The sequence below is a fragment of the Erpetoichthys calabaricus genome, chromosome 12, assembly GCF_900747795.2.
Source record: "Erpetoichthys calabaricus chromosome 12, fErpCal1.3, whole genome shotgun sequence".
Classification (NCBI taxonomy): Eukaryota; Metazoa; Chordata; class Cladistia; order Polypteriformes; family Polypteridae; genus Erpetoichthys; species Erpetoichthys calabaricus.
In genome coordinates this window covers 107,907,387-107,979,475 of record NC_041405.2, presented here as the reverse complement: position 1 = coordinate 107,979,475, position 72,089 = coordinate 107,907,387, and the positions used below count along the sequence as shown (strand labels likewise).

Here is a 72,089-nt window from a genome sequence, read left to right as displayed (position 1 = left end):
CTGTTTTGTATGAATTTTCAGTTACTGTTATTCATGTAACATTTGTGTTGTTAGATGTGTCACCATGTTGGCAATTTGTTTGCCATTTTTCCTATCATTTGTAAATTATTTTCTGACTGCACAAGGTCAAATAGCAAAGGTTACTTGGGAGAATGTCATGACCACCATTAATGCATTCATCCTTATCAGTGGCTGAAAGGAAGCTCAAGCACAGCTGTAAACCAAAAATGAAGAAAATGGCCAGAAGAGGGCACCCTCAGGCCATCACAAAACCCAGAATTAAGGCCAAGTAGATCAAAGGGCTACTAAAATAACTTTTAAACTACTAAAAAAACAACACAGAAGGAAATAAGCACAAGAGGGGGTGTGTTGATAAATATACAGACTAAAAATAAAATCCTGTCAGCCCCTGCAGGGCACATTAAACATAGACTTTGGATTCTGGGCTATCTAGCGGGGGTTCAAGATATCATCAGACAGACAGCAGTTTAACTGCTGGTATGCTGGTTGTATTGCTTGCTATGTGCAAATTTGAGGTGACTCAGTTCTCTTTTTACAGTTGCTTCCAAGATATTTGTGAGAGTAGTTGACAACATTTATTCATTTCTTGCATATGAGTTACTTTAAAAGTTATCCCCCAACCTGGCTGAAAAGGAAGACAGGCTGTTTAAAGATCTGAGCTTCTAGTTTTGACCCTGGCATTTTTCTGCCTGTGTAAAACTGGGGTGTTTTTCAGTCCATCCATTTTGTTTATCAGTAACCAATTACTCAGCAGAGGGATTTTGCCTTCATTGTAACTGACTTGCATTGTCGGACTCCTCTGGGCAAGGAGGGTGAGCTGGCATACAGGGACGAGGTGAAGCGGCTGTCAGAGTGGTGCACAATCAATAACCTGCTCCTCAACGCCAAAAAAATGAAGGAGCTTGTTATTGACTTTAGAAAAAACAAAACTGACATCCAGCCACTCATCATTGGTGGGGCCTGTGTGGAGAGGGTCCCGGTGTTCAGGTTTCTGGGTATTGAGCTGGAGGATGGCCTGACCTGGAGCGCCAACACCAAGGAGATGCTGAAGAAGGCGCAGCAGAGACTGTATTTTCTGAGAATTCTCAGAAAGAACCATATCCCAAAAAATCTGCTCCTTGCTTTTTATCACTGCTCCATCGAGAGTGTGCTCATGTACGGACTGTGTGTGTGGTACAGCAGCTGCACTTCCTCAGAAAAGAAAGCGCTCCACAGGGTCATCAGGACAGCAGAAAGAACAATTGGTTGTACCCTCCCCATTCTGGAACAAATCTACACCTCCCGATGCCGCAAAAAAGTAATAGACATTTCACAGGATTCATCACATCCCGGTCATTGCCTCTTCCAGCGGTCATTGCCTCTTCCAGCTTTTGCCATCGGCCAAGAGATACAGAGCAATGAAAACCAGGACAAACCGCCTTAAAAACAGCTTTTATCCAAAAGCAATCATGGCCCTGAACTCAGAATAAAACTGCTCCGCATCATTCTACCAATGTGCAATATAGACCTTAAGTCAACAAGTGCAATTTGTATATTTTGTAAAGTACTTTTATTACTATTCGGTTTGTTATTATTTTCTCTCTTCTTGTCTTTTTAACTCTTATTCCTCACACTGAGTCGACTACACCTTCAATTTCGTTGTTCCTTTGTAAAAGTGACAATGACAATAAAGATCTATCTATCTATCTATCTATCTATCTATCTATCTATCTATCTATCTATCTATCTATCTATCTATCTATCTATCTATCTATCTATCTATCTATCTATCTATCTATCTATCTATCTATCTTAAGATTCAGAGCCCCTAACTGTTTCAAAATTAAGGAAGCAAAGTGAGCCAACAGCTAACTCCAATTTCATATCAATCAATTTCTTAATTTAAAAAACCATACACACCGTTAGTAAAATTCATTATATAATTCTACTAGCAAAATACCCGCGCTTCGCAGCGGAGAAGTAGTGTGGTAAAGAGGTTATGAAAAAAAAAGGAAACATTTTAAAAATAACGTAACATGATTGTCAATGTAATTGTGTTGTCATTGTTATAACTGTTGCTGTGTTTTATATATATATATATATATTATATATATAATATACACACACACATAAACATTTATATACATATACATATATATACATATCTACATATACACATCTACATATATATACACACATACATAAACACACACATAAGACTTACTGAGTGAAACGGGCTTTCATTGACAATCATGTTACGTTATTTTTAAAATGTTTCCTTTTTTTTTCATAACCTCTTTAACACACTACTTCTCCGCTGCGAAGCGCGGGTATTTTGCTAGTATATATATATATATATATATATATATATATATACATATACACACATACATGCAGTTTTAATAACACAGAAATCAATATAAACATTAACATCATTATCATATGAGAATATGAAGTAATATATAAGAAGCACATTTCATATAAATATAAATTATTAAACAGTAAAATCTTCTTCTGTAATTTGCTACCGTGGCAATTTGTGTGTCTGTCGAGGATTTTAAATGACCTGTAGCTCGCAAACCGTTTCACCTATACACTTGAAATGTGGTACACATATAGTACGTCACGTCTACTATCCGCTTTATGGGTGATGATTGTTTTACTCTTTTTATGTTTATTTTATTTTATTGTAGAATCAACTCCTATCTGCGCACAGCAGGGCAGCCGTGGGCGGATGCGTATGGTGTATTTACTCCATGTTATCGTGCATTGCGCTGTCAGTGGTATTTTGATAAAAGAATTTGAACAACATATAAGAAGTGTATAAATTATTAAACAGTAAAACATTAACATTTAAGAAGTAAAGTTACATTAAGTACTACTGCAGTGCCTTCGGGTATACCTCATTTTTTGTTTGCCCATTACATGCTTAAATGTATACATTTTTTGGTGTACCTACCCGAGAACACGCGACATATAACCGAGCGTGGGAGAAGCATGGATTTTAAACACGCGTTGAGTTGATCTGCTGGTCTCCCTCGTGGAATAACTGGTAATGTTTGACTAAAATGTACAGCGACTAAAACGACATTACCTCCTATTTTTTTTTTTACGATCTCTGAGATCTTGCTTTTTTCGGTTCAAGGCTTCATAAGCTCTTTTATGTTGTATGGTGTACTTATCCCAAACCATCATCTTTGAATGTTGCAAGACTTTCGCCTTGTATGTAGATCGGGGTAATTACATTCATTGCATTCCTAGTCTGAATCACAATGTGATTGTATGGGTGGTTACCTGGCACTGTAGGGTTGCCACCCGTCCTTTAAAATACGGAATCGTGCCGCGTTTGAGAATGAAATTGCGCGTCCCGTTTTGAATCAATACTGGACGGGATTTATCCCGTATTTTTTTTATCATTTTTTTTTTAAAGCAGCGTCTCATGCAAATCATCCCACACGCATATTATGAAGATGCCTCCTTTCCTACTTTTGATTGGGTAATACTTGATGTCATCGTTAGTTTGATTGGTGTTTTTAACTGTCCAGTGAGGAGGGCGTGTCTTTTAAGTACAGTCTGCAAAGTGTTGGCACTGAGATATGGCGTCAGCGCCATAGTTGAAGCCCCTAACGTTGCGGTCAGCAAGTCGGCTAACATCCGCCATGTGCCGTCTTTCAGTTGCGAGAAGCAGATCATAGAATGGTTGAAACTGTTGCCCCTAACGTTGCGCCACGGCGTGTGGTTCGTTTATACCTCGTGTGTTCTCATTAAACTTTTATCTCGCGAATATGTTATTGCAATCCGCAGCGGGAGCGTTTCTATAAACTTAATTTAAACTTACGTTTTACACCGTGCTTTCTTTCCCTTATGAACATGCTTGTATGCTTAACTCGCTCCGTTCTCAATTGTTTAATTAATTTTTTGCTCTTAGCTGTTCGCGGCTCTTCCTCCATTTCCCCCTACTTCGTTCTTTTATCTCGCGAATATGTTATTGCAATCCTTAACGGGAGCGTTTCAATAAACTGATTGAAAATAGTTTTGCATTTACCTTTTTAGTAAAAGGCGAGCTTTTAAGCCTGAGAAATCAGCCCGTAAATGCACACGTTTAATTGCACATGTGTTAATATGTATGGTTACACAGTATTAAAAGACAGTGAACAACGTCAGTTACCTTTGTTCCCGCGTTTGATAAAAGGTGAGCTTTTAAGCCTGAGAAATCACCCCGTAAATGCACACGTTTAATTGCACATGTGTTAATATGTATGCTTACACAGTATTAAAAGACAGTCAAAAATTAACGTCATTTACCTTCGTTCCCACGTGTGACTCGTGCTGTAAATCTCTTCCTTGTTTTTAGTTCACGTGATTACGTAGGAGGTGTGATGACGCGATACGTGACTCCGCCTCCTCCATTACAGTGTATGGACAAAAAATATGTTCCAGTTATGACCATTACGCTTTGAATTTCGAAATGAAACCTGCCTAACTTTTGTAAGTAAGCTGTAAGGAATGAGCCTGCCAAATTTCAGCCTTCCACCTACACGGGAAGTTGGAGAATTAGTGATGAGTGAGTCAGTGAGTCAGTCAGTCAGTGAGGGCTTTGCCTTTTATTATTATAGATGACTGTTTTTTCTAGATAGATAGATAGATAGATAGATAGATAGATAGATAGATAGATAGATAGATAGATAGATAGATAGATAGATAGATAGATAGATAGATAGATAGATAGATAGATAGATAGATAGATAGATAGATAGATAGATAGATAGATACTTTATTAATCCCAGGGGGAAATTCACATACTCCAGCAGCAAAAAATATTAAATTAAAGAGTAATAAAAAATGCAGGTAAAAAACAGACAATAACTTGAATAATGTTCAACATTTACCCCCTCTGGTGGAATTGAAGAGTCGCATAGTTTGGGGGAGGAATGATCTTCTCAGTCTGTCAGTGGAGCAGGACAGTGACAGCAGTCTGTCGCTGAAACTGCTCCTCTGTCTGGAGATGACACTGTTTAATGGATGTAGTGGATTCTCCATAATTGATAGGAGCCTGCTGAGTGCCCTTTGCTCTGCTACGGATGTCAAACCGTCCAGCTCTATGCCAACAATAGAGCCTGCCTTCCTCACCAGTTTGTCCAGGCGTGAGGCATCCTTCTTCTTAATGCTGCCTCCCCAGCACACCACTGCGTAGAAGAGGGCACTCGCCACAACCATCTGATAGAACATCTGCAGCATCTTACTGCAGATGTTGAAGGATGCCAGTCTTCTTAGGAAGTACAGGCGGCTCTGTCCTTTCTTGCACAGAGAATCAGTATTGGCAGTCCAGTCCAATTTATCGCACTCCCAGGTATTTATAGGTCTGCACCCTCTGCACACAGTCACCTCTGATGATCACGGGGTCCATGAGGGGCCTGGGTCTCCTAAAATCCACCAGCAGTTCCTTGGTTTTGCTGGTGTTCAGGTGTAGGTGGTTTAAGTTGCACCATTTAACAAAGTCCTTGATGAGGTTTCTATACTCCTCCTCCTGCCCACTCCTGATGCAGCCCACGATAGCAGTGTCGTCAGCAAACTTTTGCACGTGGCAGGACTCCGAGTTATATTGGAAGTCCGATGTATATAGGCTGAACAGGACCGGAGAAAGTACAGTCCCCTGCGGCGCTCCTGTGTTGCTGACCACAATGTCAGATCTGCAAAATCTTATACTCATCTACTTCAAATCTTATCTCTTGTTAAGACTTGTTAGTTAGGTTTATTGTTACTTGTTTTGGTTTCATTTTTAAGCAGCTCTCCCAGTGCAGCTCAGTAAATAAATTACCTATCTGGTGTTCTTGGCAGGACAGTATTGACATTGATCCCTTACTACACAGTATCACCTTTTTCATTTTACTACAGAGTAGTAGTGATTGAAATGAATGCTGTTCTCCATTTGTTCAGTTCAATGTTGCATCTTTACTCACCCACCAGATACTGGACTGATGGTTAGATCTTTAATATTCAGTTTTCCTATAGGATTATAAAAGACAATCCATTAAGCATAGGATTTGGATCTGTAGCATTGGACATTTATACTTCGACCAGTGTAGCTCTGGCTATACCCTCCTGTCAATCCTTATCCTTGGCTTTCCTTTGAATCTAATGTAGTAGTTTTAGATCCCTTTCTGTTCCTCTTTTCTCTGTCCCTAAACTAAAGTCAGGATTGAAATTTGGACCCAATATTTCATACACTTTGGGACTTGAGAAGCTCCTTGTTCAGTTTTCACAACTTGACTTTACGTATAAGTGGCAAGCCCACTTCTTTCCCACCTCAGATATGTCAGGGTTTTCTGATTCTCAAGGATGTTTAGGATGATTCTGAGCTCCCAGTCTTTTCAGTAATTAAGGTCCAGTTACAGTTCTCCCCCTTAACTTAAAAGTTGCGTCTGTTCTTTACAGGAATTGTGCACTACTACCTTCTACCTTCTCATCTTCTTTTGCTCTCATTCCCTGTAATTTGAAGCCAGTGTCAGCTCTGTATGCGACTCTCTGAGTTGTCAGAGTGAGAATATTCATAGGATGCCTTACAGTCTTCCCGGAGTTCAACTCAAATTCAGAGAAGGCATTTTTTAACGATATTACATTTTTCCGTAAGAACAACATCAACATGCTATCAACGTGGCAGTTCCCATAGTGTCTATAACTTAGCCCCCATAAAAGTTATGTAATGGGCCTGGCAATGGATTCCAACTACCATCTATGTATGATGAATGCTCCAGGCACATTTTTGCAAAGGCTTATGTTGTAGGGTTTGCTTTCTCTACATTTACATCCTCTATGCTTTCTAATATATGTCTAGTGCATCAAACATTCCTTCTCTTAGACCTTTCTTGTCCCCTTCTTAAGTGTTATCCAGTGGAACTTACAGTATGTGCTGCAAAATCTGCCTTAGTTTTTGGCTGTAAATTCCCAGCCTCTCGTTCTTGTACTTTATGGAAATATTTTTTGAATTTTTTCTTACTTGACTTTCTGTAGCACAGACCAAGAGGTCATCTGGTGTCAGTATCTAAGGATGGAGGAGAGTCCAGGCTCAGAAGGTAGGTACTCGATGCTCTCTCTACTTAATGTTTTATTTCTGTCCTAAGCAGACTCTACATGTGTGGCTTCCCTCTCTATGGGTTGTTCAGATAATCTCCAAATTTTTCTGTTTGCTTATTGGGCTGGGTTGGGAAGAAGGGGAATCCATTGGGTTGGTGTTCATATCTTTGTTAAGTTTTACACCTCTCCTAAAGTAATTGGTGTTGTAGCTCATCTAAATTTTTCACTTGATATCTTAATGATGATAAAAATTCAATCACAAAAATGAGTAGTTTCCCTTGATCCATTTTATGTTCAGTTGTGCTATGTCAACTTTTACAGTGGTAGGGAGCTACAGGACTTCCCAGCAGCAGAATGGACTCCCAGTTTTTCAGATGCCACTTAGGCACATATCTACAGGACCCCTTCAGAGGTGTCAGTTAATCTAATTTAAATTAAATTCTGTAGCCTGGCTATAAAGAAAATTATTTTCTTGCAAAACACAAAAACACACATTACTTGCTACAATGCAAAAGTGCACACAGCGGCAGTTTTGTTTTTATTTTTTTTTGGTTATACATGTAAAAATGGTGGAAGAATAAGTAGACAGGCACATAATAATTCAATACTGTACTAATAGCATATTACAGTTCCAAGGCAAACTCAGTAAATATTGACTTGAAGATAGGTGACATATGGAATCCGTGGATGATATAAATTGTTCTTTCACCTATTTTGTTCTATAAAATGGCTCTTATTTTGATCAACTTTAGCAGAGACGAATAAATATTTGATGATTTGATGTTAATTTTTAAATTAGAAAAACATGCTTATTATAGTATGAGAGATTTAATTCAAATACAGTATATACAATGCATTACAGAACACTCTACTGCTTTCTTAATATCAAGTATATCAATATTTTTTCTCAAAAAGACACAAGTTTTATTATAAATTTCATATCACCTGAAGTGGAATATAAACACAGTTAGTATGACAATCAGTCCAAACAAGAGCTATTAATAGTTGGTCCTCTGTCAACCTTATTTAAATGAGAAGAAATGGACGTCTTCAAAGGTTTCTGTTTCTTTTTCAGAGGAACCCTGTTTGAATTAGCAAATCCTTCTTTGAAAATTGTAACCTCATTTATCTGAAATTCAAATCAACCATGTATGAAAATACCATCACTACAGAGATCTAAAGATGATGGTGGCTTTCAAACACCTAACTTTCAACTTTATCACAGGGTTGCAAATATTTGCATGGTGAAATGCAGGAAACTGGCAGAACTCCACAAAACCACTCCTGGTTGGTTAGCCATGGAAAGGAAATCATCATCAAAAACTGTGTCAGCTGTCTGCTTAGGTCAAAGTACCATTAATTCACCATGCACTCCAGTGGCTCACGGCTTATTAAAGGTATAGGACCAATGGTCACTTACCCCATCAACTTTGTAATGATGTTTTCATGCAGAATGGAGAGAAAGAAGTTTTTGATACAAGAGAAGTCAAAAGTGGTCAGTGCTGTAAACCTCAAACAAACAAATGAAAAAAAAAAACACCCATGGGAAATAAAAATAACTTCACATTACTCGTGTCACAAAACCCACCTCTCCCCCATCATTCGCTGGTTAAGAGTCCTTCTTCAGTTCATAAAGTCCTTAGGTTCTCAATTTATGTGCATGCTGGTAATTCTGGAAGTAACTGTTTAAAAACAAATTAGCAAAAAATCATTTGCTTTGCATATTTTAAGCAAGCAACTGGATAATAGACATGTGGATAATGCAACACGAGTAACTTTTTTTTTTCTTTTTTCCACTGATATTTTTCATATTGTTTTCCTTTTTACAGTCCTGGACACTATTGGATTTAGCTCTGGCATAAAGTTCTTTCTCTTTATTCTGCATGAAAACATGATTGAATTTTTTCCTTAGCTATCACTACAAAGTACATGGGCTAAGGTAACATATTAAAAATAAATAATTTTTAGGTGGAGTATTCCCTTAAGGCGATACAGACAAGTCTGAATGATGTTCCACACAGCATTTATACAGAATTTAGCATTATTTCATTTCAAGGAATTTACCCCTTGATGATCTTAAATCAGATCTTGATGATCTTTCAACTAAGATTAAAAAAAGGAATGGAATTCATGCTTTGGCAAAATAGGTTGTAGTATGTGTGAATCACCCCATGATTCAATTAAATATAGTTAATTATCCACATATATTTTGTCCAAAATGTACCTAACCTGTGAGAGATGCTATCAAGCACCTAAATCAATAATGGTGCATGTTTTGGGAATGTTCGACACTTAAGACGTATTATGTATCTCTTGAGCTTTAAACCTAGAATCACTTCTAAAATAACATTTTAACAGCAATACTTAGAGTAATACCAGATGGGATAACATTATGCTATAACAAAAGCTGTTTTGAAATCCTGTACTACACTACTGGCATGAAGACTGACTCTACTCAATTGGAAGAATCCTAATCTACCTTCCTACTAAAATGGCAGTAGTGTGTGTTTGTGTTTGCCCTGTGGTGGACTGGCACCCTGTCCAGGGTTTGTTCCTGCCTTGCACCCTATGCTACCTGGGATAGGCCCCAGCACCCCCACATGATCCTATTCAGGACTAAGTGGGTTAGAAAAGGACTGACTGACTGACTAACTGATCTACCTTCCATAACTGAGTAGTAAAGTGATGTTCCATAATGTCTCAAATTGAAAAAAATTTCAGATTCTCTTTGCGAGCATCTGTTCAATATATTTTCAGAATCTGACAATAACTCGGGCATGTGCAGAATGTTTTCATTTTATTTGTGGTTTTATTCTATGTTTACAACCACTTTAGATGGGTTTTCTGTATAACTCTCCGAGTTAGGTGTCAGCTGAATGTTGTATTTTGTTTAATGTTTTTGGAACATATTATTGTATTTGTTATGTTTTCTTTCTTTTTCTTAATTGGATTATATATTATTATATGAAACTCCTAAAAAAAGAGCTGTTAAAACAAAAGCAAAATGATACCCATAATGCAAAATATGAATAAAACAACTGCAATAGCAGGCAAAAAGAATATTTGACATTTATTTGATCAAAAATGCCGTAGAAGTAAGTGATGGACAATCTGAACATTTTTGCATGTTCACCATTTACTACACTAAAATACACATTTGTGAGGTCTCCAACTAATGGTTCCTTTCTAATATGTCTTTTTGAGACTCCCTACATTAAAGTGCAATAGAGTATGTCTAATGCTGTAAGCAAAATCTTATCAATTATAAAAAATAACCCAATGAACAAAAAATCCAACTTTTGAAGACACTGTAATCATGTTAAAAAAAAACAAACAAACAAATAAACAAAAAAACTTCCATCTACATAGTGCATTTCAGTTCAATCTATTTGACCTTTTTCTCGATCTGTAAAAATCCTGAGAGGCTAACAAAGCAAAATACAAATATGGCAAGAAATAAAATATACTGTCAACCCACTAGTCTGAGTGCCTTCTTTCCATTTCAAGGAAACTGGGAGCATCAGGCATGTTCCACTCATAATGAGTACCTGCCCGTGTAAGGCCTCAGTTTGTCTTACACACAAGCTTACCCATTAGTATGACATGCATATACATTATGTGGCCAAACGTACAGTATGTGGACACCTATTCAGATTATTTTGTTTAAATGTTTTAGCTACCATAAAGTCAAGTTCATAGCCATACACTCTCCACTGACAGTAGAATGGGTTGTATTGAAGATCTCAGTGACTTGTGGCACTACATATGTCCTGGTCAACTGTAAGTGCTGTTATTGTGAAATAGAAGCATCCAGGAGCAACAACAGCTCAGCCGTGACGTGGTAGTCCACTCACACTCTTAGTGCTGAAGTAGATAGCACAAACAAATCACCAATCCTCTGAAGCCTCACTCACAACAGAGATTCAAACTGCCTCTAGAAGCAACATCAGCACAAGAAGTTTGTGTCAGGAGCTTCATGAATTGGGTTTGTGTGGGTTAGCAGCTGCACACAAGCATAAGACCACTATGCAATGCCAAGAGTCAGTTGGAGTGGTGTAAAGCTCACTTCCATTGGATACTGGCGCAGTAGAAACTCTGGAGTGGTTCAGAGTTCATTATCTGGTAGTCTGATGGACGAATCTGGGTTTGGCAGATGCCAGGAGAATGCAACTTCAGGAACTGCGTAGTGCCTACTGTAAAGTGTGGTGGAGGACAAATAATGGTCGGGGGCTAGGCCCCTTGGTTCCAGTAAAGGGTACACTCTTAATAATGCTGGTTCTTTAATGATATTTTATAATTCTTTATTGGCTTGTGTGGTTCCTCGTAGAACTATGGCTTGATAAAGCACCATTTAATTCTGGGAAAGGTTCTTTGCATATGAATTTGGTTCTTTGTTCTTTGAAAAACCTCCTAATACGAATGTGTAAAAAACTACATATAAGGGCATCTCAGACAATGAAGTGCTTTCAATATTAAAGGGGAAGGCCCTTTTCTGTTCCAGTATGAATGTACCCCTGTTATACAAGACATGGTTTGATGAGTTTGCTTTGTAAAAACTCAAGTGGGCTACACAGAACCCTGACCTCAACCATACTGAACACCTTTGGAATGAATTGGAATACCAATTGCAAGCCAGGTCTTCTCATCCAAAGTCAGTACCTGAACTCACAAATGTTTTTTTTTTCCTGAATGGGCGCAAGCTTGCACAAACACCTCTCCAGTGCCTTGTGGAAAGCCTTCCTAGAAGAGTGGAGACTGTTATTGCCATAAAGGGAAGGGGAAACTCCACATTAATGCCCTTGATTTTGGAATGCATTTTCCAACTAGCTCATAATGGCGTGACAGGCAGATGTCCACAAACTGCTGGCCATATAGTGTATTTAGGAATTGGGAGGAAAATGGAGACCCCAGAGAAATCCTACATGCAGATGGAGAGAATATGTAAATGTTGCACAAACAGTAATCAAGCACACATTCAAACCCAGTCTCTTGGGGCTGTGGGGCAGTAGCAGTACCCACTATGTCACAGTACCAGTCTACTTCAGTATTATCCATCCATCCGTTTTCAGAAATCTACTTATTAAAATTCAGGGTCACTAGAATCAGAAGCACATTCTATCAGCTTAGGGTTCAAAGCTAAACCATTGCAGGGCAAACTCAAGCACATACTCATGGTCACTTATTCTGGACCAGTTTAATATCACCATTTACCCTAACACACACATACATGTCTTTGGGAAAATGGAGAAAACAATACCTGGAGAAAAACCCACAAAAACAGGCAGAAAGTGCAAACTCCAAGGAGACAGTAATCAGATCAGGTCTTTGGAGTTATGAAGGAGCAGTGCTAATCTCACTGGGCAAGTGTCCTGCCCTAACACTCACCAGTGCTGGTCAAATACTTTTTAATTTGCATTAATTTACTCATAAGAAAACCCTTTTTAATATTCATCTGCCTAACCTACTTGCGCATGTTACACTTTTAAGATCCTTAAACAGCACAAAAGCAGAACAATTGCTAAACATCACCCAGATAGCATTTTTAACTCAATGTTAATTTTTTGATATTATTTCTGCTAATATAAGGCACACACTCCAATATACATTCAGTTTAACAGTTTCTATACCACCATTCTGTCTATAGAAGTGTTAATAGCTTATTTATGTCTAACTGCTGCTTCAGTGGTGGTGGGCCATTGCTGCACAAAAAGTATTGAAGTGTCTATGGTTCAGCCCGTTTTATAGTAAGCAGTTGAACATGGAGGTCATCCTGGCTCCTGTATTCACCACCTGCTTCCTCCAAGTAGAAACAAACTTAATCAAAGACAAAGAAGAACTAAGGTCTCTGTAACACCACATATATCTCCACAATATTAACCTTTTTTGGAAGAAGTGAGGCCAACACTACCCAGTGTCAATATTGTACATTTGGACTTCTTCAATGCTTATGTCTGATCTCCATGTCTTCTTCGGATTTTGCTATTCACATTCACAATGAATCCAATTGAACATAACTATCAAATTTCCATTTTCGTTTCTTTTCAATATTTTCCTATAAGCCGTTCTGTTTTCTGGTTGATTTTATTGAATCTGAATCCTCTCCAAATATTTCACCATAAATATTAAAACATGCCATAAATAAATGAAAATTGTCTCTTATTAAAAACAGAACCATCCATCCATTTTTCTAACCCGCTTTATCCAACTGTAGAGAGCCAGAGCCTGTCGCTGGAATAATCCCTGGAAGCAGGACAACTAAAACAGAACCACATAACAGCAGCTAGTGACATAGATTTAAAATATACAAAATGGAATCTTTCTTTTACAAGCATACTTGGAATCACTGTTATTTCTCAATCCTCTTCTGTGGAGCTCATTCTCTAATGTTCAGCACCATTAGAAACAAGTAAATTGCCAACCATTGCTGCATGTGCTTCATCATGAACTGGAATGTCTTTGGCAGAATGGTTGCTTTTTCTCATATTTTGAAAGACCTGACTGGCAGACTTTTTGTGAAAAGTATGAAGCCTTTTGCGAAAGTTTTCACCAGAGAAAAAATAGAGCAAAGGATCAAAGCAGCAGTTGGAGGCAGCCAGACATAAAGTGACAACCACTGACTTCTGCATGTATATAATGTCCGTACAGGACGTGTTTTTCTCCTTTAGGAAGGCTAGATGCACAGTACGTTGGATGTGATAGGGCATAAAAGAAATGAGGAACGCTGCCATGACTATTATAATCATCCGGATGGCCTTGGTCTTGGTGTTCTTGTTTTGTTTCATGCTCTTTGAAGTGGTGTTCAGGGTCCAAATAATCCCTGTGTAACAGATGATTATGATCAAAAATGGAATGGTAAACCCAAAGGCTAATGAGATATAATTAAGGACTTGCAGCTTAATGACGTTATTGCGCGGTGGAGGCTCAAAGCATTTGGTCTTGTTGCCCTCAGTATATTGGCCTCCCATCAGGAAAGGGGTGCTGATGAGACAAATGAACACCCAAATGATCACACATACAATTTTGGCTTTCTTCTCTGTTACTAGTTTGAGGTTCTTGACTGGAAACACAATTGCAATAAATCGCGTGCAGCTCATGGCTGTCATAAAAAAGATGCTGCAGTATAAATTGACATAGAAAGCATAGGAACTGATGCGACAAAGGAAATCCCCAAAGTACCACTGCCCCTTATTGACATAGTACACAACCCGCAGGGGCAGGGTGGAGACACACAGCAGGTCTGCTATGGCCAAGTTCAGCATGTAGATGTGAAAGGTTGTCCTTTGATGATAGGTCCTGATGAGCACGTAAAGGGCAAACCCATTTCCAACTAATCCAAACACAGAGATCAGTGAGTAGATAGTCGAATAGACCTGGTTACGGAAGTCATCTATTAAACTGCTACAGCTGTTGAATGAATTATTGATCATCTTGGTTGGCGAAAGAAGAAGACAGCCTAGAAGAATATAGAAAGAAATAATAATGTTTCAATATTTAATGAATAAAAATGCATACTTCTTTTTCCAAGACCTTTAATTTGAACAAATTGGAAAATAAATGGAAATGTGGCTTTATCTATTGGCATATCCTTCACTCATAACCACAAAAAGTAATCTTTCATTTCCACAAATCTCTGTTCCTACTATTTTGTAATCTTGTTCTTTCTATCTGTTAACAGTTTGCTCTAAAAGCTTTTTCTCTATAGAAGTTACATTATGAAGCAAATTAAGCCATCATCAGCAAGAAGCCAGAACAACTGCAATTAGTACATAATCTGATTCTGTTTCAATAAATTGGCAGGAAGTGTCCTCAGAAGTGACACTATATTTTTTCATTACTGATTACAATTAACAAAAACATTTTAAAAAATGAAAATTACTTGTTAATTGAAGACTGTATTTATACTCAAAAAACATAACAATTATTTGAATGATATACACGAGCAATTATTAATTTAGAGATACAAACTGAATGACATGCAGTGCCTTTCAAAAGTATTAATCGCCTTTGGCATTTTGCTGCATTACAACCTGAAATTAAAATGGTTTTGTGGGTGGGTGGGGGATTTGGATGGGGAGTTAACACCATCTCATTTACACAACTTATGTACCATTTTGAAGGTATAAACATTTTTTTTTATTGTGACACAAACAATATTTAAGACAAGAACAAATAACACAAATAATCAATGTGCATACATATTCATCCCCCCAAAGTCAATACTTTGTAGCGCCATCTTCTTCTGCAATTACATCTTCAAGTCTCCTGGGCTTAGCACACCTAGTCACTGGGATTTTCACCATTCCTCAAGACAAACTTGCTCCAACTCCTTCAAGTTATATTGCTTGCATTGGCGTACAGCAATTTTCAACTCATGCCACAGATTCTCAGTTGGATTGAGGTATGGGCTTTGACCAAGACATTTAAATGTCTCTCTTTAAACCCCTCTAGTAGCTTTAGCAGTATTTTTAGAGTCATTCTCCTACTAGAAGGGAAATATTCATCCCAGTCTCAAATCTCTGGCAGATTTACCTCAAGAATAGCTCCATTCATCTTTCCTTCAATCCTGACCAGTTATCCCTACAGCATGATGCTGCCACCACCATGCTTAACTGTGGGAATGGTGTTCTCAAGATGATGGGAAGTGTCGGGTTTGCACCACACATGGTATTTCCCATGATGGCGAAAAAGATCAATTTTAGTCTCATCTAACCAGAGGACATTCTTCAATTTGTTTGGGGAGTTTGCCACATGCTGATGGTCAAACTCCCAATGTGTTTTCTTATTTTTTTCTTGCCACTCTCCCATAAAGCCTCACTCTGTTGAGTGTATGGCTTAAAGTGGTCCTATAGGCAGATACTGCCATCTCTGCTGTTGGTCTTTGCAGCTCCTTCAGTGCTATCTTTGGTGTCTTTGTTGCATCTCTTATTAATGCCCTCCTTGCCTGGTTTGTGAATTTTGGTGGGTGGCCTTCTCTTGTCAGGTTTGTAGTGGTGCCGTATCCTTTCTATTTTGTTATAATGGATTTGATGGTCTTCTGTGGGATATTCAAAGTGTGGGATGTTTTTTTTATAATGCAGCTTTGATCCATACTTCTACACAACTTTGTCTCTGACTGTTTGAAGTGCTTCTTGGTCTTTATGTTGCTTCCTTAGTGGTGTTGCAGAGTCAGGGGGCTTTCAGAACAGGTCTATTTACTGTACTTAGATGTCATGTGACAGATCATGCGACACGTTGATTGTACACAGACAGACCCTAATCAACTAATTATTTGACTTCTGAAGTTAATTGGTTGGACCAGATCTAAGGGTATACTCACATTGGCAATTTGTTCCGTGCCTGAGCACGCTTGTCTGCAAGCAGCCTTGCAAAGTCTAGTTTGTTTGAATATTGTGATCGCTCCATGCTGGGCCAACAGTACCATGCACTGGCCCACTTGGAAGAGGTGGGCCCAAGCACAGTTGAGGAGCATTCAGGAACAGTGTGATCGCTAAACGTGCCCAAGCAAAGAAAACAGAAATGACGTCAATGATGCGACAAGTCAGATAGTGCAATTCTCATTTCATTCAATATCTTTTGAGTTAAAAACAGGTTTTTATTCTCATCTTACACATGAAAGTAAATTGTAGTTGGCAAGAAAAGCTGCAAATTTCTCCCTTCACATCATTTATCTCTGTAAAAATCTTCTCATACGTGCAGCTCAATTAACAGCAAAATGCTGCGCTGTATACTCAATATATCTGTAAGAGGGTAGAGCATTATCCTGCCCTACATGACTCCAAAACAACGAAAGAAAAAAGTAAAATCATTTTGACGTGCATGCTGTCACTTAGTGCTCGGAACTTGTTTTGGCATTACACAAAGTTGCACAGTCATGATGAAAGCGTGCCCAGGCCCAGAATGTTAAGCGCAGGCCAGGACATAGGAAGGATGGACAATCACGCTTGGGCATGGTACAGAAGAACGTGACTAGTGTGAGAACACCCTTATTTAGAGGTTTTATAGCAAAGAGGATGATTTACATTTACTTATTTGGCTAACAACTTTATCTGAGGTGACTTACGATATTTATGATACAATTAGTTATATTCCTTTTGGTTTTCCAATTGGAGCACAGGCAGGCCAAGTGACTTGCTCATGATCTACAGTGTCAGTAGCAGGATTTGAACCCACAACCTCAGGGTCTGAATTCCAAAGCCTTAACCACTACACCACACTGCCTGCCTAACAAGGTAAGGATGGACAAGGATGAATACATATGCACCTCACAACATTTCTGTTTTTACTTGTTTTTTACATATATGCAAGGAATTTAATTTCAACTTCAACAGTTTGGACTATATTGTTTTGTCCATTACATAAAATCCAAATGAAAATCAAATTTAATTCTAGATTGTAAATACATCAAAACAGGACAAACACTGAAGGACATGGATACCTTCACAATGCACTGTTCAAATGGAATTATTGACACATGAACATTATACCAAGAACAAGATCTACAGATATAAAGAAGAAGATCATGCGAGATTTTGAATGAGAACAAGTCATTTAACCCAATGTGGCTCATCAACCCCTTTTAATTTAACTAATTTCTAAACATATATTTCCGTTCAGGCAGAAAAAGCATTCCTAATCCATTCACAAAGACTTTTAAAACATTAAAATGAAAATTTAGATACAGCCTTTTGTATCCTGCCAAACAGGCAAAGTGGAGATTCAAGGCAAACATTACATATTTACCAGTAGAGAGGAAGCAGATAAAGAGTTAAGAAAGCTGATCCCGACACTCTCCTGAAATAAGACAGTGAGTCGCACCCTGTCATGGCATCGTAAAGAAGATATAACCGGCTGTCTGATCCGCTTGCAATGACACTGGTACCGTAAATATACATCCTTTTTTTTTTATAATTTATGCTTATAGTAGATATCTCTATTTTATTTCACATACACCGCTGCTGGGGGCTTGTTTTGTTTTGGACGTGCTCTGTCTCTAGGTATGTCAGAGGACTGGGACTTTGTGAAGTGTGGTTCAGCCTCATGTGGGAAGGCAAAGTGGGTTGGGTGGGGGGTGGGGGGACTAGGGAGGGAGAGAAAGAGAACAAGCTATCTGTAATCTATTCTTTTAATCCTTGTAATTATAATTACCAAAGTAACAACAGACTGCATGGCAATAACCCCTGGGAAAATTTGAAATTAAGGTCAAAGCAGTCTCACTTTTGGTTAAGACTACAAAATGACATCAAAAATTAAGAATCAATGTCTCCAAGACGGGAAATTTTGTGAGCTGGAATGTTAAAGGCCTGAACCACGAATTAAAAAGAAAGAAAGTATTCTCTCACCTGACAGGTCTAAACGCTAAAATAGTATTTTTACAGAAGACCCACTTGTAGCACTGCCACATGAAGATAATATGTTTTCTGCTGTCGATCGGGTGTTGTGGGGATCATTCTTACATCCAGAGATTGACAGCGGTGCCCCAGAGATGGAACTTCCAGTTTTACTGTTTTCTTTTGGGGAGTGATTTGCATAATGCGCGCCATTTTAAAGAGAGAAATGAGAAGAGGAGGGGAAGAAAAAAGAGAATCGGATAATAAAAACCAGATCAGCTACTGCACGGGCCATATAAGAAGTCCAGGAGCTCCTACAGTCCTGTCAGAAGGTGGAACTGATTCTTTTGATCGGGGAATTGAATGTTCCGCTAATTCCTACGGACTTGGATGAGCTATTTCAAAGGACTTATTGTATTGTATCATGGCGCAAGACTGACTGTATGTCTTTTATGATGAAGAGGTGATTGTGCTAGGAGTCCGCAATTGTCAGAACTCCTCATTTGGCCTGCCGGCATCAGCGGGGCAGAATTGTGGACAACTGTGGATCTATTTACCATCTCTGGAAGGGGAACTGGGGGAAGGAATATTGTTATTGTGTATATATATGTATATATTTGTGGAGCTACAATATAAGGGTTATATGGGGGGGGGGGGGGTGATTGTGTAAGGGATTGTATTTTTTTATTTTATGTAATGTGATGATAGATATTGACTATTAGTTTTTTGTGGGCTATAAATGCATTGGCATTAAGGGACTGAACAGTGTAGAATAAAGGTTATATCATCTGCCGTCACCTAGGACAGATTAGCAGTAGCAATCGTCTCATGTTAGCGCGCGGGACAAATTGTTACACACTTATTGAGCAAGGATCAGTTCCGGCTGCAAAAGGACTGAACAGGCCAAATGTTCCATTCCAGCATTACAAAAAAAAAAACTTGAGGTGTGGGAATTCTCATACATAGAACAATCTCATTCGTAATATCAGATGTTGTATCTGATCCTGAAGGGAGATACATTATTGTTATAGGTAATTTATTTAATTGTAAAATGATTTTGATAAATGTTTATGCACCCAATGTAGACGATAGGGAATTCATCCAAAATGTATTTGCATCCATTCCCAATGTGAACACTCATAAAATTATAATGGCTGGGGATTTTAATTGTGTTTTAAATCCAGACCTAGATAGGTCTCCTGCCACAGGGGCGATGACATCTAACACTGCAAAGACAATTATACAGTTTGTAACTGACCACAACTTATCAGACCCCTGGAGATTTCTAAATCCAAATTCAAGAACATATTCCTTCTACTCACCAGTGCATCATTGCTACTCAAGAATTGATTATTTTTTTGTAGATAACCATTTCTTGCCTACGATTAAATCCTGCAAGTACAATGCTATTGTTATTTCTGACCATGCCCCTCTGATCCTGGAGATAAAATCATTATGCCCCACATATTCATCTCGCAGATGGCATCTTAACCCACTTTTATTAGCAGACGAGAACTTTACAGAATTTATATCAAAACCAATCAGTTTTTTTCTAGAGACAAATATATCCTCAGAGGTCTCTGCAGGGACACTCTGGGAAACCCTGAAAGCCTTCCTAAGAGAACAGATTATCTCATATCTTTCCCACAGAAATAAACTGGAAAGCAAGCAGGTATCAAAGCTAACCAGTGAAATTACTAGAATAGATGAAGAACACGCCAGGTGTCCAAGTGAGGCTCTTCACAGGAAAAGGCAGGCTCTGTATTCAGAGATCAACCTCTTAACAACTAAAGAAAATGAACAACTAATTTTTAAGTCAAGACATCATTACTATGAACATGGAGAGAAAGCTAATCAGCTCTTAGCTCAACAAATCCACAAGCAAGAAGTTCACAATGCAATCCCAGCAATTACCAACACAAACGGAGACATAATCATTGACCATAAAAATATAATGCACACATTTAGAGACTACTATAAATCCTTATATTCTACTGAGTTTAAAGAAGACAACACACAATCTAATGCATTTCTGGATGCATTACAGATATGACAAATAGATACTCTTAGTGCAGAGGAATTGGATAAACCTCTAGCGCTACCAGAATTACTAGATGCTATAAAGTCACTTCAGAGTGGGAAAGCAGCAGGCCCTGATGGCTACCCTGTCAAATTTTAAAAGAAGTTCTCCACTCAGCTAGCTCACCTTCTATTAGCAACATTAACAGAAGCTAGAGATAATAAAATTCTACCTCAAACTTTTCTTCAAGCATCAATCACTGTCTTTCCTAAACAAAATATGGATGTATTACAATGTGCATCATACAGACCAATTTCACTTCTGAATAATGATGTTAAAATACTCTCCAAAGTCCTAGCTAGAAGGATGGAGAAAGTGCTGCCTTCAGTAATATCACAAGATCAAACTGGATTTATTAAAGTCCGACATTTAGTGTCCAATCTTCGACGCCTGTTTAATGTAATATACTCACCCACAAAGTCAAATATCCCAGAGATTTTATTATCCTTGGCTGCAGAAAAAGCATTTGATATGATTGAATGGGCCAAACATTTGTGCATGGATTAAACTACTGTACACCAATCCAGAAGCTTCAGTTTGTATTAACAACATTAATTCAGACTACCTTAAACTACAGTAGAACGTGGTACCAGACAAGGATGCCCCTTGTCACCACTACTTTTTGCAGTCGCCATTGAGCCACTGGCAGTTCACTTTTGAAATGCATCAGAAATAAAGGGGATTATCAGAGAAGGACTTGAACAGAAAATTTCTTTATATGCAGATGATATGGTACTGTATATATCAGGCCCACAAAATACTGTGCCTACAGTCCTAATAGCACTAACAGAATTCCAAAAGATTTCTGGTCTCAGAATTAATTTGACTAAAAGTGTGCTCTTTCCAGTGAATTCTCAAGCACACAATATTAGATTGGACACCTTCCCTTTTATCATTGCAGATCAGTTCAAATATCTAGGGGTAAACATCACAAGTAAACATAAAGCTCTTTATCAACAAGATTTTGCTGCCTGTATGGAAAAAATCAAGCAAGACTTGTATAGATGGTCAACCCTTCATCTCACTTTAGCTGGAAGAATTAACATTGTTAGGAAGAATATCCTCCCTAAGCTTCTCTTTTTATTTCAAAATATTCAAATATACATCAATAAATCGTTCTCTAAGAAATTAGATTCAACCATAACCACATTTATTTGGAATTCAAAACATCCACGTATCCAAAGAGCGACCCTACAAAGGAAGAAGGTGGCATGGCTCTGCCTAACTTTCAATTTTACTACTGGGCAGCAAACATACAACATATAAAAACCTGGACATTGACACAAATAGATGAATATATGCAGGCTTGGTCTGCAATAGAAATAGAATCCTGCAGTTCATCTTTATATTCCTTGCTTTGCGCCCCAATAAATGCAAATTATCGCCAATATACTAATAACCCAATATGTTTCACTCACTCAGAATATGGAACCAATGTAGGAAACATTTTAAGATAGAGAATCTTCTATCGGCGGCACCACTGCACAAGAACCACCTTTTTCAACCATCGCAAACATAAGCGGTTTTTAATGTCTGGAAAACATTTGGGATTAAATCACTTAGAGATCTGTACATAGACGATGTCTTTGCATCCTATGAACAATTATATTCTAAATTTAACTTTCCAGCAACACATTTCTTTCACTATCTTCAAATATGAAACTTTGTTAAACAGAACCTGCCCAATTTCCCTCATCCATTTTACAATCCCTCCCTTTCAAAGATCCAAGAGGACAATGGGAAAAGGATCTCTCCCTCAACATATCAGAAAAGTAGTGGAAGGTAGTAATGCAGAGAATTCACTCAGGCTCCATATAATAATAATAATTCTTTACATTTACATAGCGCTTTTCTCACTACTCAAAGCGCTCAGCAATTGCAGGTTAAGGGCCTTGCTCAAGGGCCCAACAGAGCAGAATCCCTACTGGCATTTACAGGATTTGAACTGGCAACCTTCTGATTGCCAGTGCAGATCCCTAGCCTCAGAGCCACCACTCCGCCTGCAAAGCATACAATTATTCAACTAAAAATTATATATCGAGCACATCTGTCTCGCTTAAAATTATCCAAAATGTTTCGAAGGCAAGATCCAACCTGCGAACACTGCAATCAAGTTCCAGCCCCACTGGGTCACATGTTCTGGGCCTGCACCAAACTAACATCATTTTGGACCAAAATTTTTAAATGCTTTTCAGTCAGCCTTGGTGTCACAATCCCTCCTAATTCACTAACAGCTGTGTTTGGTGTACTTCCAGAGGGGCTTAAAGTGGAGAAGGACAAACAAACTGTAATTGCCTTTACTACACTATTGGCATGTAGACTTATCTTGCTTAACTGGAAGAATCCAAACTCTCCCCTTGTAAGTCAGTGGGTAACTGATGTTATATATTATTTGAAATTGGAAAAAATAAAATTCTTACTTAGAGGATCTGTTCAGAAATTTTTCCAAACCTGGCAGGATCTAATCAATAACATTTTAGAATAAGCTTTTAAAGCACCGAGGAAGCAGATTCTCTCCCTTTATTTTTTTGTCTTCTCCATTTATCTATATTCACTTATTACTCTATCTATTTGCTTATTTTTACTAGGTTTAAATTTTATTCTGCTGGCTATGCTCTCTTTCTCAGGGGTGGGGGTTTATTTGTTTTCAATCCTGTTCTTGTAAAATTGATGTATTTGTATGGAATGATTACAATAAAATCAATAAAAAAAAATTTTTTTTAAAATTGTTTTCCTGATTCTGATCAAGACACATAGGTTAAGGTAAGTTTGTTATGTTCAGTATGCCAACTTGGAGCAGCACTGAGGTTTTAGCAGTTCTTTTTACTCAATTGATTTTTTTTTCTTTTGCAAGGGAACGTTAATTTTTATCAACAATTTTCAATCCATAATGTCCCATTACAGTAAATCACTTGTTTAATGTAATCCAGTAACAATTTAAAATTATACCCCCACGCCTTTAATAATTTTACTTAGATGCCTGGGATCGAAAAATAATGAAGTGTCATTCCTTGTATTTCATTGTATTCATCACAAACATGCTGTAATGCACGTCTCTTCATAAACAAGAATGAATCTGTAGTGACTTGTCCAAGCTTTATTTGATACTTTTATTCCAATTCCTGTAATTCTGGTTCACCAACATATTTATTTGTAATCAGTCATCTTGTCCAGGTGTAGACTCCACAGATGTTGTCAAAGAAATTCCCACCTACCTGATAAAATGGATGAAATTCTGAGGGAATTAAATACAACTTTATATTTACTTTTTTATGCACAAGCAAGTACAGTACTAGAGGGACATAGGACAATGGAACAACTCATCAGCTGTCACAAATTCAATAAGGATTCCACATAATGTAAGTGATAGGAGATCCTCACAGAACACCAGGATGTGAATGCTTGCTTCACAAGTTGTGAGTGCCACAGGAAATGGACAGGCATACCAGAGGGTGATTCCTTGCCTATTCAGGACACAACAATAAAAGAATCCTTACCCAGCAGGGAGGACCTGAAGCATTCACATACTAAGTCATCCCAAGCTCAGTGGCAAAGGAAACTAGCAAACATGAATGCAGAATGTGCACATGAGTTAGATACAGTAATTTAATGGAACTATAAGACAGTGCATTTGAAAAACTGTAAACATGCTAGCCAAATCCTCTGTACTAATTCTATTAAATCTATTAAATTGATGGACTGTGCATCTTTAAAACATTTCTAAAACTTCATATAGGCTTTAGTTGTGACATAACCATCAGCACTTCAACCAAATGTCAATTCATTTATTTTGCTCATTTTGTTACAAGTGGTTCAGCATTATCTATAAGTGTGGTTAGGTTCTTTGTGGTGTGGTAGCACTCAGGTTTCTTTGTTCATTCTTTTATAATTCTATTACATTTGAAAACTTCTTCCACAGTTTCAAAACATTATCTAGCAAAGCACAATTTTAACAACCAGGAAAAGATCATTTTGCAATATTTTGAAAATGCATATTACTAGTAATATTTTCCCAGAAGCTGTTGATACTTAAAAAATCAATATGAGTTCTTAATTTGGACAGGAAGCAGAATGTCTGATTCCTCAGATATTAGTATTACTTATTGCTGTGCATCATCAGAATTTGCTTTCTAAGAAGGAGAAAAATGTAGCTTATTTACAGAAATATATCTCAGCCTTTTGGACAATATCAAGTCATTTACAGCTACCATTTTTTCCACTTCGTCACACAACACAAGCCTCTTTGCCACTGATAATGATAATTGCTACTGCTTTTCATTCTACTAAAGTTCATTTAAAAACTCCAAATTGCACGTTACTTGTTTCTGGCTCATTTCTGCACACAGTGGAGTTGACATGCACTGATACATCTGTTTGATGCTCATTTCAGTTCAGGTTTTATTTGGTGAATTATAATGTCAGTTACCGACCTCACTTATAAAAGCTATAGGTGTAAGCACAAATATGTTTGTCATTCATTATCTAAGAGAAGAAATACACCTTAATAAAAGGATAAATGTCTGTGTGTGTCCATCCAGTTGTTATGTTTCATCACAGACATTTTTATAAATGAAGTGCACTGCATTTGCCATTCCAATAGATGGTGCATCACAAACATTAACACTGCTTCAACAAATCCCATAACAAATGGCACTTAACAGTGACTTATGCATTGCACAGTGCACTGCAAATGTTAACGCTGAGGTCTAGGTTGACTACACAGATTTTAACCTGTCATACATGGGCAGCACAGCTAATCTACTCTATATATATATAAAATCCTAAGCATAAAAGTGCAACGTTGACGTTTTTATGTCACTTTTTTGTCACACTTTAAATCGGGCTTATTTTAAAACCTACATATATATGTTTGGTATCATTCTTTTCAGAGTTTATCGAACTTTAATGGGATGTTGTTAGATTTTCAGATTCTTATTCCGTTTGTAAATTATAAACTAAAAAATATCAAGAACTCACATCTCACAAGATGGGACTTTGTGCCAAAAGATTTAACCATGCCCGGGGCCGGAAATAAAAGACAAAGAGTAGGACAGCTGCTGTACAGGCTTTTAAATGTTCGAAGCACCATGCGAGATGCAGATCACACGGCACGGCAGCAGCAGCAAGCCAGCAGCTGACCGAGCAAAGAGGAGGTAAAAAAAAAAACTATTTGTTTCCTATTGTATCACTGTTTAAGTGGGGGTTTCAGAGGAGCGAAGGCATCTACCTTGGGGTGCGTTCAGGCCCCCTCTTCACAATGCGAGTGGCAGTGACGCGAAGTGGCTGGCGAGCGAAGTGAGCAGGGGGGAACTCCCTAGTCCAAATATAAATTTACAATGATATTCAAACAAGTAATAACAAAACTGCTTGCAACTGTATTTAGCTGGCGAGTGCATGAGTGCTGATAACTTATGAGAAGGTAGAGAGGACACCAGACCCCTTCCTTTCAAGACAACCTACCAAAAACACTTCATGAGGCATGTTATTGTGGTACCAAAACATCTTCTGTCTGAATGCAAAACCTATTCAATTCTTCATACTTTGACTAGCATATTATTGTTTTATTTGTAGGAAATTTCTGAAACCATACATTCAGGAAGGAAGGATTTTACCAGTGTAACCCCCCAGAAAGAAAATGGGGATGCTCTAAGCCTCATTCCACCTGATCTCTAACCAGAGTAATCATTGCTTTAATCGAGCCTATCGTAATTGTAAACCAACACACTGAGCTAATGGAAAGTTTCATCTCCTTATGAGATTATTCATGGTGTCTCCAATGTGCAACATACTATGGACAACTTGAAATCTTCTGTTAAGTTTGACTTGCTTGTATGGAATGTTCCTCCCAACCTCTCTCTTACATGCTTTAAATAAATTCTATCAAAATAAAAAAAAAAAAGAAAAAGAAAGCCTCTGGCCATCTATTGGCTGGTCTCAGTGATTTGTGGTATTTTATTATGAGCTGGTATACTATGTGTAGACCAAGTCTAAAATAAGTATGAAACCAAACATGAATCTATGCACTGTCTGGAACTCCAAATTACTGTGAATGGATATTTTTTGTCTGTGCAATTTAAAGGATAGTTGACATGCCAAAGTGAAAGTATCCTTATCTTTTAAAAGTAAATAATTAGACTGTACTGAACTATAATGATGAAAAACGTAAACTGTAAACTTTCAATGGAACATCTCACTGAAATTGTTATATTTGTCTGTTGTTTGGAGTAGTGTAATTTATTCACACACTGTGCTTTTCATTAAAACTGCAACAAGTTTGGCAGACAGAAGTATTTGAAGGTGATTATGGTGATAGAGGACAAAGAAGTATTCTAAGGTGATAAGGAACTACTTGTCTTTAAAAACTGATAAAACAGAGATGTTAATTATTGGAGGGAATGACTCTGATCTCAAAAGTATTTTGACATTATTTAACTCAGTTGGAATTACCATTAATTATACTGAATTAGTCGGCAATCTGGGCGTTATCTTTGACTCTAGTATATCATTTAAAGTGCACATTACAAAATAGTCCAAAACATGTTTTTTCCATCTTAAAAATGTTGGGAAATGAAGGCATTTTCTAAATAATAATAATGAGAAATTCATTCATACATTTATTTCTAGTAGGATTGACTACGGCAAATGCGGCTGCAAGAATTATTACAAGAACAAGAAAATATGAACACATAACTCCAATTCTTAAGTCCTTACACTGGCTCCTGGTTAAGTTTAGGGTAGATTTCAAAATCCTACTTTTAACATATAAAGCCTTACTTATCTGAACTTATCATTACTTCCAAACCAGAACACACTTTAAGATCTCAAGAAGCCGATCTGCTTATGATTCCAAGGATTAACAAAACAACAGTGGGAAGTCCAACTTTTAGTTACAGGGTCCCTAACTGTGGAATAGTCTGCCTGCTACTATAAGAGGTGCCCCTTCATTTTCAGTTTTCAAATCCTGGCTGAGAACTCACTACTTCAGTTTAGCATACCCAGTCTAGAGCTGCTGATTAGATAGATAGATAGATAGATAGATTAACTGTGCATACTGAATCTCTAGCATTAGTCATTAGCACTAAAACATAAGTAACATGATAGTTATAATTTGTTAGTAACCCTCACCTATTCTGTTTCTCTTCTCGATACTCAAATGTGGCACTTGGTGCCACTGCTCACCTGCCAAGTTGTTTGCCTGCCTAAAGAAAAGTCATCTTTGATGGAGGAGCACTGGAATTGTCGGGTAGAAGGGTCCTTTCATCAGCTTGGCTGGCCCAGCACTGACTCAGCCATGGAATGGCCAGTAGGGGAGCAGCAGCTTGATGGCCGAGGTCTCCAGGACTCTGAACAAATCATTGACTCTTACATTTTGCTCTGTACTTGTAATATTACTATTGTAATATCGTATTGTATTGAGGATTACCTGTGTTCTGTTCTGTGTATTGTATTGTACTTATCCCCTTTTTTTGACACCTACTGCACACCCAACCTTCCTGGATAGGGGTCTCTCTCTGAATTGCCTTTTCCAAGGCTTCTTCCATCTTTTTCTGCTACAAGGGTCAACCGACAGGGCCAGTTAAAACCCACTGCAGCATTCGTTGTGTGATTTTGGGCTATACAAAAATAAATTGTATTGTACTGTATAAAGCAGGGGTCCCCAACCCCAGGTCCGCGGCCCACTACCGGTCCGCAGCCATCTGACAGCCGGGCCGCGAGAGAACTGCCGGCAACGGCGACTCACTCAGACTTTTCAGAACGCTTGGCGGGCGGGGCTTTGCAGCGGCGCAGAGAGAGGAGAGAGACCAAGGTGAGAGATTATTACAACAAAGTATTTTTATGGTCCCGACAGTTTCACCATATGACATGAGTCTATAGAAATCGCGTTACTACGAAGTACATTCAACAGATGCTTTTGTGGTCGCAGCTCAACGATCCCCAAACAGAAACATTGTAAAAAAATCTCTTTCTTCGAACTTTCCTCGTACTGTTTTTATTTTTATTTTTTTTTTTTGCTGTTTTTGTTGTCTGTGGTTTTCAGTGATACTTTTTGCTTATTGTTTGTCAACATTTGAAAAACATCCATTGGAATTTAACTCATTGTCACCCTCCTATAGAAACGGCAGACACGAAAAAAAGATAGCAGTGTTAATGTTTGTGATGTGCAATCTGTTGGAGTGGCAAATGTAAAGCATATGTCTTTGTTATATGCAAGAAAAGAAGAAAAATCTCAGATTGTAAACGTATGCGAACTGCTTAATAACTTTAATAATAATAGAAATGTTATGTAAATTGTGTATAAAACTGCCCCCCCCCCCAACCCCTGACCGGTCCGTGGAAAAATTTGCATCTAATAAAGTGGTCCTTGCTGTCAAAAAGGTTGGGGACCACTGGTATAAAGGACAAATAAGGTAGCAATTCTGTATTCTGAAAGATTTGCTTTATGTACTATTTTCAGATGTTCTTATTTAGCAAACTCTAAATATAGTACTCACTTCCTTGTTAAAACTGTCGCCAGTTTATTGGGACTGCAAATCATATAACAAATTAATCATTGACAATAGTTACCTCAATAAAAAAGTTGTTGAGTTAGTCAAACTACAATTTAAAGGATTTAAGTACACATCAACTGCTTGGCACAAATTCCGAGCTTTCCAGCATAAGCACAAAGGGCCTAGAAACAAGGATACAAAGCCTGGTTTGAAGCTTCAAGAGATGACTTTTTTAATGATTCAACAAACCAAGTATATATAAGGAAGGCATAGTTAATCACTCAAGATATCTTTTTCTTTCAATGTTTTTTTTTTGAAGCAGAAATACAGAAACTTTTAAGTAGCTAACTTTCCTGTAACATATTTTAAGAAAGCAGCATTCCAATTTCTAGGAGACAATTTTTGCTGTTTAACTAGACAAATTCCAGCTGTTAAAGACCTTGATGTCAATATGCTGGATCAACTTCATTGGGCTTCGTGTACGATATCCTGGAAATCATATAAAGTATTCACCCAATTCACGTTTCACATTTTTTCACATTTAACAGTGAATCACAGTGGATTTAAATTGTTTTTTTTTACATTGGTCACCAGAAAAAGACTCTTTAATGTCAGAATGAAAACAGATCTCAGCAAAGAGGTCTACATTAAATACAAATGTAAAATACAAAATAACTGATCACATACTATACACCCACTTTAATATGACACTTAAATCATCACTGGCTCAGCTAACTGTTTTTAGTAGTCACAAAATTGTACAATGGAGAGCAACTATCCACTGTCAAGGGGTTTCAATTGATTACTGTATAAATGCACCTTTTCTGGAAGGTTCTGTATTGTCTGCATTGTGGCCTAACCTACTGTACACATTAAGGGCAAAAGAACACTCCAATGAACTTTGTGGAAAGATAATTGAAAAAGCACAAGTCGGGATGAATACAAGGAAATATTCAAATCACTGAATATCCTCTGCAGTCCAGTTAAATCAGCCATTAAGAAATGGAAAAAGTATGGCACATGCATAAATCTGCCTGAACTGAGTGATCATGCAAGAAGTAGACTAGTGAGCAGTCCAAGGGAGAGATCTATGGGAACTCTGAAAGAGCTGCAAGCTACAGTGGATCATTTCAGAAAGACTTCAGCTTTATGGGAGAGTGGCAAAGAGAAAGCCACCATTAAAAACACACGGGACATCTCAGCTATATTTACATGTATTAATTTGGGCGATGCCTTTATCCAACATTGGAGGTACAATTAGTTGCATTTATTTTATTAATCCAATTGGTGCTCAGAGAGAAAGCGACTAGCTCATGGTTACACCAGTGCCAGTAGCAAGATTTGAAGCAGCAACTTCAGGGTTTAAAGTCTTAACCACTACCCCACACTGCCTGCAAAGCAATTTCAGGATTCTTGTGTTATCACAACCTATGACTATTTTTTCCATTCTTACATACCAAAGAAGACTATGCAGATTTAGATAATAATATAATCATATACAGTATGCTGCCAGGTGTCAGGTAAAAATAAACAGTAAAAAAATCTGAACAATTTGTTCTTGGTTCAGACACACCTAGTATTGTAACAAAAACTGATTATTAGTCTAACAGAAGGCTATTTTTATTGTTCATCAACTACTGCGCATACACAAAAGGCAACAGTGGGGCAGAGCAGTGGAATAAACATTTGCACAGTCGATGAAATTATTGCACTCAGCAGGAGTATTATGATGCTCAAAAGGCCTTTACTCTGTTGTGTGACTTCTTGGCATGTCTTGCAGGAATATGGTGATAGAGATGCAGTCAGTTCTCTTGCTGAAACAAAAAAATCTACAAACATGAAAGGCAAAGTTCTTTTGTTCACAGAGCCCCAACATTTAACCTTTCATGAGGGCACAATAAATGGCATCAAAAGAAGGTGCCAAACTACTCCAGGCTGCTTATAATATGAAAGGCAAGGTGGCCAGCAAGGTTATTATAGTTAATGAAAACTAATGTCAAAACTGGAACTAATTATTAAAAACACGTTTTCATAAACTAAAATAAAATAATTAACAAAACCGAAATGAAAAACTAAAACTAAACGAAACTATTAAAGTAGCTGGAAAGACCAGCCGAAATAAAGTAATAATTTATTAAAAATATTTTTAGTTTTCATTTTAGAATAAATATTCCTGCCGTATCCACCATGAGCCGCCCGCATTTACTCATCCAGTGATTGGCGGTTGGTGAAGGAGGGCGGGTGTTCACACAGCATTTGCAGTGACAGGGCAATCTGAATACTGGCATGTAAAGCGTGTGAATGAGAAAGCGATTTAATGTGCGATAACACTGGCAGTTCTTCAGGAGCTGATAGTGACAGAATGATAGATTCTGGTTCAAGTGTTAGTGAAGCTTACCAAGGTGATGATTTTCCTTTGAATTTGCTCAGTAGCTGTCAAAGCTGCCATTAACAGGATCTCCGGGGCTCAAGAGAGATGTATTAGATACAGATAATCCCTTACAGAATTTTAGTCTGTTCATAAATGACGGCATATTAGCTGTAATTCTGAGCCCAAGATGTGGTATGTACACAGCAACTATTAAGTAGCAGTACACACTAAGCCAAATTCCAGGCTACATATATGAGTCTGATGTCCTTTATGATGTGCTGCTGCATTTCTTTGTGCTTCTTGTACAGTATATCAAGATGTTATTCAAATGGCTGAAGTCAAAATGTGCTGGTCAACAAAACCTTTACTGTATAGACAGAAAGATCATGAGTGAGTAACGTTTCAGTTTATTTCTCGAAAGTCTGTGTTTTGTTGAAAATAATTCACCTGCCACTTTGCACAGCAGAAATTCTTTTTGAATATATAACAGCACTGATCGAGAGACTGACTAGCAGATCAGAATATTGTTACTGACCAATCACTTTCGCTTTAAAAAGGTAGCTTAACAACAAAGAGATACAAACCTTGTAAAATTCCTGAGTTGGCAATTTCTCTACCTAACTACAGGTGAAAAGAGTCTGCCAATTGGTGAAAAACTAAACCTACTTTTTCTATTTATTCTATATTTATTAATTCATCTTTTTAAATTTACATTCACAGCTCAAAATACCTGATATTGTGAAAATGATCCAGTAGCAGAATTATGTTTTAAAAAATTTGTCCCCCTTTTTTCAATTTTTCTCTCTCTTTCAAAATAGATAGTTGAAATACCATATTCTTTTTGTTCTTAACATCATCCATGTCATACATATTGCATACCAAGGACTTTTCCTGCCTTGCATCCAAACCTGCTGGAATAGGCTCCAGGATTCCTCTTATCCTGCTTTGGATATGCGTGTTTAGAAAATGTATATATTGTTCCTAATCTAAGATGCTGTTTCTGTTGTTTTGTGGCCGTCCATACACCTATTACCTGCTCTTGCTCTACTCATTATGGGTTTACTGTTCTTATGATGGGCTATTCAAGTTTCACTATGCCTAACCTTGACACTAAATGCTTGTTTTTCTTTGTTTCCCTCAATACAGCTAGGTGGGGTCTGCACGCTGATTCAAGCCTAAAAGCTATGTTCTTCCTAAGTCCCCATGATTTTAATGATCACACCTGTCAGAACACAGTAGAATCTATTTTCTGATTTTTGATATCTTTTCAGGCCTGCAGGTGGCAAAATTCTGTCTACTAATTTTATGTGCCTGAGATGGAATCAGAGATCAATATGGCTGGTAGAAAGTAACAAAGCCCAGTATGGGAGATTTCTGAATACAATATTGAAGACATTCATTATTAGCACATTGTTTTGGAGCAGAATATGATGTGTGCTGTAGACATTTAGAGTAAAAATACCCTCAAACCTTAAAATTCACCTAAATTTCATTACAAATTGGCCCATTCTGGGCAAGAAAAGGAAATGAAGAAAAGTGTGCACATTCGTTCAGCATGAATGACATAAAAATATTTTTAAAATGATAAAATTGTATAAAATTACTCATATTCAGTATCTGGTTTTGATTATGCTTGTTTGTATCAGACAAAAACAAAACCAGATAGTAAACCATGTAGTGTTAGTAAGCTTCCACTAACATTAAACTTGTATCTAAACTCATTAAGTGCACAATTCTGTCTGATTGTGACACAAAATTAAACTCCGTAGTAGCTCTTTAATCATACCATAATTACTAAAACTAAAACTGAAACTAATTGATATAAAAATAAAATAGAAATGTCTTTGTGAAATTAAAACTAAAAATACACGATGAAAGAAAACTAAAACTAAACTGAATTTCCAAATAAGGTCAGAAAAAATATAGAGATAAAAACTAATAAAAAGGCAAAACTATAATAATCTTGGTGGCCAGATTCTTTAAATACAGGAAAACATCTTGTTGGTTAAATTACAGAGCTACTGCCCCACACAATAAGCAGAAAACGTGACTTACTGGAGTTGCTGTACTGATGTAGCTATTCTCAAGGTTGTAGTCTGGCTTATGCATGTTATACAGAGTCCAATACACCCGTGCCTCTGCACTACTTGAAGACCATGAAAGTCTGCTGACATAATTGTATTTGCAAGCTTGTTTAGGCATTTGAGTGCTGTAAGCTGAAATAAAGTGAATGTAAACTTGAGAGCAATAAAGGTGTGGAAAACAAAGGTGGAGGAAACAATCAATCTTCTTCTCAATTACCATCCACTTGATTAGATTAACCTTGTCACTGCACAATACAGGCAATGACACTGACATCAAACAGCACATTTGTATCAATCTTGAACGTGAAGATAAAATGTCTCTCATTTTAGACATATGATTGCCTGAAGAGTAAATCGTTAATATTCATTAATGTCAGGCTATTGTCACTTATTTCACTACAATGCTTAAGCAGACGTGAAAAATGTTGTCGTTAACACTATATGCAGTAAAATAAATGTGCTTTTCATATAGTACAGCTCAGAGATGATTAGCTCAACATGCTGCCAAAACACCAAATGCAAAATCAATGAATTCAAGATTAAAGAAATGCAGTCAAACACAAAAAACAATACTTGTGATTAAGTCTTTGTGATAACAGGTAGGAAGGAAACTAAAAAGACCAACATGGAAAGAGTTGTGTAGGGAAGCAAACCCATAATGGACTACGATCCTTGTATACAGTAAATGTCCAAAAGGCTAGTAAGCCATAGAACCCCATACTAAGAAATATAAAACTCAAGATTCAAGACAAGTCATTATTTTGCAAAATGGAAAGCAAAAATGGAATTGGTCACGTTCATCATCTGGCTCTTAATATCTGCCACTCTATAAAAAATGTGTTAAACTATCTTTACACAACTCTGTAATTGCAATTTTTGACTTTGTTTTTCGTTCTCTCCTTCTTTTGAGTCCTTTCAACATGTCTTTGCTTAAGTATATAATGTAAATGGACACCTTCCGTACTGTTTCATTGTGATTACTCTCATGATACTTGAGCTAAATTGTGAGTTATCATATTATATATTATGCTACCGTGGCTGTTCGTTTGTATGTCCAGGATTTTAAATCACCTGTAGCTCACGAACCGTTTGAACTATTGACCTGAAATTTGGTACACATATACTACGCGACGTCTACCATCCACTTTCAGGGTGATGATTGACCTCCAATGTTATTCCTCTTTTTATTTTATTTTATTGTAGAATCAACTCTTGGCAGCGGCCAGCAATAAGATCTGACAGACAGAACAGAAGCTTGGCTGTCTGATATCTCATCAGAATAGTAAAAAATATATAAAATGACAGAGATCGAGGCTAAACTCCATCAGGCAGCACATTATCGGCTATCATAAAAATGGGTAAACACGTACATGCTGGAGGTTCAGCACTCAGTCGGTAAATGTGACACAGGCAGCAATTTTCAGTCATGTAACTTGACATGGGCAGTGATTTTCACTTGCTTAAATTGACATGGTCCAGCAACAAGAGCAGAGATTGCGGTTGGCAAATCTCACATTCCTCACAACTAGAACTGTAATGTGACATCAGCTCCAAGTTCAGTTCTGATGTAATTTTTTGCAGGTTTTCAAATAAAAATAGTCAAAAGGTCTAGAAAAAAAGTTTTGTGTGCTGCCTGGCACAAAAACAGCTTTTGCGTTTTACATGCATTAAACCTCTAAGAAAAACAAGTAAACCACGCTACCTCTTAATCAAATTATTAATTTATAACACCAATGCATCAGACCTCAGATTATGTGTATTCAGTATCTAACAGCATTGGCTAATTCATTCATCGGTTAAACATTAAAAACAATACTACAGATTTCATTTGCAGATTGATAGATTAGGTCACTGTATCCATAGATGCGCTTTTCCTGTGATGCCACATGTACTGTAAACATTAAACAATTTCATATATAATTCCACCTTTCAATTCATCTATCAACTAACTTTATCTCGCTATCAAAGAAAAATATTTTAAATAATCAATGTCTAAATAATATAACATCCTTAAAAGAGTACTACAAACTATCATGTATGTATATATAAATTATAAGATTAAAAGCGAGTTAAAGGCAGAAATGCACTAAAGCTGTATTGTTCCTTTCATCCATTTTCTATGGTTACCATTCAAACACCCAGTTTATTAACCTACTTAGTCCATTCCAGGGTTATGGGCACCATTTGGTATACAGTAAAAGCATAAATCAGACTGGGACAAAATACTAGCCCATCACTGGAAACTTTCGTATGCACACGCTTCAGATCCTTCCATTAGCACATACATCTTAGGAGGCAAACCAGAGAACACTAAGTGGATGCAGAAAGAAAGTGCTGACTACACAGGAAGTGACGAGGGCCTAGACTGGGGACTGCTCCAGCAAAAATACACACACATCACACATTAGTGCTAGAATTATCAACTAACTTGGCATGCATGTTCATGGGTATATGGAAAAAATTGAAAACACACTACCACTGGATTAAGAATATTTAAAATTAAAAAGCACATAGAAATGGGTTGAATGTGCCCACATCACATTAACAATGACTCTGGGTAGATTTCAAACTCTGGATGCTGGCTCTGTAAGGTGCTAGCACTAACCAGCATGCCACTGTGTTACTCATATTTTAAGTTAAAATGTATAAATTAAATGTTACATTTGGCAGTGTACTGTGTGTTTTTACAAAAACAGTTTCACTCAGTAAAAAAAGCAGAGAGACAACTGAAAAATCACCCTTTCTGAATTGGAAAGCAAGATCTAGTATTTTTCAGTTCCAGTAATCCCATTATTAGGAAGAACAAAAACTGGGGGTTGGTTCTGGAACATTAATACAAGCTGACTTCAGAACAGAACAACGATTTGCAGAATCCTGAGTAAATGTCATGTTAGCAGAACATGAAGGGTAACACCGTCTTCTCAGGACAATTTGCCTTGGAGGAAAAAAAACAGAACATTCCTTAGGTGTTATTATTGCATGTGGCAGGTGTGTAATTTGTGTCATTTACACTCTTGAAATTGAAGGGTGAGTAAATGAAATTCTGATTTTTTAATGAGGGGTGTGTTCATTTCCCCAGGGAGATTAGCCTTGAGAAAAAACTTATATCTAACTTTTGTCTTTCTGTCTTTGTATATGAAGATGAGCAAGCAAAGTAAGAAATTCATTACATGGTTGTGACATGTGTTTTTACTTTGTTTATGACAATAAACTTCTTGTATCTTGTATCTAACAGTCATATGAGTATCATAAAAAAATGATGTCTTCCATTTCATATACTGATTTTGTTATTTGCCATGAATTCAACTAAACCACAGTTACTGTCAAGGGCTGTGTACAGTTTCAGTTATTGCACATGAAAGGATTTCAGATTTAATCCTGGCCAAATCTGATGCAGCATTAGTTATCACTTTGGAATAGGATCATTTTTATTGTCACACCAGTACTATGCAAGCATAAAACCACTTTCATATGTAGATAAGTATGTTTTCTCAGCATACACTTTTCTTCTGTCACTGCATATGGCTAAAGTTTCTTTCAATGCCCAAAGGTACATTAACAAATAACAATTACAACCTGAAAATTCTCTAATGTTTCTCTGGCTGATAGTTTCAGTAAAATGCCATTCAATATTTTGCTTTGGTGGTGAACACAAGATCTCCATTGGGAAATGCTGAGCCTGGTTGCTCATCTGTGTGAGTGGCTGCTCAACAGGTAACAGAGGAAATCAGCATGACTAGAGTAGCACAAAATACAGCAAAGTAAACAAGACATCCAGAAGAGACAGTCACTCTGGCGGAGAAAAAATCTTCTGCATAGCAATGTGTGAAGGCAGGAAAAGGCCACTAGCAGGAGGCAGATCCTGTAAAGGCAATTGGCAGAAGCAGCAATACACGAAAAAGGGAATGGCTGCCTGGGTGCCAGCAAATTGCACTGACATGCCGCCTAAAGGGAAGTGAAGCAGCAAGCGTCACAGAGCCCTAACTCTCCAAATAGGGAAAGGTAATCCCACAACAGGCTGATAAAAAGCCTCAAGATCTCCAAGCCTTCATCTGTTTCACTAGCTGAGGAGGTTGAAGTTACGCTGCCTGTTCAACAGGTAGACCATTAAGGATGGGCTAAAGGTTGTTACTTTCCCACGTAGCTGCTTTCTCATTTTAGGGAGTGTACAGTAATGGGGTTGCATTCTAGGCCTAGTCTTATTAAAGTTATCAAAGGCTCAGGATAGAGGAGTCACTGGAGCTGGGGTTGTATCCTGGTTCATCAATAATGGTGATTCCACAGCCTGGCCATAACTGATCCTGAGACGGGTTTAAAGTTGGAGAGCTTAAAACAAGAGCTGAGACAAACACTTCCAGAAAGGAAGAAGGAGCTTAGTGGTACTATAGCCTGAGAGTGGAATGAAGGAGATGCCAACAGTGACAGAAGTGCTTATTTGTGGCAGTTTTAGATAATAAATAGTACCTAGACATCCAAGCAGACCAGCAGGGGTTCAACATCTGTTAGAACATGCCCAGACTGGCAGTAGGGTTTTATTTCCTGTTGGTCTTTTATGCACTGGTGACTGTTGGTGCAACTCATTCATCTCATTCAGCTGCACCCCTCAGCTATTGTCAGTGCTTCATCAATTTTAACTATGTACAAATGCTCTGCTGTTTCATGTGTTTATACATTTCAAAGTTCTGAAGTTACCTTCTGGTAGGAACTATGAACTCACCTTCTCTGGCTCAGAGTTGAACGCTCTGAAGCATTAGCTAAAATGAGAGCTCCATCTGTCAGCCACACAGATCCACTCTCTGATCACTGTGAGCGGGTGCTTCCCTGGTGACATCAGCTGATCTCTCTCTCTGTGGGTCAGCCCTCACCTTTCTCTGCAGAGCATCGCCACTACACTCTGCCCGTCCACAGTGCAAATCTCACCATTATCGCCAACTGAATTGCTGTGGAATCACACCATGATGCTTTTCAGTTCAAAGGTTTGTGTTGCGGTAACTGCCAGTGGTGAGCTATCTGCCCAGCATCAGCACTTCTTCTTCTTCTTTCGGCTGCTCCCGTTAGGGGTTGCCACAGCGGGTTATCTTTTTCCATATCTTTCTGTCCTCTGCATCTTGTTCTGTTACACCCATCACTTACATGTCCCCTCTCACCATATCCATAAACCTTCTCTTAGGCCTTCCTCTTGTCCTTTTGTGTGGCAGCTCTATCATGAACATCCTTTTCCCAATATATTCAGCATCTCTCCTCTGCACATGTCCAAACCAACGCAATCTCGCCTCTCTGAATTTGTCTCCCAACCGTCCAACTTGAGTTGACCCTCTAATGTACTCGTTCCCAATCCTATCCATCCTCGTCACACCCAGTGGAAATCTTAGCATCTTTAACTCTGCTACCTCCAGCTCTGTCTCCTGCTTTCTGGTCAGTGCCACCGTCTCTAACCCATATAACATAGCTGGTCTCACTACCGTCCTGTAGACCTTCCCTTTCACTCTTGCTGATATCAGTCTGTCACAAATTATGCTTGACACTCTATTCCACCCATTCCACCCTGCCTGGCGCAGTGTCACCACTACAGCGGCCATCTGTGTTTTCAGGTATCTGAGGTAGCATCACTTCAAATTATCTTGGATAATCAAGGTTCGACTGTATAGAGACACACACGTATATACATACATGCACACACTAATGAGCCAAAGCATTATGACCACTCCCATATTAAGCAAATTGCAGTGACTATAGTTATCTCAACAATTTATGTCAAGGTCAGGAATATATTAGATCGTAAGCTAACATTAGATACTTGTAGTCAATGTATTAAATGCACAAGATGTGAATAGGTGTAAACATGAGAGTGAATCTGATAAGGGCTAATTTGATGTTGCCAGACAACTGGGTCAGAGCTTTTCCAAAATGGCAAGGCATGTGGGGTGATCAAGGTCAGCCAAAGTGAGCACCAAACGAGGAGGGAAAATCTATGAACTACAAAAACTCATCAATGCAAGAGGTTAATGAAGGCAATGAGGAGGAGTAATAATTCAGCCAAAGTTCTGCTGGAAAACCCTGAGTCTGTGCATTCATGTGGATGTTAATTTGACATGTACCAGCAACCTTAACATTGTTAAAGACAAGGTATACCTCTTCATGGCAACAGATAATTTTCCCTGCCACAACGCACAAATTGTTTCGGAATGGTTTGAGAAACGTGACATAGAGTGCAAGGTGTTGCCCTGACCTCCAGATTCCCAAGATCTCAGTCCAGCTGGGCATGTGTGGGATGTGTTGGACCAACAAGTCTGATTCATGGTGGCTCCACCTTGAAAATTATGGCGTAAGAGATCTGCTATTAACATTCTGCTACCAGACACCCCAGGACACCTTCAGAAGTCTTGTAGACTTCATACCTCAGCAGGTTGGACCTGTTTTGGTGGTACACTGAGGAGCAATAGCATATTAAGCTGGTGACCATCATGTTTTGCCTTATCAGCATGTGTATGTTGGTGTGTATCCATCCATTTTCTAAGCCTGCTTCATCCGGAGAGGGGACACAGGGATGCTGGAGCCTATCCCACCAATCTACAGTATATAATGTGAAGTACTTCATCTCTTTATGTAAAGAAATTAATGCTCTTTTACTTTTTGAGCAACAGCTTCTACTTTTGGAAACTAAACCAACTGACTGAGGTCAAACAGCATCTTGCAATGTCCTGCTGCACTGTAGAAAAGAATGCACCAGACATGCCAACTAGTTAGATCAATAAGTCATTGCCAGTTTTTTTGTGTATGTGTGTTTTTGATCTTAAGAGTTTACATCAAAGCCAGGATTAAATCAACAGAAAAAAATGTCAACAGTAAAAATAATTAAAACCTAAACTTGTAAAATTTGCCAAATGAAGTTTAAAAAAAATAAAAAAGACCATCTTTTGCAGAAATTTGACTTTTAAGAACTCCATACTGAAGTTTACAGGCATTTTTAAGACATTTGGCAGCCTGTTAGTAAAAAGATATTTCCTACACCAAGTGTCCCCTTGCAGCGGCAATAGAGTTAAATTAGAACAGAAAAGGACTAGGAAAGTAATATTCACATGAAAATAGATGGATTGACAGAAAAAGTGTTAAATACTTGCAAAATGATATGATTGTTTATGCTGTGTTTTATTCTTATACATAGCATATGTGAAGGAGGTCTGATCTGACCATATTTTATAAGGCAAAGATTCAGAAAGTAAGGCAGTAAAATCAAGACAATGATCAGGATTAAACAAGAAGGACTGCTGCTGCGCAGATGATACTTTATGCAGAACATGCAGTGAGTATGGTAAGATGATTTTGACACTACTGAGCCATCACATCCATTTTCAAAAGCCACTTATCTAGAAAAGGGTTGTGGGGAAGCTTTAGCCTTATTCCAGCAAGCATCAGACACAAGGCAGGAACATTCCATCAGTCCATCACAGGGTGAATACATACACTGGCCAATTTAGCATTGCCCATCCACCTAACCTATGGGAGCAAACTGCAGCACTCATAGAGTGAGGAGAACATGCAAACTACATACAGGGAGCACCCAGGATGTGAACCGGGGTCTCCATGTTGAGAGACAGCAGCTATCAATTCACCACAGTGCCATCCCCATCACATCCAGTATCTCCAAAATTAATCGTACATTCAGCTCAATTCTAGAAAAAGTAAGATTCTGTAATGGCCTAAACTTGACATCTGTCAATTGTATGCATAATTTCTGTTGCAACAGAATGGTTAAAAACTAAATATTCAAATTACTTCTCTGGTATAGAACTAATGATATAGTATATGTAAAAAAAGGCCTAAATGATATTTTTTGCTCTTTTTTAAGGGAATATTTTATTTCCTACAACTTGCCTCTGAATTAAGAGATAACTTTTACTATGATGGTTGTAACAGTATGTTTCATAAACTAGATTTTGGAGTATTTCAGCAACTAAATATACTACATACACACCTTATGTAAACCAAATGCTTAGACAAACCTTAAAAGTAAACTACAGTATGTCACAATTTTGGATTTGCTGTTTGAAAAAAGATAAAAAGTGTCACAGCTGAACTTCAGGCTGAGAAGAATTGGAGCTCAAATTGCACATTTAGAGAAAGAAACTCATTTATTTAATCATTTCCAAACCTTACAATTCTGCGTCCAGCAGGTTTAAAGCTTCTCCTAAGACAGTTTGTCTATGTCACACAGGCCAAAAAAAGGGATAACATGGGCATATACATTAGAAAAGTGGATTTCAAGGTGTTTCCAAATTTTTTCTTTCTTTTTCTTTACCAGTTTCAAATATGGCTTTTTATTTGAGACTCTGTCTCTAAGGTCAGTATCCTAGAGTTGTCTTCTCACTGTTGCAGATGACACTGGTGTTTGGCGTATATTTAAGGTAGAGAAGCCAACTGAGGACCTGTAATGCATGTCTTTCTCAAATTACACACTCTGATGTGCTTATTCTCTTATGCAGCTGAGACTCAGGCATTTTCTATCCTGGGTAGATTCAGTTCGCCCTCTTCTATCAAGACAGTAGTAGACACCTTTGCTTGAATTCTTCATTTCCTGGGCAATCTGTCACATGGAATAACCCTTCTTTTCGCAAAATGATAGACAGACATGTTTCATGAATGCAGATCTGATCTTTTGGGATGCAAGTACCTGGTAATCCAAGGGAAGACAACTGACTAGCTTAATTGAATAGAATGACAGGTTTCAGCTGTGCTAGCACAATTGCAAAGGTTTCTCTGATAACCAATTTGTATTTAAATATGAGTAAATAAGGATGAACAAAGAGAGTTTAACATTAAGACACTGGAGTAATGGCTGCAGAAAATAGGGCTTTGCGATCATATTTGAATGATTAATACATTATAAATCTGTCATTTCAAATGCAGTAATGGCAATGTGTAACATTAGTAAGATATTTAGTATATTTTTAAATCAATTTAATGCTACTTTGATAAAAAAGTATTAATTTCTATCGAAAACATGAACAATTCTGGGTGACTGAATGCCAGCATATGACCATAAATGTGTATAACACACTGATTTTGTAATCTGGAAGTAAACTGAACTTAATTTAATTTATAGAGTTTGACAGCTTGTTTTGGAAGAAGTGGCAGACAGAATGGCTGAATGTATGAGTTCTGCATTTTTTGAAATTAACTAGTTCAATTTTATGTCATGGGGTCTAAAGATTATATCAGCAGCAGCAGCAGCACCACCATATTTCTTACTAGTCCATCACATACACACCAAAACATCAGGATAATTTAAAGTTGCCAGCTAACAGAGTTTTAAATCTTACTGTGTAACACGGCTTATTTAATTGTTCATAAGTAAAAAAAGAGGATATCACTGCATGTCTGACTTGCTCAATAAAAATAGTATTCTCCACCTAAAAGAGAACGAGTCAATCTGACATAAAATTAATTCTGTTACCTTTTGCACTGAAAAAGTTCTTCAGGGGAATGAAGGGCCTCTTACTCAACACTGCAGTCTTGCATGTTGTGACAAACTGGTTATTTGCATCTCAAGCCCAAATGTCTTTATGAGCTTCTTTGATTCAGTGACACGGTGTGGTTTCTGAAAATATTCCCATGGAACCCTCCTTGCAAGTCTTTGGCACTGCTCCATACTCAACCCAGAAGGCATAGGGATCATGTGCTTTAATAGATTGCTATGAATTTCCTCACACTAATTAGGAATAAGATGTTAAACAAGGGCTGCTGCAGGCTCATCCACGTCCTGATAACTGCCCAGGGACTATACCATGCTGGATGACCCAGATATACTGTAGAAGAGGACTAACCTATCTCACCTTCTCACTCTCCCTCTGTCTAAATGTCAATACACTTTGGGCGTCCTTTTTAATTAGCACACCATACTATACCCTGCTCACCTGTAGCTTTATTGTTGGACTGTATTGGTAACTCTTTATAATAAAAAAAGCAGTCTGATGTAGACATTTTTTCCATGTATATTTGTTTTTTAAATTAAACACTTACAAGATCTCCAAATGCTGCAATATTGCGGCCCTAAGTCTTTCATTGACCTCATTCTGACACACTTTTTTAGATTCCTTGGACTGCAGATTTTTTTTTTACCCCAAATCTATTTTATATTATTTGATCTTCTTGTCCTGTAGTACCAAATTCCTATGTTTTAGAACAGATGACATTTAGGATGGTTTCATGAGTTGCAAATGGACAGTAAAATTCACTAAAGCATATAATGTGTCGAAATTCATCTGAAGGACAAGTCAGAGTTCAAGTTAGCAGCTACACAAAAATGTGACATTTGGAAACATGTTTGCCCTTTTTAGGGCATTTTACTAAAAGTCATAATATTTTTGAGCTCAAAATATAACACCTCGGTAGTTTTTATTGGGTGTGGACAAACAAACTACAGAGAAAATCCATTAAAGTCAATGCTGGGTCCAACCTGCCCCAAAAGACATGACAATATAAGAAATTTCTAGAAGCTGTAACAATTATGGAATGTTCTTTTTACAATTTGTTAATAGGGGAATTTTAGAAAAAATCAAAAGGTTTTGTTCTGAACAGACTGAACTCAGGGGCACTTATTATGATTTCAAAATAGAAAATCAGGTCAAATTTGGTGCTAAGACACTGTAACAGTTAAAAAGAATGGATCCTGCAATGGACTGGTGCCTTGTCCAGAGCAGACTCCTTCCTTGTGTCTAGTCCTGCCAGGGTCAGTGTCTAGAACAGCATGTCATTGTCATGGTACTCACAATTCCAGAGCAGGGAAGTTCCAAATGTCCTAAAAGCACTTTCAATAATACATCCTAGGGGTAAAAACACCATCAAAAATCCAAAGCTAGAAGCAAAGAGGGCCTAGAAGAATCTTTATAAAGTAAAAAGTTAACTAAATGCTTTTCAATACCACAAAGAAGCAAAAGAATTGCCCTGAAACACAAGTCAAAAAACAGTGCAAAGGTTCAACAATTGAAGAATTCACAAGAAAAGTGCAAGGCACAGAAAACATAAAAACACAGCAACTTCAGAGTGCATTCACAATGAACCACCAGGAACTGTGGAAGATCCTCCAATTTACAGGGTGGAGCGCAGTTCTTGGCAGTTATTGGCAGGTGGCCACAATCCCTTGGGAATTATCCACAAAACTCATGTAACATAGCTGAGGCATTGAAACCTAAACACTAGTAATGGCAAGTAAACACAAATGAACTTAATACATACAAAGAACCAAAAATGAACAAAGACGACATCAAACATGAATTTGGAACCCAACCAGGGTTCCTTTCCATGACAGCTAGGAATTAGTGCTGCCTCTGCTGACCATGTGATCCTGAAGTAGACTGAATGGGTTTGACAATGTTATTTGAAAAAGCCTCTGCTGCCTTGACTTATATCTGGGTTACTTTTATTTCAATACAGAGATGACAGCAAGAAATACTGTATGTATGTGTGTGGGCTTGCAAATGGTTTGGTGGATTAAGTGCCGTTTTCCTGCTTATTCCATGTCTGTCATCTAAAATGTTATGCCATCTTTGCCTTAAAAATGGGTAATTTGGAAGCGCTCATTTGCTGTAAACACTTCTAAAGATTTTAGAATGGTGAAATTCAATAGGAGGAGTAGGAAAACAGTTTCTCATCACATGCCTAAACTTCAGGGCTTGGTGGGCTGATGTTCAAAGGGATCTGTACTTCAAACCTATGTAATGTTTTAAGATGGAGTGTGTTGTGGTTTCTTTTGCACCCTATGCTACTTGGAGACACACCACCAGTGTTTGAAAATGACGTTCATAACTTACTGCTTTCACCTGTAAATGTAAAATGTTTCACATGTGCCAGTTTTTAAGTGCAAATGAGATGGAAGTAGGAATAGACTGCTGGTGTTAGTTTTAAAAAACACTTGGATATTCGTGAGCACTGTGCTATTTCATAGGACTAAGTTAAACAGTCTATTTCTGTTATTAATTTTTTACAATGCAACTACATGAATTCTCATTAATCTTGTCCTTGGCAATGTCACAAAAGACTGAGCTACCTTCATGATTTGCATTATATCTCACTTTCGCTTAAAGTACATTTTGTCAAAGAATGGTCTACTGCCAACGAGGAATGAAAATTATAATCTAGCCTGCAGTAATTTCAGTGCAGCGTGTACAAACTGAACTTTTCAAATGTAATTCTCCCTGTCTAAGAATTTAAATAAATGAACAAACATGTTGAAATAAGCTAAAACAGATTAAAAATTAATGCAATTAATTTATATAATCTCATGATGTATGATTGACAAAAAGGCACTACTGAATAAATGAGGTCTGGATGAACTTCAGCAAGGTCATGATTTGTCAGTCAGTATCCAACCCGCTATATCCTAACACAGGGTCACGGGGTCTGCTGGAGCCAATCCCAGCCAGCAAGGCAGGAATAAATCCCGGGCAGGGCGCCAGCCCACCGCAGGGTACATACACACACACACACACCAAGGACAATTTAGGATCGGCAATGCACCTAATCTGCATGTCTTTGGACTGTGGGAGGAAACTGAAGCACCCAGAGGAAACCCACGTAGACATGGGGAGAACATGCAAACTCCACGCAGGCAGGACCCGGGAAGCAAACCCAGGTCTTCTTATTGCGAGGCAGCAGTACTAATATTGTGCCACCGTGTCACCTGGTCATGATTTATGAAGTGTTAAATGTCTATGGATTTCATCCAAGCAAGAGAAATAGTATCAGGAGAATCAAGTGAGCTGGTGAAAGCAGGTACATGTGAGACCATCATGATTGCCATCCAGAAAGCCTAAACAGCTTTGGATGCATGACAGCCTGTTGCGATGAAGTAAACACGTCCTGCCTTCTAAGTGGACTGTGTGTGTCTGAACTGTCTTATTTGTAAACAGAAATAAAACTCACACAAGAGAGAGCTGAGAGGCCAGAAAGGCATGGCACTCACTGACTGCCCAGAATCAATAAGTGTTCCTGTGCTCGGCAGCTAGCCTGTGCAAGTTTCTTCTAGTTGGCAATGAGCCATTTTTACACTGTCAAGGTTCCTTATCTAAGATCTCAAGGATCTAGAGAACGGAAGAGGCCTGGCGCCAAGCAGGAAGCTTAGATATTATATCTCTTCTAGTCCAACAGAGGGCATAGGGTGCCCAGAAGGATTCACATTATTTACAGAAGATCATACTCATGCTAATTGCAGTTTAATAACTCCACATAAAAACTCAAGAGCCCTTCCATCTCTTTTCATTTGCATATTTTGCTTTTTCTTAATTTTAACAGGTTGCCTTAAGCTACAGTACTTATATATTCCAATTTAGGGTTGCCAGAGCCTGTTCAGGCAGCATACAGTGTAATACATGTACCAAACCTGGATTGTGAAGCCATTCCACTGACCGCTCATACACCCATCATGAGCCAATTTATATTTACTTTTTAATTAACATTCATGTCTTCAGAATGTTGTAGGACAACCATAAGACATACATAAAAAAACAAACACAGAAGTATTGAGAAACTGTGGGTGTGAATGGGCCCTGCAATGGCACCAGGATTCAACCCTAAGAGGATTGATCAGTGAGGCAGCACTGCTAATATTTCTTTATCATTTCTATTCTTTATTTACCCTGGTGATAGATTGTTCATTTATAAATGCCAAAAGTATAAAAAAGAAGAAAGGAAAAAACATTTTTGTAGAAGTGGAAAAGGGAATGAGAGCTGCAGGTGTGATAATCTAAATACAGCATCCTAATACCATTCCGTCCGTTTTGGCATTCCATGGCATGGCATGTCCATTACTTTAAAAAATGTATTTTATGACAAAGTCCAATTCACTTCTTTCCATTTGATTTACATTATAGAATCACAGGTCAAAATTAGAATTCATAATACGATGAATGGCCTCCAGTCTCTGTATAGCCAGCAGTTATATCCCCTACATTTCAGAACAGATCCTGATGATAAGCATGTTTGGGGTCAGCCAGTACTTTGATGGGAGACCATCTAGGGAAAGGCATTGCTGCTGGAAGAGGTGTTGGTGACACTATCAGGGGTGCTTACTAGGGAATAGCCCAGGATTCCCGGACATTTTTCATTCTCGCATTCCCGGGAATGAAACTGCTGTAATTCCCAGGAAAACAGGAATGGCCAAGCTCGCATATATAGCGTGTAAAAATGTAAAAATTGATCAAGAAATAACAGAGTTATAGTTGAAAATAATTAAGGTGGCGCCATTGCTGCAGCTTGCACTTCATCAGACAACAGCAACTTGAAATTGCAATGCGTCAGTCTGTTGCATCCGCATTATCTGTGCCAAGAAACTTGCCATCACAGAATGATGACAAGAAACTGGATGCATCAGTAAAAGCTGAAATGGCGGTGTTTCAGAGCAACGGCAAGCGCGGGCGTTGTTTAGAACAAGTGTATCAGTTTCTGATGATTGTGCCGCCTACCTCAGTGGAGGCAGAGCGTGCTTTCTCAGCTGCTGGCGTACTTCTGCACGAAGCTGCGCTCTTGCTTGGATGACCGAACGCTGGACATGTTAATAATAATAATAAATTACATTTATAGAGTGCTTTTCTCAGTACTCTAAACACTATCCACACAGGGAGGAACCAGGAAGCGAACCCACAATCTTCTTACTGCAAAGCAGCAGCACTACCACCGCACCACCTGTGAGGACATTGTGCATTCTATACTCTTATTACCGCAACTAAAGATACATGTACTTCTATGACAGCATGAACTGCTTGCATATAAGGTTAGTTTTTTATTTGTGTCAACATATTGCAGTAGTTTTATTAAAATAAGTGTTGGTCGTTCTAAAACCGTTCACATGAGAGATGCCCGGAAGCCCGGGATTCCCGGGAATGAAATGCAGGATTCCTGAATTCCCGGGAATGGATAAACCCATCCGGGAATGGATTCCCTAGTGCTTACCCTATGGTATGTATCTGGGATTCCAGTGCCCCAGTACAGTGACTGGGACTGGGACACTGCACTGTAAAAAAGAGGTACCGTCCTTTGGATGTGATGTAAAACTGAGGTCCTGACTCTACGTGGTCAAAAAAGATCCCTGGGCTTCTTTCAAAAAAGAGTAGGGTTTCTCCAGAGGTCCTGGGTAAATTGTTCAGCACCTCCTCATCTTTTCTGACCAACTAATCATCCCCTTTTCTTTACTTTACTAACTCTCCCTCTCACCCCATTCACCACATAATAGTTGATGGTGAGCCTACTGGCACAGGAATAGCTGCCGTGGCATTGTCCAGGTGGATGTTACACATTGGTGGTGGCTGTGGTGGTTCCCTGCTGTCTATGTAAAATGCTTTGAGTTGTCAGAAATATTTAGTTGTTTTTTTATTATTATCATTATTAAGATTAAAATACTGCGGTGGGTTGGCACCCTGCCCAGGATTGTTTCCTGCCTTGTGCCCTGTGTTGGCTGGGATTGGCTCCAGCAGACCCCCGTGACCCTGTGTTCGGATTCAGCGGCTTGGATAATGGATGGATGGAAGATTAAAATAAATGTATTTATTTTTCACAGACCTTATTTTGGTGACACAAAATGAAGCAGTGACTTCTAATAAACATGACCTGGAGTTTTCCCAAACTTTAGAATTGCGGTATGGTCAGTCATGTCACTGTTTCTCCTTCATACACCCATGGCATACAATTAAAGTCAGCCAAATGATCACTTTATCATCAGGGAGACTGACATACACCAGTCCTCTGTCAAATTTATTCAATAGATATTTTTAGACCATCATGGCACAGTGGCTAGTGCTGCTGTCTCCAAGATCCAGTGCCACAAATTTCATCACTTGCCCAGTTATTACCCATGTGGAGTCTGTATGTATTCCCACTGTGTGCATGGGCTTTTCTCCAAGTATTTGGGAGAACACCTGCATTCCCAAAGATGTGCATGTTATTGTTGGTGAATTGGTATTTCCAAATTGGTTCAGTGGGGTTTGTGGTTGTGTGTATTTGTGTACAGATCCTGCAATGAACACTAGTGTTTGTACATTAAAATGAATTAAGCACAGTTAAAACTGTTATGTTGTATTAGTTTTATCATATACAGTAATCCCTCGCTATATTGCGCTTCGCCTTTTGCGGCTTCACTCTATCGCGGATTTTATATGTAAGCATATTTAAATATATATCACGGATTTTTTGCTGGTTCGCGGATTTCTGCGGACAACGGGTCTTTTAATTTCTGGTACATGCTTCCTCAGTTGGTTTGCCCAGTTGATTTCATACAAGGGACGCTATTGGCAGATGGCTGAGAAGCTACCCAACCAGAGCGAGTATTACGTATTAAATAAAACTCCTCAAATATATTGTAAGCACGGGGCTGTTCGCACCCCTAGAGGATATGGCTGCTCCTCAATAAACGCTGAAAGATTACCTTCACATTGCTCTCTTTCTTGCTGGGCTTGCATATGGTTGATTTGTCAAGCGATATGCTTCCTGCACTGTGCTTCGCATACTTAAAAGACCAAACAGCACGTATTGATTTTTGATTGTTTGCTTTCTCGCTCTGACATTCTCTGAGGGGGTGTGAGCAGGGGGGCTGTTCGCACACCTAGACGATACGTATGCTCGTCTAAAAATGCTTTCACGTTGCTCCCTTCTGTGCAGCTGCTTCGTGAAGCTACATGCTGCACGGTGCTTCGCATAGTTAAAAGCTCAAAGGGCACGTATTGATTTTTGATTGTTTGTTTTTATCTCTCTCTCTCTCTCTCTCTCTCTCTCTCTTTCTCTGCTCCTGACAGAGGGGGTGTGAGCTGCTGCCTTCAACTGCTTTGTGCCGCGGTGCTTCGCACACTTAAAAGCCAAACAGCCCTATTGATTTGTTTGCTTTTCTCTATCTCTGACATGCTCTGCTCCTGACGCGCACTCCTTTGAAGAGGAAGATATGTTTGCATTCTTTTAATTGTGAGATGGAACTGTCATCTCTGTCTTGTCATGGAGCACAGTTTAAACTTTTGTTTGCAGTGTTTGAATAAAGTTCCTGTTTCTCTACAACTTCCCGTGTTTCTGTGCAAATCTGTGACCCAAGCATGACAATATAAAAATAACCATATAAACATATGGTTTCTACTTCGCGGATTTATCACCTTTCGTGGGGGGCTCTGGAATGCAACCCCCACGATCGAGGAGGGATTACTGTACCACATATTGTGTTAATTTTCAATTCTGTAGTGATCTTTCCCACCAGTAAAGAACTGCTTCCTATGGGCCTTTGTTTTGGAAATGGCATTACGTTTCCAGTTTGAATGGAGAAAACCAAGAAGTGGCCACTAGATAGTATTGCCACTAGGTAGCCAATCATTGATATCATTTGCTAGTCCTTCTTCCACATTCATCATGAATATGGTTTTCCAAATCCAGTCACATTAGTTTCCTGATTGATGAAAGATATTCATATTAGGAATGAGACTCTCTGTGACTACCTTGGACAGAACTGTGTTTCACAGCACAGTACCCCATGGGGTTTTCATTATATTGCTTAGCAGAGTGTCCATACCTTCAGTGTATGAATGCGCAAACAGTGTTCTGATTATGGGTAGCTCAAAGTCAGAGTTGATGCATGGTAAATTCTGGATGTAGAACACCCTAAACAGTATACTGTTTTCATGCCATATTATTCTGGTTTCTCATTCTATGCATTGCCCACTTCTTACACTGTATAACAATGTGAAATTTCCTGTAATACATTGGTATACTGAGTGGTTCAGGTTTCACTATTTGGCAATTTCCAAAATTCCAAACTGTTTGGAAGCAGTTGCATTGTTCTTATGAAAAATGAATGATGATAACTGATTGAAAGTTGAAATGCTTTTCCTTATACTCCTGCAAAACATAATTAATTAACCAGCCCTCTGTCAGGAGCTTAGCAACTAGAGAGAAAGAATGTGTAAACTTTACCCAGTGACTGAAGGACAAATCAAAAACAAGATACACTAAAAGACAACAACATTCTAACTCTTCCATGACACAAATCACATTTACAATGAAACGCTTGATTCAAAAAATATAAAAAGTACATATAGTTGTGATGGTGCAGGTCGGCTCCATTCTCCCTCTTTGTTCCTGGGAGCCTTATGGACAAAACACTGTTGATAATGTAACCAGATGAGTGTGGCAGATGAGGAAAAAACAGACATGAAGCAAGTGGATAGTGAAAAATACTCAAGTGCTTTTATTAAAAACCTCAAAATCAAAGTGTTCCCAGAAGGTGCAGTGCAAAGTTCTACAAAAAAAAATAATCCATAAAAGATGTGACCCTCCCGAAACCTGATCCGTTTGTACCGCTGCCCGTCCATTGGCCCCTCCTGGCGCAAGCTCCCTGTCTTCCCACGGCTGCCAGTCCGCCAGCTCTTCCCAGCGAGAGCACAATTCTGAGCATAATGGTTGCTCCTGCTACTTGGTCGCTCAGAGTGCTGGCCACACACACTCCTTCCTTGTGCTCCATACTCTTCTTCTCACTTTAACCTCCTTTGTTTTTCCTTCAGTTCGTTCCTCCCTCTTGCACTCGTTCTTCCCTTTTTAAACGGGGACATGGCACAGCTGCGGCAATCAGTAGCTCCCAGCATCAATTAGGGGTGTGGGTGGTCCTGCACCTGTGCACTAAGTGCAGGGCCGAGTGCTCTCGCATCGTGAACAAGGACGCCTCTCGCCATGCTACCACGCCCCCACCAGAAGACACAAGTCTGGCGATTATTTTTTTAAAATGTCACTCACTTTACCACAATAGTATAAACTTTACCAAGATGTAGATAAAAAAAATTCTCATTATATTTACAAATTTTATGAAAGTCTTAAACTAAAATGCGTATCTCTAAAGGTCACTCCTATGCCATTTAAGGATAACAATTATATGATTTGGCCATTATTCATCTCAGTTGTTGTATTAGATAGATAGATAGATAGATAGATAGATAGATAGATAGATAGATAGATAGATAGATAGATAGATAGATAGATAGATAGATAGATAGATAGATAGATAGATAGATAGATAGATAGATAGATACTTTATTAATCCCAATGGGAAATTAGTTTTTCACGATCACTTTGGCACATGATATCATTTTTCAAAACTCTAGACCCAAAACTCAAAATGGTCACCAGGCTGTCCAACATTCAAAATATTGCATTTTGCATTCATATTGTTAAAGAAACCTTGCAGAATCGTGTAAACATTTCTTCAGATCACCTACACCCAAGGTACCAGTAGTGTCACTGTGTAGTTGTTCATACAACCATTAGATATGGTAGTATAGAATATGTGACACATGTTTCATCATGGTGCTACATGTAATGTCACTGTAAAAGGACCATTAGAGAGAATACTACAGGTTGAGTGCAGTCATTGAACAAATCTGAAATGTATTGAAGAATTACAACACTTTAAATCAGTTTCCTTTACAATAAATGAAAGCAACAATCTCTCTATTATATAAAAAAATCCTGAGACAAGACTTTTTGGAAGATTTTTTTAAGTCCCGCGAGTCGAGACTTTGGCTATGAGATGTTTTCAAGCTACGCCCTCCTCTCAACCATATTCAACCATGCCCAGGGTCATCCCACCTCTCATTCATGTGAACGTTTTTGTCAGACACAGTTTCTGCTCTCTCAGCTCTTATACATTTTTACGTTTTCCTGACTTTAAGTTTCCATTTAAAGAAGACGTACTATGTCCAAATCTTATTGAAGAATTTCATCACGAAGGGTTATCAAGAGTAAAAATGAGTACACAGACAATCCTAGCACAGAGAAACAATGAAGGCAAACGAATTAACGGCAAAAATGTCGATCGGTAACACTGCAAATTAGTTAAATGCATATCAATAGATTATGCTAAAACAGTTGGTGGTGATTGCGTGGAAGATGAAAACATCGACTTACAATATTCCGAAGAATATCTACAACCGTTAACACGGTCCGGTCTTCCTCCGCACTAATTACTGTAGAAAGAAGGATGTATCCAAGAAAGGTAATGTAGTACATCTTCAGGGGATAACATTAGACAACAAAGGAGATCTTGATATGCCATTTGTATTAAAATGTTAACAGTTCCCCATTTGAATAGCTTTTGCAAAAACAGTTAACAAATCTCAGAGCCAAACATTTGAAAAAGTAATTTTATTTAATAGAAAGAAAGAAACAAAATTCAATCACGGGCAGTTATATGTTGCATTGTCACGATGAAAGTCCAAACACAGAATCACAATTCAATGTGATATTGATGAAAATCTAATTTAAAAAATTGTTTTTACTGAAGTTTTACAGTAAAAGTGTAAGTTTAAAAGGTTTTGCATGTTCATTTCAAAGCCAAACAGACCAAAATCATATTACGCAATGAATAACTCTAATGCAACATGAAACATAATTTACTTTCAAATTATTACATTTTACTATTTTTTAATATGATTAATTACTTGCTGTAATGTAAAATAGTTTGTAAATTGTATATCCGCATCCCCGAGCGGCAGAACTGCAAAGAGGCAGGCGTGTTGCGCAGGCACAGAGGTTGGCGAGCGAAGCAAGCTAGTTATCTACAAAAAAAAAATTCAAACTGCAGTGTTCCTCGCCTGCCTTACCAAAAACACAACAAAGGATTACAGGTCTCACTCATTTCCAACAACCTTATCATGCAGATAGGTGGCTGTTCAGTGCAATAAACAAAAAGAAAAAAAAAAGAAAACAGAAAAATAAATTGGAAACACAAACACAAATCAGAAAACACAGAAGCAGACTGAAAACACAAAAACAAACCAGAAAACATCCATCCATTTTCCAACCCGCTGAATCCGAACACAGGGTCACGGGGGTCTGCTGGAGCCAATCCTAGCCAACACAGGGCAGGAACCAATCCCGGGCAGGGTGCCAACCCACCGCAGGACACACACAAACACACCCACTAGGGCCAATTTAGAATCTCCAGTCCACCTAACCTGCATGTCTTTGGACTGTGGGAGGAAACTGGAGCACCCGGAGGAAACCCACGCAGACACGGGGAGAACATGCAAACTCCACGCAGGGAGGACCTGGGAAGCGAACCCAGGTCCCCAGGTCTCCCAACTGCGAGGCAGCAGCACTACCCAATGCGCCACCCAACCAGAAAACACAAAAAAGAAATTGAAAACACAATAACAAATCTAAACCACAAAAACAAATTGAATACACAAAACCAAATCAGAAACAACAAATGCAAAATGAGCAGCACGCAGACAAAATGATGACTATGCAAACAATATGAGGAGCATGAAAACAAAAAGAACAGCACATAATCTAAATCAAAGCAGAAAAAACAGTGACAGCAAAACTTACATCAATATTCAATTCCAGCTTTTCAACGAGTGGTGTGGCGAAAGTGAGAACGTGGAAAGGTACAAGAGAACTCTTTTTTAGTTGTTTTATATACAGAAAAATAACTTTGAGCACTCTCGGCCAAAGCAGTGGCAGAGCTGACTGGGGTTTCACCAGTAAATGGGTTTATAGCCAGTAGAAATCTGACATGTCTAGCGGAAGCATAGCAGAATGAATCTGATGCCTTGGTATCAGATATAATAGTTTGGTCTAAAATCAGCCAACTAACAAATCATGTTAAAAAGATCAACTGCCGCATGTGTCACAGACGATTGCCTTTGGTTCGTTACGTGTGTCCTGCAACACTCTGGTGTCATTTGAGTATTTGCTTGCTGTCACGCTCTCAGCATTACATTATGGTTTTCTAACAGTCAGTAAAGGATTGAGAAGCTTGTGTTTGTGATACTTTAAATGGATCTCCGGCAGGTATACAAAGGTTTTAAGTCCAATCATTAAAAAATAGCTAAATAGGAGGTAGACATTTGTCATCACTGTTTCCACCACACCACCCATTAATACCCCGTAATTCATGACGTACTGCCACCTCGCTTTTTTTTTCCTTTTCTTTTTAAACTGTGGCTTGCCAGCATATGTGGTAACATTTAAAAGAGTAACTAGACCAAAGTATGAAGATAGACATGAAATACTTTGGGATTTAACATAAAATTATCATACACTAAAGGGAATTACTGTCTCTTTTCATACTTACTTTCTAAAAATGGAGTTATCAAATACTGAAAGTGAAATATGACTACATATAGAGCAAAGTACCCAAATCACATTGGATCTGGGACCAAAACAATCAAACGTGCTGTTGCAACAAAATACTATGGAAGACTCATCAAACTGAAATAGTGTTTTACATCCTTCATGAATAATACACAGTAATGACAATACTAATCCTAACCCTAACCCCGGGTCTGAATGGGAGAGGAACACACTCTTCCGGTGGATACACACAGTCCAAAGGAGCGGACATACCCAGAGAAGCTGTCTATAAAAGAAGCCCCATGAATAACAGGTACAAAGAAGTGTAGACCCCTCACTTTTGACCACACTTTCCCTGGCAGCTAAAGTGCACTGGTTGTGATGCTTGGTCTCTGGTGAACATCATACAGTATGTTGACCCTGGCCTTGGGTCAGCTCACTAAACCCAGGGAAAGTATGGCTTATGGGATGCCTCTGACCTTGGGTGAGTGAAGTGACATGGAGCCGGGTGGTGTGTATCAGCTGTAGAAGCTAACATTATTTTATATGGCAATATCCAGCAGTATGGATTAAAGCATCTAATTCCATTTCTCTTTCTCTCTCACCCACAAGTTGTTATAATACATTTTAGGTTGTCACCTAATACTACAGTGGTGTTGATGTGAAAAGTTAATAATACCAGGAATAAAATTGTTGCACAAACATTGCATTGAGCATGTTAAATAATACAAGTCAGTAGCATGTATACTAATGCAATAAAAAAAAAAGGCCAATATCAAACATTTTTCAATGTGGAGTGCTGTCGGCATTAAGTTATAGCTTCACTACCAATTAAAAATACTGAAATATGTTTGTAATACTTTAAACACTGCTCTAACAGTGAGTGCTCAAGTACAGTATGTAAAAATACCTATAAAAGATAAGAGATTCCTTACTTTTCAGCATTCTTGCTTCCACCACACCGCTCGATGAAAAGCTGGGATTGAATCGTTTTCACTGTTTTTTCCATCTCTGGTTTGGGTTTTGCACTGTTCTTTTTGTTTTCATGCTTCTCAATTTGTTTGTGCAGTCTTCGTTGTATTTGCATGCTGCTCCATTTGGGTTTGTTGTTTCTGATTTGTTTTTGCGTATTGAGTTTGTTTTTGTGTATTGTGAACTGACTTGTAAATTTTCTATCTAACCATTTACACAGACTGTTGTGTATTAAATTTGCTTATGTGTTTTCTGATTTGTTTTTTCTTTTTCAATTTGTTTTTGCATTGTTTTATTTGTTTTTGTACATTCTGATTTGCATTTGTGTATTCAATTTGTTTTTGCATTTTCTGATTTGTGTTTCCAATTGGTTTTTGTGTTTTCCGATTTGTTGCTGCATGATTTAATTGGTTTTTGTGCATTGCACTTCAGGGCCATCGTAGATTTGGCCACAGGTTTTCATCCACATTAAAATGAATGTTCTCTCTTGCCAAACATCTTGGAAAGAACTTTTGGGCTTAGCCAATCTAAACCTGACACCTACTGTATCTGCTGTGATGTCATTGCATATCTCATCCATGGCCTAGAGAAGGGTCATCTGTTGATACAGGCACCTATCATACACTTTCCACCTTCATGTCGAGAAAAATTCCACAATAGGGTTTGAGGAAAGAAAAGTATAGGGGCAAGTACACAGTGGTGAACTGTGCATGGCCCTGAAACCATGCCTGCACCAGTTGAGCATGGTGAAACTTGACATTGTCCCACACAATAACTCAGGTCATGCCAACAGCTCTACACACCTGAGTTAGCTCATCAAGGAATGCTACAAGAAGCTCTGAATTGTATGAGCCAACACAAGGTCTGCATCCCACCACACCATCTTCTGATATAGCCACACACATGGTGATGTTGGCCCCATGTTGTCCGGGTATATTATGTTTACTTGAGCTACATAACTTCTAAATGTATTCTGATTAGGTTTCATAGCTATTTGCTTACCAGATTAAACTGAATTAAATTGTTCAGAGTGGTTATGCAAGGCTTGTAGTTTTTACATTATTTAGTTTCACTAGTTACAAAACAGCCCAAGAAACCTGACCTAGAAATAGGTTGTCAATGCCATTTAATTACATTAATAGGTTAAGGAGTTTCTGGTTGCTACTTCCATTAAATGGCCTGTGAAAGGTGAGTTTAATGCAGTTCTGTTTTTTAGCATAAATGCACAATATTAATGTAATCATGCACTTTATCATCCCTGAATGGGAAGTTCTGTTGTTTTCTTGTATATAGGTTTACTATAATGTGACTAAGGTCTGCATTTTCCTTCTCTGTTGCTTGCACAAAAAGTCAGAGATGATGTATGGTAAATACTGGAAGTAGAACACCCTTTAAGGTTACATAGTTTTCTTGCCAAGTTTTTTTGGTTTCTCATTATGTACATAAGTACATTGACAGAAGCTCACAAGCAATCTTGTGTTTCTCTGTGAGCCATTTATAAACTGTTTATCTACACTTAAGTTCCATTCACCTCCATTTAATTTGATGAAATGTTTAAAATGCTTATTATTAATGTTCATTTTCTTGGCTGCTTTTTTTTAAATGGAAAGCTCTGGGTAATCACAGACTTTATGATTCATTTCATCATTCACAAGCTTTTTTATTATAAATAAAATAAGCACATACAGAATCAATTCAGAAATCTGCCAAAAAAGAAACCCCTGACAAAGTAACCTAACAAGTCAACGTACATTTTTGACTTCTTGAAGAGTCTGGTGTCAACAAAACATGACTAGATAAAGAAAGCAGGAAAAAACAGACATATGCTAAACATTACAGTTAATGAATGGAACCGAAATGAAAACAAACCTCTCAGGAACATCTAATAAAGCAGCATGAGATCTTTTATCAGCTTCACTCAAGCTACAAATATTTTAGCTAAGGTGTCAACAAAGACTACTGGGTTGAAACTGGGTTGGTTAAGAATCCTTTTAACAAGTTTAGGTTGCTTTTGCTTCTCCACAGACCATTGTTACTCTTCTTACATACTGTACTTTACAGACACCCTGCAGGCGTATACATCCAAGAATATGTATGATGTGTATTCACAAATTAGTTAATTAGGTTAATATTTAGTTAAAGTTTCATTTGCTTACATTCTCAAATGTAGGAAGTAATCATCTACCGATGCTCTATTGTAAATGTGGACAGATCACAGACTTACTGTCATGGGTCACAAGGTATATTCACCTTGGCTGGTGTTCAAAGTTCTGTTTGTTTTGTGTGATTATATGCCATTAACTTGCATTATGGTCTATTTTATTATGTATATTTTCCTTTGTGTTCCTTTGTCCTTGTCCCTTATGCTTTGTGGGTGGTCCCACGAGGGGTGGGAGACCTGCCCATCACCATTAGGAACAGCCTTCCATCCTTCTTAAGGGAGGGCCTCCAACATGATTCGTCGCAGTTCATTGAACACGCTGGAGTTGAGTGTTTTCGTGAGTTACTGTGCAATTGCTATTCTTTGCATTTTCTGGATTTTCAACCCTGTGCTTCGTTCTTGACTTTGCCTCTTAGGTTATGTTTTGGAACTGTGCTTTCTGAGTTTTTTGAACCTCTGCTCTGTCTTGACTTTGATTTCTGGATTTCCTATTGGGACTGTGTTATTTGCTATTTTTGAACTTCTTCTCTGTTTTGACCACTGCCTTTGGATTCTGTATTGGGATTTTGTTTGCTGAGTCTGGCTTGCCTCTTCAGGCATCTCCTTGTGCTCTTTGGAGCTTTGTGCTTGCACAGCCATTTTTGTAAAACCTTTTATTTTATCAGACTTTCGGTTTCCAGATGGGGTATTTTGACAGTGTTTTCCCTCACTAGTGGGCAATTTGGAAGTTGTTTTCAACCTGTGCTTTTGAACCCAAGCAACTTCATGAAATCTATACTGGCATGATGTCTGTTTTTGCAACATTATTTGATAATGATGTTTTAGAAATGTATTGTTGAAGGGTAAAGTATTGAAATTTTACTACAATTTAGGCTCCTCCTAAAGCGGTCACTTCAAATTAAAAAAAATTCAATCTTGTTTCACTGTTAAATAACTACAGTATTAAGCATTAACTAATCCTAGATAGGAACCCAGTCCATCGTAAAGGAAAAATATTCAATTATTTAAAATCCAGGCAATAAAACGATTAAAAAGATTAAAAACAGTTGTTAGTATTGACAAAGCCCTGTTAAGGTCAATAATTAGCCCATTTTTCAATGAGGGTCAATTTCACCAGTAATTAATTTTAATGTAGTTAATATGAGAATTATTGTGTTTAAAATATCTTTTCTGTAGCACTTACTCCATGACTTCAACTTCTTGGTTTCTGAAAATTGTATAAATACCAATTGCTAGGCATGCTTACACCAACATAATTCATCCATTTTTGTATATAACAGCTGGCTTGTAACAAACAAGTTTTTGTCCTCTACATTATATTTGCTTTGCCAGTTGCTAGAGTACCCGGGTGGTTAATGTAGGTATCTGTGTTCAAGATAGGATAAAATGTGATACCCTAGAAGTACCCTAATTAGAAGATGAAATACCATCAATAACTGACATTTAAGATTCACATGTACTCGGGTAGGGTGATATAATACCATAACTGCTATCTCCAACCAACAACATTTATTTATATAGCACATTTTCATACAACAATGTCGCCCTAAGTGCTTTACAAGATGACAAAGAGAAAGTTACGAGAAAAGAAAAAATATTAAGATTAGGCAAACATAGTAAAAACAAAAAAGGAAAGGTCAGATGGCTGGGAGAACAGAAAAAAACAAAAAAAACTCCAATTATACTGGAGAAAAAAACAATATCTGCAGGGATTTCAAGACCAAAAGGCTGCCCTGCCTCCAATGAACATTCTACCTAACATACATGTTCCTAAATCAAACCTCTTAGTTTTCATGCTTCACGTGATAGGAATTTGATCAAGTTGGTCTTGTGTACAGCTCAGACACCCGCCTTCATTCCATCATCTCAGGGTGCTGCATGGTACCTAGATCAGTTTGGTGGTGGTGCAGATAGTGGAGATTAGTACAGATTGTGGATCCCTAAAATATATGAGAATTCCATACCCATACCGTCTATTATGAATATAACTAAAATGTAGCTACAATAAAGCCATATTAAAATAATGGGTTTGCAGACAGTTATTTTTAAATGTTCCACATTGTTACCCTGGTGAATTTCTATTGGTAAAGTATTCCAGAATTTAGGTGCATAACAGCAAAAGGCCGCCTCACCACTTTTTTTAAGCTTGGCTCTTGGAATTATAAGCAGACCTCCATCTGAAGATCTAGGGTTACAACTTGGAGTGTAATGGGACAGACATTCCAAAATATAGGACAGAGCAAGATTATTTAAGGCTTTATAAACCATCAGTAGTATTTTAAAGTCAATTCTGAGTGACACGGGTAACCAATGTAATGACGCTAAAACTGGTGAGATGTGCTCAGATTTTCTTTTTCTAGTTAAGATTCTGGCTGCTGCATTCAGCACTAACTATAACCAATTGCTGTCTTTCTTAGGTAATCATATTAGGAATGCATTATAGTAATCTAGTCGACTAAAAACAAAAGTGTGAATTAATTTTTCAGCATCTTGTAAAGTTATAACAGGTCTACTTTTTGCTATATACTTTAAGTGAAAAAATGCAGATCTAGCAATCTGCTTAATATGTAATTTAAAGGTTATTTCAGAGTCAATGATTACAAATAAATTATTTACCTCCACCTTAATTTTTAAACCTAACAGATCCTTTTTATTTCTAATGTCCTCGCTATATCCATGTTTGCCAATCACTACAATTTCATTTTTTACCTTATTTAGTTTCAAAAAGTTACTACTCTTCCATTCAGAATTGCTGCTAAGACATTGAATCAGAGAGACAAGAGCATCAGGGTCATCAGGCGCTATTGATAAATAAAGTTGTGTGTCATCTGTATAGCTGTGGTAGCTCACCTTGTGCTTTGAGGTAATCTGACCTAATGGAAGCAAGTAGATTGGAAAGAGCAGCAGACCAAGAATAGATACTTGTGGTACACCATATGCAATATCGTGAGTCTCCAAAGTATAATTACCACAACTAACAAAGAATTTTCTACCTATTAAGTAAGGCTGAAATCAATTTAAGACACTGCCAAAGAGGCCCACCCACTGTCCAGGACAATTTATAAGAATGCTGTGGTGCATGGTGTCAAATGCTGCACTCAAGTCCAATAGAACAAGAACAGATATACAGCCTCTGTCTGTATTAACCTGCAAATTATTTACTGCTTTTAACCACTGCAGTTTCTATAATATGGTACTATCGGCAGGACCAGGTTTCAAATACTGGCTTCCTTAACATCTATGCAGACTTTGCACCTTCTCCCTATGTCAATGTTGGCACGATCCAGGTACTCTAGTATTCTCCCACAATTCATACTGGCCAAGTAAGGTCGTGTATGGATGTGTTCCAGGGAAGATTTCAATTGTTTCTCTCTCCAGGTAGTAAATAGATTTATCAAATATTATTTCCACTTTTAAAATGCAGGTATGGCTGAGGAGAAAGGGGGTACTCAGCCACATTTTGCAGTGAAGAACATCTAGCCAGCACTTTTGTAAATGTTCATAACACAGTGTCTGCATTGTAGCAAGTGGAAAAGCACTACATATCTAACAACATATGTTTTATAGTAGTAATCAACAAAAGAGAGAATGTACATTTGATATTCAGTTATATGAATCATCATTATAGTAGAAGACTCTTTTAAAAATATTGCTGTGAAAAAGAATGCCACAGCCAGCACTTAGTGAAGATGCTAATGGTTTGATATCAACTGCAAAGACAAGCATTTGAATAGACATTATATGCAGCTGAGTTCTCCGTTTTGTATTTAAACTTTGAAGTGAGTACCATCGATCAGTTTTTGATTTATTAGTACCGTGAATCCAACCCTGGTGTGTGCACGAGTTTTCCTTGGAAAAGGTCGGTGTCTCATACAGAGGTGTGTTCCTATGTTCTACGCAGTACTTTCAGGAGAAGTTTCAATTCTATTTCCAACAGATGAAGATTAATGAGATGAATACTTTAGTTCTAACTGACTTATGTGACTCCCTCAGCTGAAATTATTTTTAACCCTGGTTCCACAGATGCACTGTGCTTGTTTATTTGATTCCAGTTCTGGCCTTAATTAGAAGTCAATTCACACTGACAGTATAACACATCAACTGGTTAGATTGTATGTTGCTGTTACATAAAAGGTTCCTATTATGTTAGGCCAAAAAAAAACAAAACTTTAAGTGGTCTAATGTCTAATGGGGATTAATGTGTTCTAGCCCACCTCTGTCATCAGCTTTTCTCTTATTCCTTTCTTTTTTATTTTCAGGTAATGTAAAATAAGCCCTGTAACAGACTGTTGCCTTACACAAGGTTGGTTCCTGACTTGTGCTGCCAGGATAGTGTCTGGCTTTGTCACGCCTCAGCATAGATCAATTGGGTCTGGGAATGTTATATGTGCAAATGGTACTAATCTAGCTGGTCCACTACTGCTAACCTTGGCATTTGTAACTCATTGTAATTTGAAAGCATGTCTAGTTAAGAAAAAACAGAAATTCAGGGCACATCATATTAACAAGGAAGAAAAAAACCATAGGACTGAATTAACATTTAAGAATTAAAAACAGCAATGTCAAACTTGCACTACTGGCTATTTATGAAACAATAAAGAACTGGAACAGACTCTTGATTTAAAGATAAAACCAAAACATTCTACAGAAAGGAATTCTTACAAAAAAAAATTCTAACAAAGACCAGAGTTCAAAGCTACTACCTTAGTGGAAGCAGCAGGTTTAATATTTTCATATATGCGCCAATGGCTGAATAAGAGTCAGTTGTTTTTTGGCCTAAATCTGTCCTGATTACTGGGCTGTGAAGTCATTGAACTTTTCCTGGTAATGTCAGGTGTCAAGTAAGTGTGGACTGGATGCCAGTGTGTCTCTTTGCACACTCACCTGCACAGTCACTCATGCTCATGTTGGGTCAATCTGCAGTTGTCTAATAATCTAGACTGTATGTATTTTATGAAGAAAATGGCCCAACACTGGGGAGAATGTGCAAAATTTACATGGACATGTATCTGTCCAGATCCTCACCTTTGATTTCAGGGGATTTCAAACAGGAGTTCAAACACCTGTGCTAATCTATTGTAAGTTACAAAGTGGTAGAAGTTCCAACATTTTTAAAGTGTAGTAATTTGTTATGTCTTTTATATTGTTTAACATAATACCTTGTACTTCTGGAAAAACCTGCTCTACAAATAAAACCATTCACGTGCTTATAGTAAGAAATCCGTTTAACATATACAATAGATATTATCATAAATTTAAAAAAAACTTGAAAACATTTTTAAAAAGTATACTTCTCTGACAGACACTTTTTTTTTTAGGTATGCATTAACGCAAAGCCCTTCAAATATGGCATACTCTACTCCACACAACAAAAATACTTAAGCAAACAAAAGCTGTACTATAAGAACAACACATCAAACAGGACACAGTCTTGTAAATGAGCCAAAAAGTATTTTACATTTAATTTCAAAGTAAAACAAACCCACACTGTATCATAGCCCATGCAAACTGAATAATCTCAATGCGGGGCATAACCAAGGGGCTCAGGAAGATACACAGAATACATTTTTAGATGTTCACTAAGTAACCCTTAACTTGAATATTCAATTCAGTTTATTCTTACACAGTTCTTAGCAGCATGGAGCAAATTTACAGTCTCCTGGCCACTTAAACTTTGTATTTTGCAGTGTTTGATGAAAAACAAAGTAAACTGAGAAACACTCATGCAGATTTGCAGAGATCCCTGCACAAATGATCCAAGTCCAGTATCTTACAGTGGAATAGAGGTGCTAATCTGTGTGCCATCATGTCACTCTTTCCTTAAATGCACTACTTAACTCTGAAAATGTTAAATTCTAAAGAAATAGCATTATAATGAATATATAATAAAATAATAATATTATCTAGTAGTGACCATTAATAGGCGAGACTATGGTTCGTTTTTAAGATTGAAGATTAAAACGAGTAAACGAGTAAAAGATAGAGCTGGGATGTTCCCAACAGTTTACTCAAGAAAGCTCTGCTGTCAAGAAGCACCTTGAAGAACGTATGTGTGTCTCTGTCTCCATATACCCAGTGTGTCTGTCTGTCCAGAAATTTTGCATTATGCAGCCCCTGCCCTCTGATATCGGTTACTCAGGCTATCCCTTTCCTGACCTGGTCTCTCTCTTTAAATGTGTCGGAGATTTTTGTACAACACTTAGTACATTCAAATGCAGATTAGAGTAATCCCCCACTCTATCGCGGTTCAGCTATCACGCTCCCGCTACATAGCGGATTTATTAATACTATTATTATTACTAGGGGGCTCTGCTCCCTGCTCGCTTCACTCGTCCCCCCCTCGTTTGGTTTACCAGATAAACAATTTAAAGAGATTGTTATTTTCATGGGAATTGTTACATATGCATTATTTTCATTCTTATTTTAAAACTTTTGTAAAAACAATATTTGTCCTTTATTTCCTGCCCCGGGCATGGTTAAATCTCTTTCTCGCGGCACTTATAACGCTGCTCGTGTTGTGAAGGGGGAGTCTGAATGCACGCTAAAGAGATGCGATCGGTTCAGCTGGTGTCTTGCTGCTGCTGCTTGCCAGCTGTATGTTGTGCTTGTCGCGCTTTGCGTCAATCACTTAAAAGCGTTACGCTCCTGCCACTTCGTCTTGGGAAGAGGGGAGCTGAATGCACGCTAAGGAGATGTGGACTTTGTGCTGGCTCTGTGCTGCTTGTTTTTCAGCTTGTCACTCTGCATGTCAATCATTTAAAAGCCTCTACAGCAGCTCTTATCCTGTCTCACTGCCTTGTCTTGGGTGAAGTTAAAATGTTTAATAATAGAGATGTTACTCATATCCTTAGCCCGACATCCACATATCATATGTGTTTACAAAGTGTGTTTTAATAAGTTTACATGTGTTTAAAGCGTGTGGGATGGGTATTTTAAGGCTTAAACTATAAAAAAAATGTGGTCGTCCTATATCGCAGATTTTCACCTATCACGGGTGGGTCTGAAACGTAACTTCCGCAATAGGCGGGGGATTACTGTATATCATTTTGACATGGCAGACCTTAAAACTTGATTCATTTTACCTTTGTTGTGTAGACACAATTAAAGGTCAAAATGGCAATATGCAGTTTTTGCAAGATAAAAAGTGTGAACTCACTTTCTGTTGATCATTCTACAAAAATGTTCACTGCCTGCAAAATTATAGTCTTGCATTTTTACAATAACAGTTTTAGGATCATGTTTTTGTATTAGACATTGGTTTCCAGGACATTATCATCAAAAACAAGACACTGTTTTTGGTTGATTTTAAGTGCAAACTGATGGTGATAAGGTATTACTAGGCACTTGCTTCACCAGGTTTGAAACAGTAATTGGATGTTTTCTAAAGCAGATGTTATGGTAGTGCTGTCCTGGGTTAAATCTTGACCTATGCACTGGCTTTTTGGAGTTGCTAATACTGTGAGGGTTTTACTAGAGATACCTCCGTCTCAGTGACATGCGACCCTAACATTTACGACATGAGTATACCCTGTGCTGGTCTGTCAACCACTCCAAAGCTGGTTCTGAATGAATCGATGCCAGCCTTTGTGACCTTGAAATGGATAAGCGAGTTCAAAAATAGACAGGTGTGTCTTCTAAAGTTCTCACTAATACTGTATATGTTGTTTAGTAGCTGAAATACAGTAAATTTGTATTAGGCAATTATCACTAACTTTAGGTGTTGCTTTGTGGCAATAGGCTGAGCAAGTTCTGGATTATGAAATTCTCAAATGAAAATTTAAGTGAATAGTTGCTGTGTGTCATACTGGCTACAAATGTAAACTAACAGCAAATTTGATTTTTAACTTAAAGTTGCAATTAGATTGACAAAGGGGTGGGGTGGGATTGTCTTCCAACCCAGGAGTGACATGATACAGACCAGTCCAAAAGCATAGTAGGGCGGGTATTATTATTAGACTACCATGGTAACTGCCATTAAAACAAACAACAACAGCAACGATTTATTTCTTTTATAGCCCAAAATTACACAATGAATGCCTCAAAGGGCTTTAACAGGCCATGTTTTTTTGACAGCTCCCTAGCCTTGACTCCCTAAGAAGATAAGGAAAAACTCCCTAAACACCTTTGTAGAAAATAAAATGGAAGAAATCTTGGAGACAGCAGTTCAGAAAGAGACCTCCGTCCAGGTAGTTTGGACATGCAGTAGGTGTCAAAAAAACAGCACACAAGTAAACCTCTTTGCAGAGTTAGATGGCCAATCTATCATTGCCACTGCAGAAATACAGTAGAAAAAAAACAAAACTACTTTGTTATTATAGTGCTTCTCACCAAGTGCAGGCATAGGGCACCACAACAATGCTCATGGCAAAATGCAAGAGTAGTTTATACTACTCACTTAATACAGAACTATCACATATGAGGATACAGATTTGTTCAAATACATCGAAATAAAGTAGAACCTTGGCCAGAAACGACACATACAGCACCTAAATCAATTGTCTCTTGTTCATTTCAATTCACTCACGAGGATGACGGAACAACAAGTTGCCATAGGATAATGAGTATTGTCTTGGAGAGAATAGGTAGCTTCAGCTTTGTACCCTCGATAGCTTTCCAATCACTTTTATCTCATCATCAACACCCTCTGTCTTGGGGACTGTTGAAGGTGAGAGTAGAAAAACAGTCAAGATCTTTGGACAGGGGATATGCAGAGTCATTAACGCTTGTAACATCCTACATCTGCTCCACTATCTCTTTCTTTATCCAGCTCAGCTGTTTTTACATCTGTTATGTACCCACAAGTACAACCCTCTGTTGTCTTTGGCCTTGACTCTGCAGTTGAACTAACTTCCTCCCTTCACATGGGGCCAGCCTCATATTTAATAACAAATTAGTAATTAATAGGACTACCACTATGTAGTGTGTACTACTATGTACAATGGGTAATTACAACTTTGCAATAAGTAATACATGATGCCCGTGTAGATGGAATATATTATTGCATATCCTTCCATAGCTAATTTCTTTATATTCTGCAATCATTTATTTCACACTGGTCAGGTAATCTTCTGTAATATAAAATGCCACAAACTCCATCCTATCATGATCCCACAGCACCATCATGCTACACATACCTGCGTGCTGTCTTCTTCTTTTCTACCTCAGCATCATCGGACTGACTCTCTGTGCCAAATAATTGTAGCAGAACTGACACACGGGCAGCGTTTTGCTCTCCCTGGACACTAATAACGGGCTGCGTTTCTTGCGGCGTACATTCACTAAACATTCTGCCTTTCATAATAGTGTAAGCACAGCTTAAATTCTAGCCCTAAAGCTATCTACGAAAACAAGGTAGTGGCGCTAATTTTACAACCCACACTGCCGCCGAGCTATTTAGTCTTGTCACGTGAACACCGCATATCGAAGTCTGGCAGACATGACATGTTAATAAAGTTAAAAACTCGATGCATTTAGGCAATATGACAGACTTTAGGGTCAATCACATTTGACACGTTAGCTAGATGGCTAATTTGCTGTCACCTAGTGCTATAGAAGTAGTGAACCAATGCAGTTTTGTAAAGTTACGAATGACATCTTTTCTCACCTGTTCTAAATAGAGCTGATATTTTCGTACGTCACGCATCATCCAGTGCCGTTTTTTCCGCTTAATCTTTTCTTTCTCCTCGCATCTTTCTCTTTTCTTGTACCTTTGGTGCCCAATGTAGTAAAAGGGATGGATGGATAGTTTCAATTTCTCGCGCTCGAGGTTGTACCATTTTGGGAGGGATCGCCCTCTTTTACAGGATACCTGCACGCGAAGCGGGTTTATTCCACTTCGGGGTGGTGTGGTTTTTTTTATGGATTTTCTAAATGCGTGCTGTATGGTGTTCATTTATTTATGAGAACGTGAAAGAGTGTGCAAGGCAGCTCGACCTACCCAGAAAATGTCCCGATGTTCCCGATGGCCACTCCGCTCCTGACTAATGACTTTTAGTCATTAGAGAACAGATGTTTTATTAATAAGCATCGATACTTGTGTTGGGTTGTCATTATATTTAAGTTGTCCTATCCATCCATTTCTGTACTTTCAAACTTACTTTAACGATCACAGAGGCGACTGCCCAAGACCATAGTATAGGATACAAGTCAGGATACACCCGTCGATGAGGTGCAAGATCTTCTAGGGTTACATTCTCACATTCACCCATACTAGGATAAGGCTGCCGGTCAAACTCACCTGCAAGACTTTGAAATGTGGATTGTATCAAGTAGTATTCGGTTAAACCGTTAGATGGATTCTTGCTGCTTTTCTTGTTTGAATTAGGCGCTGGTTGATTATTCACCGTGTACATTTTTTTTTTTTGGTCACCCAAGTATTGGAGATGTGAGTAGAAACGCTTTCTACCTGCGAGTCTCTGATGTTCGACGAGCTTTTCAGTAAATGACCCATTTGCGACGATGCAGAAGTTAAGTAAATAACAAGATGTGTTAAGAAGAATTGTGACTTTTGTAGTCAACTTTTTTTATCTAATCTACACACTCATTTTTAATTTGTAACGTAGATAGCCCAGCAGCTTATCAGTCCCAACGTACAACGGATACACATGGAAGCAGCGTAATCAAGCAGCACTAGCATGACCGTACAGTATTATTCATTTTATTTCTACTTACATTTATACGTTTATTAATGTTAATAAGGAGCCGATGAGTCCTGCGAGGGCTGGAAGAACTTCTGTAATACCATATAGGCACGAGAGGAGCAGCTTTGACGAGTAAAGCCAACCTGTTAACGTAGCTGCACGGATACCAAAAAGAACAGAAAGCAAACTAACTTACCTTGTCCAAACTTGTGAAGCTAAAAGTTATCAAAGGAAATTCCACCTGCAATTTCCTTTGTCCGAAATTTAAAAAAAAATCAGGGGGACATAGGCAAGAGAATTCAAGACGATGAGCAGCGCTGCTGCCACGGGTGGTCTCCCCACATGCCGCTGCTTACTTCACTTAAGAACTTCTCGTCTCTGCAGCTGCACACGTCTCTGCCTCTCTGCCCGCTGACTTTCCTGCAGATACGCCCACTTTCATCTGGCTTTCCTTTCCAGGAAGTTCATGCTGTCTGCCTAATTAAATCATTGTTTTCTGATCAGAAACATTTAGAATGATTTTTAAATGGCAATATTCATTATTTTAACCATACATTCTGTATTACAGCGAAACACATGTTGTGCTGAGGAGCGTGCACTCTGCGTATTACCATAAGAGTTATACTTAAAAACCTAATGAATTTAATAGCCCGTTGCATGTTTTTGGAGAACTCTTGGCAGATTTTGTGCGCACCTTTAATATAAGGAATAGTAAGGCACCTTAAAGCGGGGAAGTACAGCAAAATCATAACGCAAAATTCACAAACCCAACTAATCCAATTCAGGGTCAATGGAAGTGAGAGCCTATAGGCAGCACTGGGTACAAGGCAGTATCAGGTACATTTTAACTTATGTATTTATTTTGTAATAGTTCGTTTGCTTTTTTATGCAGCAAACATTTTTGAGATCTTATGATATTTAACTCTTATCATTAAATGTAGTGTCTATGTAAGCAGTGCCCATTCAGTGATTCACTGATTTGCCGGTGTCTTTTAATCTATCCATCTTCCATATCCATACAAGTTACAGGGTGTGAGATGGATTAAATTATTCTCTTAATGATGATTGTATATAGAAGGGTGTGTATTACAGCTATGTTACGCAGCCTTTATAAGCCCAGGCACTTGGTCTTTGTTTTGCCAGTGTGAACTGGAGTGGTGGCTCTGAGGCTAGGGATCTGCACTAGCAATGGGAAGGTTGCTGGTTCAAATCCTGTAAATGTCAATAGGGACTCTACTCTGTTGGACCCTTCAGCAAGGCCCTTAACCTGCAATTGCTGAGTGCTTTGAGTAGTGAGAAAAGCGCTATATACTGTAAATGCAAAGAATTATTATTAACTTAGACTGTTCATATGTCTGTCCTGCCACAGGTCTCTTGAATAAAGGACGTTCATTGGATATGTCCCAGTGGTGATCTCAGCTGTTATTTAATAAGAAAATTCTCCAAGAGCAGGACACCAGTCCTTCGCAGGCCCCATTCACACCATACACCAAAAGAACAATTTAGAGTCGCCAGTGTAGAATTGATAAATATGGGTGATGGCCCAAGTAGTAACGTGTGGTTCGTGAGCAAGGCGGGTGTTGTCTCTTTAAGAGACTAATTCACCCACCCATATAAATTGGCTTAGAAACGATCTCAACAAAATCTATGTGCCTTAGATGTTCAGTTTTACTTGATGCATTGGGGCTTGTCATGTTTTTCTTTACTCTTTTCTCAATATTGTTAGTTTGATTTGCCATGAGTTGTTGCTGCAAAGTGTGTTTATAGATTTCTTTTTTATTTTATTATTTCATTAGTTTTTGGCTGCGGTCGGTTGGCACCCTGCCCAGGATTGGTTCCTGCTTTGTGCCCTGTGTTGGCTGGGATTGGTTCCAGCAGACCTCCGTGACCCTGTGTTCGGATTCAGCGGGTTAGAAACTGGATGGATGGATGGATTAGTTTTTGGGAGGTTTGTAGGATTTTTATTGCACATCATGAAGTTCATTCGTATTCATGTTTTAATGGAAGCCTTGACGAGTCATATTGTATTTATTTATCTGTTGTTTATAATAAGCTTTATTTATATGACTTCATAAAAGCTGGAGCATTTATTATATTAAATGCCAGACTTGTGCTACACCAGTTTACCTTACATTAACAAAATCCAGAGTACCTGGAGGAATCCCAGGCATACTCAGAGAAAACATTCAGACTTCACTGGGACAGTGACAGCATTCAGTGCTAGGACTCAAGCTCTGTGGGAAAGTATAAATGTCATGGCAAAAATTCCAGTGTTAAATTAATACTTGAATGATAACTTATAGAAACAGCATTATTTTAATATCATAAGTGTTCTTTTTGACTTTTGTGATTTTGCTGTGAGCCAAACAACAAAACAGTAAGTGGGCAAAATCCTTTTGTGACAGCAGCCCAAAAATATTATTAATTGTCATAGCTATTTAATGTATTATCACTGGAGGTCTCACGCATGTATAAATTGAAATATGTGAACCCTGGCTTTAAGCCTGCATGTAAAAAGTAGGGCGCCTTTCTCCTCTCTGGGATCAAGGCACACTGCACATGGCCTAGCGGTTAAAGCCTTGCATTATAACCTTAGGTTAGTCCTCACCACTGACTCACTCTATGGTTTTGAGTAATGCTTGTAAACTGCCAGTGCCCTGACTTTAGCGAGGTATAAACCCTTAACACGCTTACGCAGAAAGTCATCATGTGTCACAAACTGTGAGAAATGTGCATGTGTACTCAATTTATGTTAATTTATTAAAGCGGAGTGCATATTAGGTCAATTACCTCAATCGC

General features: G+C 38.1%; 1 protein-coding gene across 1 annotated transcript; it reads right to left on the bottom strand.

Moving 5' to 3' along the window:
- Positions 1–12,493: 12,493 nt before the first annotated feature.
- cysltr1 (cysteinyl leukotriene receptor 1) lies at positions 12,494–69,817 on the bottom strand. The gene is made up of 2 exons (XM_028815974.2): positions 69,487–69,817; positions 12,494–14,527 (listed from the first exon to the last, which is right to left on the bottom strand). Exon 2 carries the CDS (start codon positions 14,499–14,501, stop codon positions 13,455–13,457), a length of 1,047 nt encoding a protein of 348 aa, XP_028671807.1. The 5' UTR covers positions 14,502–14,527; positions 69,487–69,817; the 3' UTR covers positions 12,494–13,454.
- Between the last annotated feature and the right edge of the window lie 2,272 nt (positions 69,818–72,089).

Coding starts and splice junctions, on each gene's coding strand:
- cysltr1 (XM_028815974.2), bottom strand. CDS start 14,501: ATGATCAATAATTCATTCAACAGCTGTAGCAGTTTAATAGATGACTTC.